The sequence below is a fragment of the Marmota marmota genome, unplaced genomic scaffold (assembly GCF_001458135.2).
Source record: "Marmota marmota marmota unplaced genomic scaffold, marMar, whole genome shotgun sequence".
Lineage (NCBI taxonomy): Eukaryota > Metazoa > Chordata > Mammalia > Rodentia > Sciuridae > Marmota > Marmota marmota.
Genome location: NW_025999961.1, coordinates 11,278,194 through 11,350,282, shown reverse-complemented (window position 1 = coordinate 11,350,282; position 72,089 = coordinate 11,278,194).

Below are 72,089 nucleotides of genomic sequence, written 5' to 3'. Positions count from 1 at the left end.
TATAACTAATTTCTAAGATGAGAAGAAAAGGAAACACTTGAACTCTGATGGTAGGAATGTAATGCACTGAGCCTATTTGGAAACTAGTATGGCTGCTCTACAAAATGTGAAATTAAAATAGAATTTCCTTGTGCCTCAGCAATCCACTTTTTAATATATAGCCAAAATAATTATAATGAGTGTCCAGATAGACATCTGCACTGCACTACAATGTTCATTTCAGCACTGTTCAGAGTTAGCCAAGAGGTAGATCTGTGTGTTCTTCAGTGGATGAACAGATAAAGAGATGGTGCTATCTAACAATGGAATATCATACTGCCTTTAAGAAGAAGGACCTTGTGTTGTTGTTATAATGTCAATGAAAAAATAACAGACACAGAAATACAAATATTATATAATCTCAGTTATATGTATAATCTAAAAAAGAAAGAAATCATAGGAACAGAGAAGTGTAAACACTGGAAGCTGGGGGGGCGGGAGGAAATGGAAAAAGGGAAGATGTTGCTGGAAGTCTTGCTCTGCAAGAAGACTTGACATGTAAGTTTTAGTGATTGATTACACTGCATCATGAACAACGTTAACAATAACATACATTTTAAATTTTTTAATCCTCACAACATACACACATGATTAGATGATGGGTACAAGTTACCTTGATTTATATTTAATAATGTATTCATATTCAAAATAATACTTAGTACCTCATAAATATACATAATTATTATTTGTTAAAAATAAAGAGAAAGTTATAAGATGAAAATTTAAAATGGGGTAAAAGAATTGGACAATTTTACTCCATATTTTCCCAAGTGATGAATCTCATTTATTCAAATTAACAAACTAATATTCTTCTAAATTAGATGTGATTATTCTAGTCAATTCCTCAAAACTTCTCCTTGAAGAGTATAGCATAGGGGCTGGGGTTGTGGCTCAGTGGTAGAGCACTTGCTTAGAATGTGTGAGGCACTAGGTTTTATCCTCAGTGCCACATATAAATAAATAAAATAAAGGTCCATTGGCAACTAAAAAATATTTTTTAAAAAATGAGTATAACATAGTCTTCAAATAACATTAATATGTTCCTAATCAAAAATATGGTAATAACTATGCTTCATAATAGAGCTGAAAATATTTTTTTTACTACTCCAGTAACAAGACCAGTCACTTCCTTGATTAAGTTGAGAATGTGTCGAGGCTATCACACTTATTCATCATTTACATATAGCCCATTAAGAGTTCACAGCTTAAGACCCATGCACAAAGATAGCAGCATCATAATTCAGTGCTAATTAACTACTTGCTGCAAGTTTTTCCTGCTAATAATATCATATCATGCTTGAATATTTGAATTACATTCTATACTATAAATTTTTATGTGATTTCAATTAGCCCATAATTTTTTGCTTATTATTGCTAAGATAAACAAAGGACTTGTTAGCGTCTTACATTTTAAACATATCCTTACATAATGTAAAATACATAACAAGTTAAATATGTAATTTAATAAATTAATCATTATTAATTAAAATTAACTATATAATTGTGCATAGACTAAGATATTCAAATTGACAAGGATTTGGCATTGGAAATAAGACCTATTAAAACTAACACTTGTTCTGTGTACCCAGATGTGGTGTCAAAATAACAAATATATTGTTTTATTTCAAATGATTGATCATTATAGTTGAGATTTATTTTTATTTAAAATTAAAGGTTTTATTATTAACCTATTGAAATATTTTGTATAGAATTCTAAACAACCAATACAATTAAGTGTGCTTTTCCTAATATGTGTATTCTGATATTTCCTAAGATGAATATTCTGATATTAACCACATTCCACAACACATACTTTGGTGAAAAGCCATAGTGATAGGGGGATAAGTGTGTCTTTTTAATATTAATTTATCTCATATTTTATTTTAATGGTTTATTGATGTCTTTAGATTTTCATTGGTGACATCCTAAATTCCAGGTAGCAGGGCTGATAATAAAATCTTAGAGCTCAAATGGGCGTGCTGTTACACACTTATAATCCCCAGCAGTTTGGGAGGCTGAGAAAGGAGGGCCACAAGTAAGAAGGCAAAGTCAGCAATTTCACAAGGCCCTGGGCATCTTAATGAGACCCTATGTCAAGATAAAAAATAAAAAGGGCTGGGGATGTAGCTCAGTGTTAAAGTGCCCCTGGGTTTAATCCCTGGTTAGAGCTCCAATGTTGATTTTTTTTTTATGATCAACACATATTAATTGCATGAGTTAATGGTTTCATGTAATCGTCTCTCATCTAATTTCTAATTTCAGGTTATCTTTTGTTTTTCCTAGTTTTCACATATGAGAATTTTTTTTTCTTAATTCCACATATAAGGAAAAAAAGTTGTGCCAAATATACTTAGGAAAAACCTTTTAAATTATCTTCAATATTATACTCTGATACTCATAAACTATGAAAATTAGGAACAAATGAATTCAGTCTCTGAAATTTTATAAAGTAAATATTTCATCAGGCTTTGAAAGCATGTAAATGATGATTTATCAATGAAAAGAGGAATTAGAATAAAACTTTTCATTCAATGTTGTAAGAATAACAACACTTTCTGAAACACTAGCATCACCTAAAAGTCCTACACTCTGTTATTGCCAAGACAAAAAATGTTTAGTGGTAAAATGAGTCTACTTGCTGATAAAATGTATTGCTTAATTCTTAGCAATTGATGACAATTTATATTTAATAAGGACTACATAAATTAAAAACTATAATAAAATTCTGGTCATTCTAGAATTTAAAAATGATAGAAAATGAGCAAAACAAAAATGATATTCATGCCATAACTGAGTAGTTCCACTCATGCATATTTATACAAAAGAAAGAAAAGCACAAATACTCACCTGTAACTTTATAGCAGCTTTGTATAAAGTAGCCAAAACCTGTAATAACCCAAATGGCAGTGGAAGAAAGCATTAATAGATTATAAAATATCCAATAAAATGTAATATAAAAACAGAAGTTAGTGAACTACTGATACATTCAACACCATTTTTTACCACATTACATTAAGTGAAAGAAGTCAGGTACAAAGTGTTATATAATCTTAAATTATATTTTAATGAAATTTTAGTCGGAGAAAATTAATCTTTAGTCTTAAAAAGTATATCACTCATTAATTGGTAGTAGGAAAAAGACAAAGTATATTTTGGGGTATTAAAAATCCTGTCTATCTCCATTATGGTAGTGAATATTGATGTCTATACATTTGTTAAAGCTCAATTAAAAGCTCTATATGCCAATAATTAACTCACTGACAAAGATATCAGGAAAGTAATCCCACTCACGATAGCCTAAAACTATATTTAGGAATAAACTTAAGGAGGTAATATACCTTTATAATGAAAATTATGAAACACTGAATAAAGACACATAACACTATAAGATAGAAGGTCTCTCCCTTAGATTAAGAGAATATTGTTAAAATGGCCATACTACTCAAAGTTATCTGAAGATTTGAGGCAATGCACATCATATTACCATTAACAATTTTCAAAGAATAAGGTAAAAAAAATCCTCAGAGTCATATGCAAGTATAAATGACCCTAAAACAGTACTGATCAAAAAGAGCAACACTGACAGCATGACATTACCTGGTTCCAAATTATACTACAGAGACATGACAATAAAACAGTATCACATTAGCATGAAAATAGATTTTTACAACACTGCAACAGAATAGAAGACCCAAAAATAGTCCCACTGCAACTACAATCATCTGATTCTAACAAAAGTAGGAGAAAAAACAGTCTTTGAATAAACAATTCTGAATAAACCTGATATCCACATGTAGAAGATTTAAAAGGAACACTTCTAAAAGACCACATTGTAAGACCTTAATCTTTGAAACTACTAAATGAAAACATAAAGGAAACACTTCAACATATTTGCACAGGCAACCATTTTCTAGATGGGGCTCCAATAAGTCAGTAAACAAAATGAAAAAAAAAATAACAAGTGAGATTACATCAATTTGAAAGCTGTCAATAACAGGGCTGGGGATGTGACTCAAGTGGTAACACGCTTGCCTGGCATGCGCGGGGTACTGGGTTTGATCCTCAGCACCACATAAAAATAAAATAAAGATGTTGTGTTCACCGAACACTGAAAAATAAATATTAAAAAAAAATCTCTCTCTCTCTCCTCTCTCTCTAAAAAAAATAAAGAAAGTTGTCAATAACAACAAAGGAAATAATCAACTGAGTGATGAAATAAACCATGAAACCATGGAATGGCAGAAAATCTTTGCCAACTATTCTTGCAACAGAAGATTAATATCCAGAATAGATAAAGACTCAAAAAAATCAACCAAAAAGAATAAGTGATTCAATAAAAAAATGACCAAATCATCTGAATAGATGATTTTCAAAAGCACAAATGCACAATACATATATATATATATATATATATATATATATATATATANTATATATATATATATATATATATATATATATATATATATATATATATATATATTGGAAGATGTGGAGAATTGTAATCTTTATATTTCATTGGTGAGAATGCAAAGTAGAACAGCACAGTACTAAAGTGGAAGACGAAAGTATCAGAGAAGGGGACAAGAAGAGGGGAGGGAAAAGGCTGGCAAGAGAGGGCAGAAGGAAAGGTAGAGATAATGAAGCCATAATATATGCATGCATGCAAATCATTCAGCAAAACATACTAAATTGTTCAAATAATAAATGTTAATAGTCATAATAAAAGAAAAATATTTGGTAGCAATGGTGAGTTAAGCTCTGCAAAGACCTGGATTAAGAGGGAAATTTCATGTATGTATAGGCAGAGAGAAGTTCCTAATAAATTGTCCCACACTTGATATTCAGATGAAAGGTCTGGATAGTTAATTGGCAATGATTTGAGTTGTGCTCTAAATAAAATATCACTTTCATATTTTATAAGAAACTATCCTGTTATATAAGAAATTGTTGAAGATCAGGGAGTTTCTTACTTCCTGGTTTTCTAAAACAGACTGACACAGTGCCTCTGAATAAATTAATTGATAATGGGAAATGGATGTGGGTTTTAAATGTAAATTATACCTCAATATATTGAAAAACTGCTAAAACTGCTAATATTTTTGCATTGTTTACCATGAATACTTCACTATCCCATGGCTTTGCATATATTGTTACATTTTAACTTGTCAATTCTAAACAATATAAAAATCTACTATTGCAAAATTTTAGTATCTTTTTTCCTGTGAAACTCTGTCAATAACTTAATTTTTAAGAAATGTCTTAGATAGGAATAAAAATGTTCATGAAAATCCTATATTTCCAATTGTACTATGAAGTCTAATTTTAATTTACAAATGAGCATTTTTAATATAAATATTATTGTAAAACCTATTGTATTCAACTTCTACTATGCTGTTTTATCTCTTTATATATTTTGTAGGTTACTTAGTTCAATCATTATAACTAGCTGCGGAAAGTTGTTGCACAAAAAGCTCAATTTAGGCAACCCAAAGTCTTTAGAACTATTTGAATTAGAATGTCTTCAATATGTGTTTAGTAAACTATATCTTCATTACAAAGCCTATATATTACTTCACACAGCCAGTCAACCAGTATTTATTCAGCTCTCACAGATTGTCTTACATTGTGTTAAGCAATTTTTTTTACTTTTATCAAGTATGTATGAAATGAAGGGATATCCTCAGCTTTACTATAAAGTATGTTTCACAATATTAATTAAATAAGGATAAAATTTTCAGGAAGAATTTGTCATTTCCCTGTAAGATATTTTTCCCATTTTTATGGTGTAGTATATTATTTTATACAAATGTCCTCTATTTGAGTATATAAGGTAAATTTTATTGTGACTATTAGGATACATACATCAGAAATTGACACTACCTTAAAATATTAAATTCCTTGAGATATTCACACATTTCCCTGTGAACAAATAAAAGCAGTGGGGAAATGAGGTAATGAGGCAAATACCAATTTTACTGAGCCTATTTCATGTAAACTGCCTAAATGCAAGGTGATTTCCAAGAAAAAAAAATACATATCAATACTGCAAATTGTGAACTCACAGCATGACCTGAAGATTAAAAATTGGTGAGCCCCTCTGGACCTTGATCCTTTTGTTCTTTCATAAAGTGACAGTCAATTATTCATTCATTCACCAGCACCATCTATGTATTTATACATTAACTTCAGAGGATGTCATAGTATGTACTCAATGTTAGTTGTTTCACAAATTAATGTAGCAAAATATGTATTAGAACAATGCTCTTAGATACAGATTATAAATAATGGTACTAAATAACAGATAGTTATGGACAGAGATGTACATTCAAACATTTTTACACACAAAACTCTTGAGATATCAGAGCATTTTCATTATTTATAGGTCAGAAGTTATTTGTTGTTTTCTAATATTCTATGTACACTTTACTGCAAATTATAATTCCTTGGTTTTTCAAGTATTCAGTCAGAAAGCAGCATAAATGTACATCTGAAATTGCCAAAAATGGTATGACTGATATAGGTGAATTTCTCTTAAGACCTTTAATCATTAAACTAGGAAAAAATATGCCAGTGAGCAGATGCAATCACTAGCATCTAAAACAAGCATTTGTTATTTAAAAAGAGACAAAAACAGTTTTACATGTCTTTTGTGAATGTTCTATATAAAATAATTACAAATGCTTGTTTTACTGATCTGTTTCTAACAGTCTACATTTAGAACACTACAAAATAACAGCAATTAAAAGGAAAACATTATACTTTACCACTGATTTTTCAACTTTACATGAATTTAAGTGAAATAATACACCAAAAAATATACTTAAATGTGAACAATATACACGCTATTTATATGCAATGATCATCCCCTCCAGCTCAAAGGAAGGAATGAAAGAGTGTTTGTTATTTCTATTAGAAGGAGGAGCCCATTCATTTCTGTGAGTGGTTGACTTCAGGGTAAGTTACAATTTAAGATTTCCTACTGGGTTAATAGCAGGTACCTAAAGTTCAGAAGAGTAGCAGTAATTACTTCTCCCAAAAGGACAGATTTATTCGTAATAGCATGTGGTTTAGCATTAGGCATATCCTGTTCTTTCACTGTGGCTTAAAATGCATGCAGTTTATGGTTTCTGTTCCTAAAATATCCAAAGACCATGTCATAATTAGATTAGTTCATTCTGCTACCTCAAGTTATATATTTTTCTTATATTTGAAGTTCTTTGTGAAAATGCATGTAAACAGTACTGGCATAACATATATTGATCAATTCTCAGTATATTTAATCTTTTTTTCAGTTGCAGATGGACCCCTACCTTTATTTTATTTATTTATTTTTATGTGGTTCTGAGAATTAAACCCAGTGCCCCTTATATGCTAGGCGAATGCTCCACCACTGAGCCACAACCCCATCCCAATTCTCAATGTTTTATTGGATGAATCCATCAAATATGCATGGGATTTATCCAGTTGAACCAGTCTGAGTGTAGCAAGGTTGTGGTTTTGTAGTGATAGACCCAACCTGATCTTTTCTTAAAATTGGGCATCTCGCCACAAAGCCATGAAAAGATAATTTCGGCTTTACTATAAATTACTGCAAATTCTGAACCTGCTTGGAATGCCTGCCCGTGCCTTGAACTCACCCATGCCTGGCTCTCTGACCAGATAGCAGCCCTCTCTGAAACTTTAGTGACCCCTCACAAATCTTGGCCTTCCGTGGACAGACAACAACCCTCTCTGAGGCTCTAATGGTCCTCATAAATTCTGATGTTGGGGCCAGCAAAAAAATGTAAACTACCATTAGTGTGATGCTTGTCAGAGTTCTGTTATCTGTAACCCCCCTTTGTGTAACTTACTGGGCTGTAAAGCTGGGCTGCAGGAAAGCTGGGGGGCTGTCTTCTTCCCGCCATTTTGGGAGGGAAAGGCAGCCCGGCCGGTCGAAATAATAAGCTTGCTTTAATTTGATTTTAATTGGAGTCAGTGGTCTTTTCTTGTGTCCTGGTCTAACAGTAGTTCAGGCACAATTTAGGAATTGGGTATATCCTTAGATAAACAGTATTTCTTTCTAGATTGGTTAAGGATATCTATCAAGCACTTCCTGTACATACCACAAACCAAGGTATTCTTAAGGGTTGACTTGTACCTTTGGTTGACATCTAACAAATTCTATATTAGATTTTTTTTCTGCTCCTTTGATAGTCTTCCTGGCTTGCTGCTCAGACTCCTGTCCCTGGCATTGTGACTTTTTGTTTCCTTTGGTTCATGGTTCTTCACATTACCAAGGTCTCTGCTCCTCCGACATTTCAGTATCCTCACCCTATTTTCACAATTGTTTCACTGAACTAGAACAAACCCTTCCTGGCTTTGATTTCATTCTGCTACAATGGCAACAAGTTGGACATTGGCTTAGGTGCTCATTGTCTTGCAGTTGTTCTAATGATTCATTTATTTACTCCTTGTTATCTACTCTTCAGGCTTTATCATAGGACCCTGGGGATGGAGGGTGAAAGAGGAACCAGGACAGGAATTGTCCAGAGCAACAGGAGCCAGAGAGCAGTAGAAAATACACAAACACGCATAAGAAAACACCTTGGTTTTACAGGAACCATGTCCTCTCTCCTGAGAAGAGAATTACTCACTGAAGACTCTAGTCTCCCTGTTTTAATAGAGTCAAGCTCTTTGCTGGCTTTCTACATGCATTGAACAAGATGGCCTTAAGTGCCGCTGAGTTTGACTATAGGTTAGACAGGATTTTGTTTGTTTGTTTGTTTTGAGATAATAGCTTTTTTAAATTTCTTTTTCTTAGATCATATACAAACAAAGCAAAACAAAGAAACAGACAAACACTCTCTCCTTGAAATGCTTTCTCTGTCCTTTTGATTAATTAATTAATTTTTAATTAATTAATTAATTAATTAATTCAGGAATGTTTCTCAAGGTTCTGAGAGCAATTCTTCTGCACTGTAATCATTAAGAAAAATGGAGTCATTATCTCCCAGTCTCTACAGAAAGGTAGGACCCTCACTTTGATAAGCACTAATTATTAAACACAAAATGTATTCAAATGGGTTGTATAAAAAGAAAAAATAAATAAATAAGAACATAGATAACAATGGAAAGTAAGAGAGGACGTGCCCTGTACTCTAATGTGCAAATTATTAAGAGAATCACCACCTATTTACATCTGCAAAAAATGGAAATTCTACAATGAGTTTCTTTTCTTTAAATTTTAATTTGTTATATATAGCAACAGAATGCATTACAATTCATATTACACATATAGAGCACAATTTTTCATACCTCTAGTTGTATACAAAATAGAATCAAAACTTGTGTCTTCATACATGTACTTAGGGTAATGATAACCATTGCATTCCATCATCTTTCCTACTCCTATTCCCCTCCCTTCCCTTCCCTCCACTTTTCCCCTCTGCCCTATCTAGAGTTCATTTAATCCTCCCACCTACTCACCCCCTGCAGCATATTATGAATCAGCATGCTTAAATCAGAGAAATCATTCAGCATTTGGTTTTTTGGGGATTAGCTAATCTCACTTAGCATTATATTCTCTAGCTCCATCTATTTACCTGCAAATGCTATGATTTGATTCTCTTTTGATGCTGAATAATATTCCATTGTCAATGTTTATAGCAACACAATTCACAGCAGCTAAACTGTGGAACCAACCTATATGCCCTTCAATAGATGAATGGATAAAGAAAATGTGGTATATATACACATAATACAATGAGTTTCTTTCCTTGTGTTATTACTTTAAAGAGAAGACTAAAGTGGTCAAGTCTGAGTAACAGAATTTTTTGTTCTAGCTGTAAATGGATCTTGAATTGTATTCTGATTCCTTTGTCAGGAAGCTTCCAGTTCAAAACAGGGTTCTCTCACATACAGAACAATACCCAGAAGACACTGATCCTTTTCCTTATGTTAAACTTCCAGGAATCAACCTGAATCAATAGCAAAATATGTAACAATACTTAATCTCACAAAGAGATATTTCCACATTAGGTGCCATTACTGAGTCCCTGAACACATCACTTGTGATTACAGTTGAATTTGCATCCATTCAGTTCTCTGATCCTAATTCATAAGGATTTATCTATCATAGGAGGTTTGGAGACTTAACAAATATGTATGAAAACACCTCTGTGGATAAGTTGATAAATATATTCATCTTCTGAATTTTTTGTTGTTTTAAACCATATGAGAACCTTATTTTATTTGCCTATCATGATTTTTATTTTTCAATAATATTTTTCAATCTTTTGACCACAATATATTATATACCTATTATGATTAATTCATTGTCAGTTTTAGCAACTGAAACTTAAGGTCTTATGGGAAAATATCTTTGTATGCTTGGTTCAATGATTTTTATTAAGACATTGACTTGTAGTATTAAACCCCTGGCAAATATAAAGTAAACAAAGTGTTGTTTAAAACAGGCAATAAAAATAGTCTTCTATCCCATTTTCAAACATAGTAAATGATTTGATTAAGTAAGTGGTCATTTCCTTTTTTTTTTTTTTTGTCTGTTTGTTAGTGGGTATCTTACTTTGGGCTGTTATAACAAAATCCTATAGACTAAGCAACTCAGAAAAATTAATTTCTCTAGTCTGGAGTTGGAAGTTTGAGATCAGGTGCCAGAAGAGTGAGTTATTATGAGTATCCTCTTCAAGGTTGTGGACTGCTGAATTCTCTTTCAGCTTTACAAAGAAGAAATAGTGCAAGAGAGTTCTCTGACATCTTTCAAAAACACTAATTCTATTTAGATGTGTTTCACACTCATAGCCTAATGACCTCCAAAAGTTCCATATACAACTACCTACCTATTGCAAAATCAAGTTGTAGATTTCAACTAAGAGATTTGGGGGAAACAAAAAGAGCCCTTTGGAGTAGGTCTTGAAAGTGATTAAATTATACCCATATATATGTTGTGATAGTCAAGTTGTATTTTATTTTTGGCATATGTACATTGTATGTCCCCAGGCATATTTAAAATACTTTGTTATAAGTGCCATTCTCTACAATTTTGTTCTTTTTTTTCTTATTCTCATAGAAATACAATAAATTAACCTGTAAATTCTCTAAGACACATTGAAAGTTTAATTGAAGATATATATGGGCAAATTATTAATAGAATTCTAAGTAAAATAGTATTCATTGTGACATTGTGGAATATACTTTGAACATTTTTATTTGAAGATGTTCATAAGTCTGAAATAAAAGATTTGAAATAGATATTTGAAACATCCCTTCTAGCAAAGTTCTGTGAATATATATATATATATATATATATTTACAAATTTGTGAAGATTATGTGGTTGAATATTTATTCAGAGTAATGATTCTTAATTGGAAATGAAAAGGATCCAAGCTTTTCATAGTTGTCATTCATAAGTTTATCATTCACTTTCTAATTTCTTAGAACATTTTATTAAATATCAAACAAACAACAACTTTAAAAGTAAGTAAATTGTGATAATTTTTAGTTTTAGGAAACATTTTCCAGGAGACTACCCAATATAGTACTAGGCCCTACGAGCATATAGAAATAAAAGGACCTGACTTTTTTTTTTCTTTTTTTTTAAGGTAGACAAAATATCTTTATTTTATTTTACTTATTTTTATGTGGTGCTGAGGATAGAACCCAGTGCCTCACATGTGTGAGGCAAGTGCTCTACCACTGAGCTATAACCCCAGCCCAAGGACCTGACTTTCTTGACAACATGTTATCTGTGCAAATGGCCATTGTATCTTTTAGTTTGTATTTACTTTCATAATTAACTTTGAAACTGTTGGTAACATTATATTTTTACAATTAAAAAACAGAAAGTGATTAGCTTATTCGGGAGGGGGGGATCCCTACTAATTTACCATTCATAAAAGGCCAGACAGCAATTATTTACTAATATATTTTTCCTTTTAAAATAATATTTCTTAAAACATATCCTAAAATCCTTCCTTTTTTCTTCTCTTTTAATTCAAAAGTTCTTAGCATGTGCCAGTTTAGATGTTATCATTGCCATTCCCCAATCTTCATTATGTATATGGCTTGGTCATTCCTTCCTACAGTCCAAATCTTAGAGGACAGCAGTGGTTGTGTCTCTCAAATATTAATTTCATAGGGTCAGTCACCTAGTAAAATATAAAATAAACAGTTAAGCCACATTGTATAGTTTCTTATTCTGAATTCCTGATATATTTTAGTTTCCAAAACTTCTTTGACTCTCTATCTATATCTACAGATAGCTAGATGTCTAGAGATCAAGGGAAAAAGAAAGAGGGAGAGAGAGATAGGTATGCAGTTATAAATTATGTAGAGATAAATATGTACACATGCACATATAGCAATTATTCTTAAATCTAATTTTCTCAAACTTGGTAGTTTAAAAAAATGAAATTTTATCATTTTACTGCTCTGAAATTCTGTATTTCATAAGGGATTTTATCAGTGTTATGCTTTCTCTATAGGTACAGAGGAAAGTATCTTTACTTGCCTTTTCAGTCTAGAGACAGCCCCCATTCCTCGGTCTGTGACATCTTCCATCTTCACAGCTAGTGAAGTGTTTTGTCTTTTCCACTTCACAGTTGCTTGATGCTGACTCTTCCTTTCCATCCTATTTTCATATTCAAGAACTCATGCTTACAATAGTTTCACCTGGATAAATCAGAATTATCTCCAAATCTCAAAATTCTCATCATAACCACATATGTAAAATAACTTTTGTAATTCAAAGCAACATTCACAGATTCCAGGATTAATAATGTGAACATATTATGGAAGCATTATTCTGTATGATTGTGTGTGTGATTTTAAAAATATTAATTTGAATACTTCAGGCACTTGTGGGTAACAATCTTGGTTTGCATGCTCTAGTTCTAGCCTGAAAGTAAAATATTTGAAAAAAAAATCTTATGTGCACAAATTGATAGTAAATGAATGACTGTTTAAGTAAACAGGATGATTAAACCATAAAAAGCCTTAGTTTTATACATACATTTGAAAAAAGAGAGAAATTATGAGAAAATATCATTCAGAGCTAGATATATGCAAGATATAAATTCTGATTTATAAAACAGTTAAGCCAAAATTTATGCACTCATTTCATTTAGTAATAATTTATATATGATGTATAGTACTGTTCTATATTACATTTTAATATATTCAGTTACATTTTAAAATGAAAAATTGATAAATCATTCTTCAATTTGCTAAATACAAACCAATCCCTATTATATATATATACATATATATATATATATATATATATATATATATATATATATACACACACACACAAACGTTTTTATTTTTCTTGGAACACTTCAAAGTATAGATGTAAAATATTCTTTTTTATAAAAATTCACTTCTGCTTGTATATTAAAATAAATTCAGAAAAATTTCCTGGTATCTTTAATAATTGATAATTTCCTTGACAAAGGAAAATTTGTATTAACCCCATTTTGCTTTCATAAAAGCAATTGAAACTGTCATAGTTATATGGGATACACCTGGGACAGATAGATATTGAACTAAGACTACTTTTTTAAATTACCAAGGCAAATGCAGGTGAATAATTTTAGAAGATCTCAAAAGAATAAAAGTTACAGTCTAAAATTCTACAGGCAAAGAACGTGATTTAACTAACCTTCAAATTAAACAATAGCAAATTACAAATCACATGCAAAATTGCCAATTATGCATTTGTTATTACATGGTTTTTTTTTGTATCATTAGACATAACTTTTGAAATTTTTCCTCAGAATCTGCCTTTTTATTTTGACAAAATTATATAAATATACAAAAGCATTCCCTCATTGTTATACAAAATTACGTATAAGAGGTTGTGAGGGGAATGGGAAAATAAACAAGGAGAGAAATGAATTACAGTGGATGGGGTAGAGAGAGAAGATGGGAGGGGAGGGAGGGGGGATGGTAGAGGATAGGAAAGGTAGCAGAATACAACAGTTACTAATAGGGCATTATGTAAAAATGTGGATGTGTAACCGATGTGATTCTGCAATCTGTATTTGGGGTAAAATTGGGAGTTCATAACCAACTTGAATCTAATGTATGAAATATGATATGTCAAGAGCTTTATAATGTTTTGAACAACCAATAAAAAAAAGAAGAAAAAAAAAGGATTATGCTAACTTTATAATACCTCATCTTTCCTTTGAAAAAACTGCTACTTCTTCGCTATTTTATTTTATAATTGAAGAGTAATGAATTCATCATATTTTATTTTCTAATTTGATTCTCTTTTGTTCCAAGAATGTTTTGACTTATCTTTTTTCCATTTTTTGTTTTTGATCCAGTTAAAGCACTTTTATACTTAATTCATTAACTGTCATGACAACAGGATATTTAAGATAATCCATAAAATGAATCTTTTTTTGAATTGAATCACAGGTTCTCAAACTGAATTGCCATATATAGTGACTAGAGAAGTTATTTTTAAGATAACTATGCTTGGACACCTTCCATAGGTATTCCAATTTAATTAGTCTGGGAAATGGCATGGTGTTCCTCAAAACTTTAAATTTCTGTAGGTTCTTCTAGTATATTGCTCTAATATAAAATCATTGTAGGAAGTTTTGACCATCTCAATGTCTAGGAATTTTTCTAAAACATGTCTGAGCCAACAATGTGGTCAGTTGCTTCAAAAAGGCTACAAGAGGGATACGTTATTAAGCCCCACTTTACAGAACACACATAGATAATAAGAAAATATATAAATGATTTGTTCAAAGTCACACATCCAGTAGTTTTAAAATCTAGGATTAAAAGTCAAGTTCTGTAAGATTATAAAACTCATCTTCTTTAATATTCTGTCGCTTGGAGGTTATCAGTCTCTGAGACACAGGATTCATTAACATGTATGTTGAACAATTATTCTTTAATGCTTGCAATTACAAAAATACAAATTCTCTAATATTTCTAACTTTTGACAATACACCTTGCCACCAAGCTCAACTCAAAATGCAGGTATTCAAATGTAGAATAATGTTAAATATTTTCACTAAATTTTAGAAGATGCTGGCTGGTTTGCATATAATTAAAGTAAAAATAAATTTACACATACAACAAAACATGACTTAAAGGTCCTGCAGAAATTCCTTTTCTACTTCTTATTCAGTTATGTGTTTTTTTTTCTTTTTAAATATTTTTTAGTTGTCAATGGGCCTTTTTAAATTTATTTATATGTGGTGCTGAGGATCAAATCCAGGGTCTCACACCTGTGAGGCAAGTGCTCTACCACTTAGCTACAGCTCCAGCCTCTCCTCAGCTATGTTTTTCTAAGACTACATATTCTATTCTTTGGCATTTACAATATATATATATCTCCTGATTTCTAATTATTTTATGTTTAAAACAAGAATAAATTCCAAAACTGTCTCCAACTTTTATTTGGATGCAGAAAAGATAAAATTTGAGTTTTTAAATTTTAAAAAGTTATTTGACTAATTCTTTGAAACACTTTTTATGAATGATGATCATTTTTCTGCTCTATAATTGTTTATGGATTACACTAAAATTGTGTGATATGAAACTTGAAATCTTTTGCTAACTTATCACCTTGTACTTATTTCATGAGAACCTAAAGAGTATCTTCCTAAAAGTTGTGCAGTGGTACATCCCCCAAGCAATCACCTTTCTGAAGGCAGTCTAGGAAATGAATGAAATTTGTGACTTGCAATTATGAGCAAGTTTTTAGACTTGTACATGACATTGTTTGATATATCATTTCACCTTGCATATTCTGCTTTTTATTCCCCAAACCATGTGATTCTGCCTTATTATTAGCATAGGAGATAAGAGGGACTTTTTTTTCTAAATAAAATATTTGCAATATTTAACAACAAATAAATACAACTAAATAATTTTTACCTGAACAGCGAATAAATGTTGCATATTAGGTCTTAATTTTGATTACCTACTGATCATTCCATTTTTTTTAATCACAGATGTTGTTGGTTTTGTTTTTTTAAAGTCTGACTTTGCCTCATTTAAAAACTAGAAATGGGTATTGAGTTTTTAAAAAAGCAATGAGAATTTGCAGAATATTAGGTAATTATCAAAAGTAATGTTGAGAGAATAATAAAATGAAAAACTTGTCTAACTGTAGAAGTAAATTAAAATTAGTAGCAGTCCAGCATTTGCTAGGATCTCATTTAAAAGAAGACTAAATAGGCATTTTTACTACATGTGGTTTTAATCAATGTGATATAATTTTCAGTTCCTTTGATTAATGAGTACATTCTCAGCTCTTAGGTGTTACCTATTTGTTCAGAAGCCATAGAAACACTCTGATTTAACTGGCTTAAACACACTTCTTGACTTACTTAATTAGCTTCTCTAGAGTTGCTAATAACCATACAGCCTTGACTGTGAACCATGTAATTATTTTGACATTAATTCTCTCCCTGGGATATCTTATTCTTGATGTCATCATTTCTCCACTTCAATTTCTGGCAACTAGTTTTATAAATGTAATAAAACTGCTATTGGAAGATACACATGTAAGTTATGCCTTCAGATTTTTGTGGGATAAACAGGTGTCAATTTTATTCTCACTCCGATGGTAATTATAATATGTATAATATTTAATAATTTACCAAAAAAGTGAGGAGAAAAAATTAAGTACCTTTAAGAAAAATGAATCAGTGTCAATTCTAATAAAACATAGATATGCAAATTTTTATTAAAATTTTGGTTCTTGTTTGGGTCAATTCTTTACATTAAATCACCTAGAAGTTGAAATGGAAAAATAAAGAGTTTCAAACATTTCAAAAACCAAGGAATATCATCTCTCTCTCTCTCTTATTATTATTTTTTTGTTGTTGTTGTTAATATAAATGTACGTTTGGAGCAAAATAAGAGATAAAAATGGGATGTGAAGAAAAAACAAGGAAACAAAAAATATGTAGTTTGGTAAAAATGGCATTGTGGTAACATCACAGATTTTCCTGCTTCAAATAAATATATTAATTTTTAAATTTATGGAAAAGGAAAATTTACAAACACTAATCACATACACAAATAATTAGCATCAGGCAGATGAATAAAGGTTCTCAGTGGATTACAAAAGAGGGTAAAGATGCATACCCAAGTGATTATATGTATGTGTATCTCAGTATTAGAGTGCCTGCCTAGCAGGTGTAAGGCACTGGCTTTCATACTCAACCCCACATTAAGAAAAAAAAAATCAATAAAATAAAGGTATTGTGTCCATCTACGACTATTTTTTTAAAACACATATCCAAAGTGGTGTTGTAACCCTATTTTCTACCTCAGAAGAAATCACAGTGGTTAGTCATAAATTCATTCAAGTCCCAAATCCAAAGTAGTTCTCTGACCATCTGAGTACTTCTCCTTGGAGTTTCCCAATTCTTCTCAGGCCTCTGCCTCCAGACTCTCCAGAAAAAGCTCAGCACACAGCAAATACCAACAAAAGCACTTCAACACACTGCTATAGTTCTGGCCTCTCAGGTTAGTCTTAGCAGTAATCAATCACTTTAATCAGTCTGAAATTTTGACTAAGTACATGAGGTATCCAGAACTTGTTTATCCTGCACAAATCAATCTTTTTAATATTTGCTGTTCTCTCTCCACTTTCTGTGCCTCCATAACCTCTGGAGTTGTAATGTTTAACCTTCATTTATAAGGTCTTAGTTTCCTGAATGGCATTTGAGACAAGGATGAGCTATAGAAATTTACCTCTCCTTCCTTCCACATTTTCACAAACTCATCTTCTGAATTCACCAAAACTACTCTGTCTTTCAACCTTTTTTACACATATTTTCAAAATGTTCTCCCTCTTTTCTACTCATTGACTATAAGATTTATGTAGTACCACAATCGCAGAAACATGTGACTCTTCTGGAACCTCCAGTCCATAGATGAAACTGCCCTTTGCTGTGTTCAGGGTTCTATTGGTTAAGTTTGCCCTTCCTTCTGTACAGATCATATTCTGTGGTCAATCATTTCCATCATTCTCCTTGCCTTTCTTTATCCATTCCATATGCTGTAAAATAATTTTTATTGCTATAAACACACTGTCATTTTTCCCAGATGCAAAGTGGAAAAGGGAGAGAATGGGCATGCAGATGAGCCTGAGGAAATAACAAGAGGAAAAGGAGAAAATCATGCTGAAGTAGAAATTATTTAAATGTATGTGGACAATTGGCTTCCTATTTGGGGGGAGGGCAGGAGAAGATTTCTACTGCATGAGTTCTGGATCCCATCTGTGACTCTCCCAAGAAACACATTTATTGTAAAAAAAAAAAAAAATACTAACAAATTGTGAATATAAATATCAATCACATTGTTAACATAAATTTATACAAGATAATATATGACCTTTGAATTTGGAAAGTAGTATGTGATTAAGAAGTATTTTTAGGAAACAGAAATTCTTGGGTGCATATTCTGCACCCTGTTTTATTTCATTTTCTTAGTAACTAATGCGATAAATCTTCATGTGACATGAAGAAATGATGGATTGAGGGGGGAATTGCTCATGTTGTTTTTGAATTTATGATTATGAAATTTTCTTCAATTTTGAACAAAACTTAAATATTAGAGTGGAAAATAGTGGCATTGCTTCTCAAATTAGGTTTTGCTTCAGAATCATTGGATAAGACATATAAATTCTAATTCTGGTCCCCCACTGGTCCTCAGTTGCAGATTTTTTATTTCTTTTATCTGTAATTTTTCCCCAGTTTTATTCATAATTGACAAAACTTTATATATTTAACTTATAAAACATAGTATTTGGGGGCTGGGACTATAGTTCAGTGGCAGAGCACTTGCCTAGCATGTTTAAGGCACTAGGTTTGATCCTCAGCACCATATAAAATAAACAAATAAAGTTATACTGTCCATCTACAACTACAAAAAAATTAAAATAGAAACAGTCTTTTGATATACATGTACATTTAGAAATGATAACTAGTATAAATCTAATTAGCATATACATTACCTTCATCCTTATGTGTCTGCTTTTTGAGGTTATACTTCAGCAAGATTTCCTCCTTTTCCTCTTGATTATGTTAAACCACCATGCAAAGAAAAGGCCACTGACTCCAATTTTAAATCAAATTAAAGCAAGCTTGTAATTCTGGCCAGGACTGTCTCTCCTGAAATTCTTGGATTAGAGAATAGTACCCCAGCTCTCTAGAAGCATAGTTTTATAGCATAAAAAGTTGCACAAGGGAGATGTCTTGAGAAATTATAGATAACAGGATTTTGACAAGTATAATACAAAGGCAGATACTAGGTTAATAATCTATATGGTTCAACATTTCAAGTTAGGGAGTAAATTTATATCCCAACACCAGAATTTATGAGGTACCACTAAGGTTTCAGAGAGGGTTGTTATCTGGTCAGGGAAAGCCAGGCATGGGTGAGTACAAGGCATGGGCAGGCATTCCAAGCAAGTTTAGAAATCGCAGTAAACTATAGTAAAACAGAAATTAAATTTTCATGACTTTGTGACGAGATTGGCTCCCAATCTTAAAATAGAATTAGGCTGGACTCATCAATTATTTCCTCAGGTTCATCTGAATGCCTATCTTCTCCTTTTTCCTCTTTCCATCTGGAAGAAATGACAGTGTGTTTATAGCAATGAAAATTGTTTGACAACATGTGGGATTGAGAAAGAAAGGCAAGGAGAATGATGAAAATGATTGACCACAGAATATGATTTGTATGGAAGGAAGAGCAAATTGAACCAAGATATTTAAGATATAGTCTAAGCAAATATAAACTATATAATACAGCATAAACTATGTAATACAGCATAATACAGTCACAACAGTGTACATTAGGTATACAGAACTAGGTACATTAGGTATCCAGAACTTGTTTATCCTGCACAAATGAATCTTTTTAATATATGCTATTATTTCTCCACTTTCTGTGCCTCCATAACCTCCTGTAACCAACACTCCAAGCTCTGCTCCTACAAATTTTTCAGATCCCACCAATAAATGCAATCACATGGTACTTTCCTTTCTGTGCTTGACTTATTTTACATAATATATCCCTTGTCCATGTTGTTGAAAAGGACAAAATTTCCATCTATTTAAAGCAGAATAATATTCAATTGGGTATGTGTGTGTGTGTGTGTGTGTGTGTGTGTTATATGTCACATATCTATATTTGAATACTAGTATTTTTAACCTATGATTATATATCCAGAAGTCAGACTGTTGTATCATATAGTAGAAATATTACAAATGTCTTGAGGAAATATTTTCTATAATATTTTTCTGTAATGGTTGCAACAATATGAATTCCCATCAACAATGTGCAAGGGTTCCTTTTGCTCTTCAAAAATATTTTAATATTTTAATATTGGGGCTGAGGATGTGGCTCAGTGGTAAAGCATTTGCCTAGCATATGTGAAACATTGGGTTCAATCCTCAGCACCACATAAAAATAAATAAATAAAGTCATTATGTCCATCTACAAATAAAAAAAAATTAATTAAATTACCACCTTTTATATGCTTTATAATGACAATTCAAACACATGTTGGGACAAAACTCATGTGGTTTTCATTTGTCTTTCCCTGATGCTTAGTGATGTCAAGCATTGTTTCTTTTTAAATGTCTGTTGGAAAATTATTTTTATTCTTTTAATAAATATCTATTCATTTTTTTTTCCCTCTTTTGGCCTGGCTATGTGCTTTATTTCTGTTGAGTTATTTGAGTTTCCTACATATTTCTTATTTAATCCCTTATCAGAAATTGGTCTGGGCAATGATCTATTGGTATATTTATCAAAAGCCAAATTGACAAATAGAACTGCAACAAACTCAAAAGAACTCAAAAGCTTTTGCACAGAAGAAGGAAAAAGGTCAGCAAAGCAAAAAGACGAACTGGAGAAAAAGACAAAATAATTGCAAATTATGTATTATATTTGCCATAAGATGTGACTTTTCACATCATGTAATTATAGTGGGCAAAATTTTAAGCAATAATAAAATATAGGACTTAAAACAAGATAAATAACAAAGTTTATTGTTGATTATTGCTATAGATTGCTATACTGTTGATTATTTCATGATGCATTAGAATAAAGGAGATGATATTATATTGACAATATAAGTTATAAGAAAACTAGATTTTATTTATCACAATGGCATACTAAAACAGAATAACAAGGCTTGTCAAGCAAAGATGAAGAAATTAGCAATAGAGATACTTTAAATTGTTGATTTTAATAACAAATATAATTATCATGAAAACAGTGTTAATAATGATCACTTAAATTTATTTATTAATTCCTGAAAGTAATACAAATTTACTTATTTCTCCAATTTTAATTTTATTTTTGAAAAATTATGAACTTCAAGCATTGTTCTATGGGCTGGTGGACACAAATTACATTCTAATTGAAAAATAATGAATTTTTTCACACAACTGTAAACAGTGTTAATAATTTAAGGGTTTATATTTCAGTGTTATAGATGTTTATTCTAATAATTATTTGAGAGATACTCATTTGAGAGAAATAGAGAAATGGTGACAAATTATTTCTGTAATAATAGAAGTATGTAATTGAAAAGATAAAATTAAGAGGAAAAATAAAAATATGCTCATTTTAATGCCCACTGTAATACATAATTATTTTACAAAATAATTATATTTTTCTCAGCCCAGAAAATAAATTCGTAAAATTCATATGCATTTTCCAGTCATCTGAACTTTAAATCTGAAGTATAAAAGCCATAAATTTGAATATCTCAACATCATTCTCAAAGCAGAGAGAGTGATATTTAAAATAAATTCAACCTGTGAAGGCAGGGATAATTCTTTTTTATCTATTTGTAGACACAAGTAAACAGAAACTTTTAATAATTTCATATCCTAATGTTTACTCAGACAAACATTAGGGCCACAGTGTACATGGCTCAACACTATCATATAATGTTTAAGAGAATATTCTCTGGTGTCTTAGACTTGGATACTGAGGTATGCAGAACTCTGGAATAATCCCCTGTGAGCTGGCTTTTTCTAATCTTCTCCCTTCTATGTATCAATGCACATACCTATATTATTGACAGTTTATGTATAATAATTTCATTCATCTCCACAATTCTTTTATTTTTTCTATATGTGAATGTTAAGTCATAAAACCCTTGAAGACTGAGTACTTGTAGAAACATTTTAAAACAAAACTGGGTGGCACAGTGGTATAACTTGCACATCACTACATGGAGTTTTCAACCCATGTAATTCAGATATATAGATCATATTTAAGAATAGTAGCTTATCATATAATCTGCATTGATTAAACCTTTTACATTTCCATTTCTTTATATTAAATTAGAGGTAATTATTTGCAGATATTTTGTGAAGATTAACAATATGATCTGTATACAATTTGTGCCTAGTCAAATATTGGTGTTATACAAAAGTTACCTATATCATTGAAAAATAAGTTTTATGATATGGTGATGATGATGGTGGTGATGATATCATCATTATAAAATCAATGACAACGCATTGAGAGGCAGTTGAAAAATATTTTAAATAATAAACTATGTCTATATTCTTTTGTAAAAGCTAACATGAATTCTCCACTAATATTTCTAAATAGATTCAGGAACATATAAAAAACAAATATAGTGAAATAGGTAAACACTTGCCTTAGAGACCCAGTTTACTGTTTTATCAATTGAATTCCTAAAATCTGTGTAGCATGAACTATTTTTTAAGACTAACTAAGATGGAATACAAGGAAAAATGTTAATAAGAAAGACATTTTCAATAAGAAGATATATTTTCAGTTAATGCAGACATGGACAGTTTGTAACTGCAGTGATATCTTAGCTTAATAAACAATTCCTGAAATGTTTTGAATGGCTGTAGCATGTGCATTAGCAAATGCAGTACAGATCAGTAGCTGAACGAGATAAATTCCTGGTCCTACCTACATGACAGGTTGTAATACAACATATGATAATTGTATATTTAAAATTACTCTAGCTTTTCTTTTAATTATATTTCAAGGTAGAATATTAGTAGTTCTAGTATTTTATTATAATTTGTCAATAAATTATGTTATTAATTCAAAACTATTATTTTAGATAAAATATCAATTTTATCTAAAAATAATATTTGTCTCTTATGAAGCATTATATCTTCATATTTGTGATAATGTGTCTAGTATATTTCATAAATAAATTTTATTTATGCCAAATCCCAAAGTTCTTCCAATGACTTTTTTCTACATTTGGGAAATCCCTTCATTAATGTTTCCAGTTGCTAAGCAACAATCCTCTTTTCTGGTTGCTATGGTGATCCTTGAATCAGGAAGGACACATAGCCATCATTTTATACCAACAATCCTCCTTTATTTAAAATATGACCTGCTCAACTCATCCTGCACAAAATAAAATATGTTAAGTTTAAGTTAAGTCTTGGTAGATATAAAGGTAAAACACTAAACTGATATTTTTCATTCTTTATTGAAAAATAATCACTTTGTGGTAGAACAAAAAATCAATATACTACCAAAACAATATATTCAAAGCACACTTTGAAAATGTACTCTCAAAATAATAACAATAAACCGTATAAAACAAAGGCAACTAAACTTGCTTCAGATCTTTAAAAATATCAGTTTTATATTCTTTAATTTATTGTGGTCTATACTGTGCATTAATTTACATTCTAAAATAACATGCTAAAAGAAAGTTTGAATATGTAACTGGAATGGCCAAATGATTCAATTCCATGGAATTGTGGAAGAGAAGTGAACAAATTAGTACTAACACCATACTGAAAAAAAAATGATTTTCCAATGAAAAACTAATACCTTTTTCCTGGAGGCTTAACTTTGTGAAGTTAGATTGTGTCTTAGTATTTAGACTCCTGGGGTTACAATTTTAGTAAAAATCCTCTATATATGTGTAAAATTGAATAAAGGAACTGCTGTTCTCACCAAAATTATTTAGATTCTGATATGCTAAATATAGAATGAAACTTTCATTTTGGGGTATTATCCTGTTGATGTTTACCATAGTATTTTTCAGTACAGTGAATGTGAGTAATGCCAAAATACAATTTCCGTTAACGTATTGTCATAATTACAATAAAATTGATTTACAAATTTTCTCATCTATCATTTAAAGATCTCATTTTTATTTAGCAGATTACTAGATTATGTGTGCATTTTTATGTGAGTGCAAGAGTAATAGTAATATCTGTTTTTACTTGAGTACAAATTACAGTGTCAATTCCTGTAGTGGAATCTATCTATGCTACCATAACAATCTTAAACTAGCAAAGTCAGCATTATACTCTTGTGGTGTCATTATATGAATATATTTTTAATAGTATATATTGATCAAGATAAACAAAAGACAGTTATTTCAAGTGAAATTAGAGAGCAAATAAGTCTGTACCATCATCCTTTTAACCTACAAGACTTTCCTCATAATTTTTAGGAAGGTTTTTGCATAACAATTCCCATAATTAAATAAGTATTATTATATAAGATAAAATGTCATCCACTATAAATTCATTTTTAATTACACATACTTATTATTTTTATCCATTTTCAATGTTTTAGTGACTATTTTAATTTAAAGGTCAGGCATTTTGAACTACATATGCTGCTTCTATTATTCGTCATATTAAACAATATTACCAATATCTTAAACATGTCTTTTCAGTCTCCACTGAAAATAATTTTGCTTCAACATAAACTTTTCTATTTATAGAAGATTGTGTAATATATACCTCTTTAGATTCAGAAATTACAGTACATTCAGTGTTCTGCCAGTGTTTTTGAGGAATTTATTGTGTTGTTAACTATACCTTATAATTCTTAGGCCCTAGTATTTTAAAGAAGAATGTGTGATCACTCACTACCTATGATCAATATACATATTGATCTAATAATTTATTTGTATTCAAAAATTGTAACTGTATGAGTTATTACTTTTACATATAAGGGCATAATTTAATGAATTGTATTTATTCACATATTGAGATGAATACTTGGACAATTTTCTACAGCTGTGAAATCATCACCAAAATAAATAAATAAATAAACATACCTTGAATTCCCCAAAGTAATCTGTGTTTTCGTTTGTATTGCTTCCCTTCATTCCCTCTGGTTCCTTATCTTTCCTGCCAAGGAACCACTGAGTTGTTTTCTTGTCATAAATTATATTTCCCCTACTTTTACGTAAGTAGAATCATACATAATTTTTTTTAAAAATATTTACTTTTTTTAAGTTTTTTTAGGTGGACACAATACCTTCATTTTATTTTTATGTGGTGCTGAGGATCAAACCCAGTGCTTCATGCATGCTAGGCGAGCGCGCTACCACTTGAGCCACATCCTCAACCCCAATACGTAATTTTTATTGCTGAGAAATATTCTATTGAATCTCACAGCTTGTTTAATCTATCTAAGGCCATCTGAGTTATTCCTAATTATGAGCTATTGCAAATGAATTTATTATGAAACTTTGTCTACAACTTTTGTATAGTATTTTTCAGTACAGTGAATGTGAGTAATGCTTTAATTGTCCTTGATTAAATGTCAATTAGAGAAATGTATGCATTTATATAGTATATGTAAACTTAATATCTTCAGAACATGAAGAATCTTTTTTTAAAAATGGTTGTATAAAATTTTTGTTTGTATTGTCATCAGAAATATATTACTTTCAATTATAACACATGATTATCAATAATTGTTTAGTCAATATCTGTTACTAAATTTTGGTCTTTTCTAACAAGTGTGGAGTGGTATTTCATTTCAGATTGCATTGGCTCTAATGATTAAGTTATTTTTTAATCTCTTAATTTTCAATTCTACCTTAGAGCCCCAGGAAATGATTAGGGCTACATGGTTAATTTTTAATGGTTTGGTGGGAAGAGGATCTAAGGAAAGGCTGCTGACTGTTTCAGAGTCTTGCAGGTGAGTGGGTGAGAGGGTGGGTGAGCATGGTCATTTATCTGCTTCTCAGGGCCTTTGACTGGCCTGCTGCTCAGGGCAGGCCAGTCAGCTGCTTTCTGGAGCTGAGGGTAGGTCTGATCTTGCTAATATCTAATTCTGTTTGAAATTCTGTCAATTTATTCTGACTTTTTCTAATGCTCAACTATGTTGTGCTTTTATACATTTGATTATTTTCATCTTTTAAGTCATTTTTTAAATTGTGTATTACATTTTAAGTTATTCTATAAGCATAGTTTTGGTATACTGTTCTTGTGTACTTCCCCTTTCTCTATTTTATAGTATTTTTCCTTTGGATACTTTCATGTTCCTTGTTTCAGCTTAGTATTTAACAGGAAATATTTCTATATATTTCATGATTAAGTACCTTCCAAAATCTTACTGTTGATGTCTACAGACATTCTAGTGCTGTTGCTGAACCCAATTTTGTTCCAGACCCTCATTTTCCTTCTTCATAGAATTAATCACCTACTGGTCAATTAAAGAAATTCTAACCTAACTCTTTCAATGCTTCTTCCTGTAAACCTATTACATGTATTTGATATTGGAGAAAACGAATTCTCCCACATTCATCTACTAATTAACATATACCTGTTGGCCATTTTGGGACTTTGTTTTCTGAAGTCCACCAGATTCTTTCTTTTCTTTTACTACAAAAACACGGATGAGTGGACAATTTTTCACATTACGTATTGTGATGATAATTTTTCAGGTTTTTCTTTTGTAATATTTTTATTGTTGTTATTTATTTATTTGTTTGTTTATTTATACTACTGAGGACATAATCTAGGACCTTGTGTATGCCAAGCAAGTACTCTGCCACTAAGGCATACCTCCAGCTCTTAGTTATATTTGCTGTTGGCGATGGTGGTGTTCTACACAGCATCAATCTCATTTTTCCAAAATCTATTGCAATGATAAAACTTATCCTGGGAAATTCCATGTTCCTTTGTATAATTTCCGTCATAATCATGAAAGAGAACATTAGAATCCAAATTCAAGACTTTGAATTGCCCTTTATTCCTTAGCCTGTTATGACTGTCTACTTCCAAAGCAGGGGCTTATTCATGACAAAAAAAAAAAAAAATCTAGATTGGTGGAAGTTTCTATGAGGATCCTTGTAGAAATTTGATAAATGCAAATTGAAGTCTTGAGAAAGAATCATCCATTGTTAGATTTTTAACCATTGCTCATCATTAAATCAACTGTTCCTCAATATTTTCCTGGACTCCTGCCAAATTGCTTTCAGATTTTTGCATTTTGTTTCTATTCACATTTTTCAGAGTGTATAATCTAATGATTTCTTTGATTCCTGGTCTGTATTCTAACAATTTTATACATTTTTAAAATCACTCTTTTATCTACCTTTTGTCACTTGTGCTTCTAAAACCTTATTTATTTATTAAAACAACTGAATCCAATTTTAACATGATGAAATAAAAGTTCCATATTTCTTGTCCTCAAGTAGATTCCAGTTTTCCATCAGGAAAAGAATCAGGATGTTAAATTATCAGAGTGAATTAGATGATTTATCAAGTGATTGAAGTACAAAATACTTTAAAAATAAAGAAACCTTACACAAGATATAATTCTACATGACTAAGATATATGAGAATGACTTTATAAAAAACAAGATGAAAAATCAATGTATGTCTTAACTTCTGAAGATTTACTAATAAAACTAACATAATTCACATTATTTTATCCAAATTAATACTTCTAATAATTTTGTTTTCCATAATTTCTTAGAAAATGATGACATAAAAATAAAATGTGAGAATATAGATTTCACACTACAAACCTTATTGAATTTCGATCTTTTGAGGCTTGGAAGCTAAAAGGAAAGCTTTGATGATCATTGTGTTAAGTACATTCAGTGCTTCAAGAGAATAAAAGGAAATTTTAAACAGAAGATTAAAGTGAAAAAAAATGAGCAAGCAAACACCCACAAACATACACGAGGAAAATTTGTGAGGCCTCTTTGGAGACATATTCGTTTATTCCACAAATATTTACTGTGATTGTATTCTGCAATAACTGCTGCACACAGGAGGTAATTTCTTCACTCTGATTGCACACATACCTAACCATGCAAATATGAGGGATTATTTAAGTAATTATAAAAATATGAAGAAAAACTTAAAGTGCTCTGAGAAAATTTCTGAGTGGATCCTTATATTTACTGGGAGAACAGTATTGCTTTCAGCAAACAGTTGGGTGTAGAAATAAAAAGGAGACATTCTTGTAAAGCAAACTTGGTAAGTGAAAGCACTAGTGAGAGAGAGACAAAAGAAGATGACAGTATAGGAGAAGCCCAAGAAGGATGAATCATGTTGAGAAATGCAGAGGGAATGAAAGGAGAAGCTTCTGCTGCTATAACCAGAGATATTAATAAGCAGGCAAGTCAAACACTTTGAGCTTTATTCTAATAACAATGTGAAGCCATTGGTGCATTTAAGAATGATCAAATGTATATTCCAAAAATAGAACGGCGGGAATTCTGACCCCAGTGAATTTCTGGGTAAAGTCTTATCAGACAGATCTTGTTATAGATAAAAACTTTTAATTCTGAACATATCACAAAAGCAACTCCTGAAGGCACTTGTGAATAAACATGGACCAATTCTAGTGGGATGAATTTATGCTACAAAGAGTGAGTAAATGTCAAGCCTGAGGTTATTTAGGTTTCCCCCAAACAGATATTCATAAGACTATCATGATTATATACTGAATATATCATATAACTGAATGTATATATTATATATATACATATATATAATATACTGAATATAAAATAAAACATGTAAAATTGTCATGTATGGATATTAAAAACATTACTTATAAAATTATTAATATACAGGTATTTATTCAGGGCAAATTATTTAGATTTTAAAAAGGTATAACATTGGAGGTAACTATTTATTCCACATTTTTAAATTTGATGATGTTAAAAGGAAAATCATATTATATCAGGATATGATATTCATTTGACATACATCATTTCTAAAATTTTCAATATCTTCAAAATTTAATCCCATTTTTTTCACTGCATTGCAGATGAAACATGAAACCTCCTAAGGGTAAATGATTTAATGTAATCTCACGACAGACAATCAGCAGAGGTATATTTTAAATACACTTTTTAATGCTCCATGATCCATGTTCTTCAATGAAAAGAGAAATTGAAAGCAAATATTTAGTTTCTAAATGCATTGCATTATAAAAGAGATATGTTCATGTGATTAATATGTAGTTCAGTAAACCAAATGATTTTATAAAACAACTTTTGAATTGATAAAACAAACAAGAGTGTGAATTATTTGAGTAAATAGTTTTCTAGGACTATTAAGATTAGTTGGATTAATAATCTGAAGTATAGTGAGAATATGAAACACTTGGTGTTTAGAAATTAGTTTACACTACTTCTAAAAATGAGTTGTCCTGACTAACAGTATGACTTTAATTTCATAATCTTAAGTAACTAGGAAAAAATGGTTTAATTTCCATAATCCTGTTGCTTTTAAAATATAATAAAATCAAAATATTAAGATTAACACTAATAATTAATTAATTAATAATTAATTAAAAATTCAGTAAGATTTGTATTTTGGCAAATGAATTGTGATGTACAAATATATTTACTGACAGCACATATCATTGACTTTTGAAACTTGCTTAGTAAATAGACAAACATTAATGGATATTCTTTTATCTTGATTATGGGATAGACATGCAATAAACACAGTAAATATTCTTAGTAGAATGAAATAATAAACAAACTACAAGTAAATATAGTCAAACACAAAGTAACTCAATGTGTTGAGGTGCCTCAGACAAAACTGTAAAATATAACCATTTCATTTGCAAATATAAGCAGTTTTGAATAATGTAGATGATTATTTACCAAATAAGTGCTTTGAGAACATGAGTATTAATCATACCATCATTTCCTTGAGAAAACACAAATACATGTTCAAAGCCCCAGAAAAATCCACTCAGCTTTTGTGTACCCTAAGTGTATACTATTATATTAATCTAAGAGCTGAGATCACAAGACCAGCATTAGGCTGGAATATTGGCCCAAAATCTGTATTTTCACATATTCTGGCAAATGAAGGATAAATGAAATAAACTAGAGAAAATAATGTAACATCTGTCTGATCAATGTGTTCAAAGTAATGAACGGTCTCTCGTGGTACATTTACAAAACCATCTTCATGTACAAGACCATCTTGTACTACACAAACTTGTTTCTAGAATTCAATTTTGGTCTTACTGTATTTTCTTTAAAGAACATATTTATACTAAAGTGAGAGCATTTTATTGTTTTATTATTCACAAAATTTTGTGACCATTGAGAAATTTTACAAGATCTAGTGTTGTAAAATCTTCAAATAATTAGCACCTTATCTAGCTTTAAAACTAGACACATTATTAAGTTACAGCCTTCATTGGTTTGGTTTCTGAATTAGCCTGAGTTATCTTTTAATTACTTTCATTGTGATGTCTCTTAATTACTTGTATTGGAATTTAACCTACTTAAACTTTCATATTGATGGAGATTATGAAAAATAGCTATTCAATTAAAACACAATAGAGAATCAGTTGTTCAGATTTAACTATCTGGACATATGATTTAGCTAAATAACTGATCTTAGACTCAAATAAATTCATGTAAACTAATACATTGGACAGATTTATGCACGGCACAGGAGTGAAGGAATGTTTTAGGTGTTTTGCATGTATTTTTAAATAAGTGATTTTTAACAATAAGATTAATATTTATTTTTTTTATTTCTAGGGAGGTGTATTCCTTAGCTTTTCATTGATGTGAGCAAAATACTTGACACAAACAACTTGGAGGAGGAAAGGCACAGTTTCAAAGTTTTCAGTCCATGGCCAGATGTCCTCACTGTTTTGGGCTTGAGATAAAACATCATAAGGACATGGTCTGACAGAAGAAAGCTTCTCCACTTATGATGATCTAGGAGAGAGAGAGAGAGAGAGAGAGAGAGAGAGAGAGAGAACACACGTGTGCAAGCAAGAGGATCAGGGACAAGATGAAGTCAAGTCTCAGGGGCATGGCCCTAATGACCTACTTCTCCCCTCTGTCAGTCCTGTTAACTTGCCTACAGTTTCCACCACCCCTCTAAAGTCCACTCAAATTATTAATGTACAATTTATTAATCCAGATGGATTAATCCAGTCATAAGGTCAGAGCTCTCATGATCCAGTCATTTCCCAATAACCTCACCCCTCTGGTCATGGCTACATTGAGGAAGTCTTTAAGTACGTGAGACATTGTGACAGAATTCAGATCCAAATCATTAACAGAGATTAAATAGTATGATTATATGAAAGGAAATTTCAAACAATATAGCAAGTATGGTACTGCATTTGGAATAATTTTCATTGAAATTTCTGTTTCTCAGCAACAAAATAATATATTAAGATGGTGTTGTATGCTGATGGGTAGCAATAATTGAAATATAATAAGTTTGTGGGAGATTTAAACTATCTTGGATATAATTAAATAATTCTTGGGAAGTTGGAAATGCCATTAATGAGAAAATAAGATTTAACTCTTGAGGAAACAGGAAAATAGACAAAAAAATTTTGTCATGACAACTAAAAGAAATAGATAATACAATAACTAACTCAATAATAATTTTAGTTTAAATAAACAATGTACTTTTTATTAAGTGCATAAAGATTGTGCAAGGTACAAAGAGCAATATGACACAACATCTTAAAACAATAGCAAGACTATAAACAAAAATATAAATATGAAGGTAATCTGGGTATATTAAAAGTATGAAAGAAGACATTAATGGCATGATTTCTTTGAAGATGAAAAATTGGTATGCAATGTTAACTCTGAAATATGGCTTAAGTATTGAAATAATAACAACTACCATATGGTTGGTGATGACATATTTTTAGAAAGAATAATTGCTGCAGGTCCCAATATAAATTTAATGGATATTTTTCTGCTAATAAAAAAGGTGAGCATATATTCATATATTTAGTGACCATTTAAAAGATATGTTACCTCTTGAATGTGAAATATATAATAATTTTGATGTGAAATCTCAGCAAAAAGAAAAATTCACTCAGCTTTTGTGTACCCTAAGTGTATAATATTATATCAATCCATTAATATTTTTTATATTGTATTTTGAAATAATTCTAGCTCAATTGAAGTTAGTAAATAATTAGTCATTCTTTATTTGATCAAATTCAGTATTCAATGTTTCAAATTCCCATGTTAGAAAAACAGTTTATTGAGAAATTACAATACACAAATAGATGTTTTCACCATAAATTTGTTTTCCATCCTTAATTTCTAATCATGGTATATCTCTTCATTATTTTAACAACATGGGGAATAGAAAGAAAGTGCAAAAGAAAGAAAAAAAAGAATTAATGATGAATATACAGATTGATGTGCAAAGGAAAATATAGAACTTCCAAGTTTGTACAAAGATCGAGTACTAGGCCCACTGTGAGGGATTCTAAAAAGTGGAAAATAAAAGGACAAAAAGTGCCAGCATTAAAAAGATCATGGAAGAGAGATGGAGAAAAAAACAAAAGGTTATTAATTTCTCAGGTTGTAGCCTTCCATTCCTCATTCTCTTTTATTCTACTGTTATCATAACTATGTATCATATAAAATAATATCTTTCCACATAGCTTAGAAATTAGAGCAGTGCATGTTCTTCGCAGTTTTGTATTATTTACTTCTCATTCGTTGTTCCCTCTCCACTCTCTCATCCATCTTCAGTAACTTAATCACTTTAAATATGAAAGACCAAGAACTGCTTACTTCTTTTCATTGATAATATAGCCAAGATTCATATGTGTAAAATGGCTTGCTCAAATCTGTATATTCAGTAGATGCGCTGAAATTGAAATCTGTTGCAATATTAATCCAGGGGTAGTGATATTGCACTTAGTGATAAAAAGTTGAAATGAATTAATCTACACTAATAGTGTTAAGGCCTTCTGTGTGGAATATGAGCAAACTCCAAAAAGGAAACATAAGGGAAACTTTCATAATCTTCACTTTGGTAAAGTTTTTTTTAATATGAATCTAAATGCATAAGCAACAAAATCAGAAATAGACAATTCACAGTACATCAACTAAATGGCTTCAGTGTAACATAAATAGCAGTTAATACAGTGAAAGGGAAATTTACATGAAGAAAATCAACTCAAAACCACATGTCTGATAAGGGGTTAATTTCCAAAGTATATGAGGAACTCATGCAACTTGACTATAATGAAACAAATAAAACAAATTTAAAATGAAATACAATTAGTTACTAGAGAAATGTAAGTTAAAATCAGGATGAGATACTACTTAACACATAAATCGTAATAGTAATAATAATAATAATAATAATAATAATCTATTTGTAGGGCTGGAGAACTCTGTCAAGATTCATTAGTGAATAAATATTAAATCTTATTTTAAGAGAGAAATATTTAATCTCATAAACTTCAATATCATTGGAATTTACCCTTAATGTCTAAAAGTCCATATGTCTTATAACTTTAATTCTCTAATATTATCATATGACTAATTTGTTTTAAAAGTGCTTTATTCCTGAGAATAAGGAGCCACCTTTCAAGAAGCCAAATATTTTAGGAAAAGAATATACCTCTTAATGGCCTGAACTTGTCTAATAAGGCTGACCGAGTAGCACATTGGGATATAAAGCAAAGTAAGATATACATCAAGTTGATCATAAAATAATACCTTAATAGAGATTATATCCAAATGCCTCAGTGTTTATAAGTGATTCAGTCCATGTCCTATCATGGGCTGTAACAATGCAGAGATATAAAAATGTGTGAGAATCTATATGAGAACCTCATACATGTCTCAGAAACTGTATTGATCTCACATTCAGCTGAACAAATTTAGGTTTTCATGATAACAAGACTACATTAGTTTATGATGATTTAAATTTTATGGTGATGATTTAAAATTTGTGAACATATGACTTTGCCTCATGTGTGGCAATCTAAATAACCTGTGTACTGAATTATAAACACTACTTTCCAGAAAACTATTTTTTTAATAAATTTGAAGAAAAATTATAAACTTTATAATATATTTATTTGTTAGTAATTTTTGTGCATTGTCTTTGTCTTTGATGAATAATAATAAAATGTTGGTACAGATGATAGTTTGTTAGTTCCATATATATATGTATATGCCGCAGTCTGGCTGGGCACAAAATAACCAGGGTCACGAGCCACTTGTAGGTTCAAACAGGAACTACTTTATTGCCAGAACCCAACGGGAACTCTCTAGAACTTCATAGAAACTCTGAGAGAACCAACGGGAACTCCATGGAAACTCCATGAGAACTCAAAAGTAGTGGGCACCCAAGGTAGTAGGAGCCTCTTTATTGTCGGACAGCAGAGGTTTATATACACAACTGAATACACAGGTTGTTTCAATTTAGCATCATCCAGTTACAGCAATCAGTCATTATCTTAATAATTATACACAGTTTAACTTAATTACCATCATCTTAATGGCTTGCTGGCGACACCTCTCAACCATTCCTTCTGGCAAAATGCCAGGGGCCATTCCGATTCGGCTGTGGCTCTCAACATCTCCCTCCTTCTGTTTAATTAAACAAAAAGCATGTGGCTTAGGAACCATGCCTATCTTAGGTTGTCCAATACTATATATGGTCCTTACCCGTCATTGGATGAGCTGACCTCAAGGCGTTAGCCTCCTGTCTTAGGTTGGTACCATTGCAATTGGATCTTACCCGTCATTGACAACTGGCCCAGCATTATTTAGCCATACTTGTGGATAGTGGTCTTTACACAAACACCATAAACAACCTGCTACAAGCAGAAAGGGGAGGATACAAAATGCCACGACACCAAGCCAATAGTCGGCCCCTTTTGGAAAAATTGTACCACTGAAGACATCATCAGCAAAGATACCCCAGCACTACCACAATTCACTGCACCAACAGATAATTCACAATGCATACAAGTTATACATAGTCCAGGCAAGTTTTGCAAGTAGTTCAAAGCAGAGGAATTTATTAATATGTCCATTTCCTCCCAAAGTAAATCGACTCCTTGATTGAGTATCACTTGTTGAGTTACATATTCATTGATGCATCAGTTTATACAGTTTGTTGTGATGGCTATCGCAGAAGCTGTAGTTTGGTTTTATCTTTGTCTTCACCGGCACTGGGAGGAAGATAGGAGTTCTGGCAATGATGGCTTAAAAAAAAAATTACGTAACATTCCAGCAGGCACTAATAAAAAGCAATTTTCTAAACAATTTAGTATCCTGAATAGAATTAGATATAATGAAAAGGAAAGGTGAAAATAAACAAACAGATCTGTTAACCTTTTTTTGTTCACATTTTAAAACAATCCTCAACAGCTGTTTACCCAATTTAAATTAAACCATTTAAATCACGTGAATAAAAAAAAAATATTTGGATCTATTTTTTCATGAGTGCTCCTCATATATGATATATGGACATACGCACATACAGACATACAATACAAAACACAAGTGTGCACACATAACACAATACATACAACACATAACGTAATAGTAAAGGCCTTGTAGCTTTTCATAGGTGAAATCTCCATTGCAATGTTTAAAAACTCCACAGTCAAAAAATAGAACTGATCAGAAAAACATTAACCTAGGTCTGTATGAGCTCAAAAAATAAAATAGAACTTCATGATGTGGGAGAGGGCAATAATAAAATAGATATTGAAAAAAGCATCCTGGTTACCACCTGGGTTTGACTCTTCTTTTGATATCCCATCCTTCCTGTAACTTGCATATGGGTCTGAAGGTATTCCCACAAGCAAGCCCCAAGGCTTTTTTACATTTGAAATAGGCCTTAATGGTGTTCACTATTCATTAGCCTCCAGGTGTGGGAGAACTACTGTCGCAGATGTAAGGATAGCTAAACTGAAGTTCTGGATATCAGCTGTTATGGATTTGAGACAAGTCATCTTCTTTTTGGTCTGTAGAAATCGCTTTAGTTAGTCTCTCTGGAATCCAAATCGGCTACTGTTCTCCCCCCAAGCTTCAGGCATTCCCCGTATGGGCCACCAAATGCCACAGTCTGGCTGGGCACAAAATAACCAGGGTCACGAGCCACTTGTAGGTTCAAACAGGAATGAACTTTATTCCCCCCCCATGCGAACTCACACCGGAACTCCGCGAGAACTCAAAAGTAGTGGGCACCCGAGGTAGTAGGAGCCGCCTTATTGCCGTACAGCAGAGGTTTATATACACAACTGAATACACAGCTTTTCAATTTACCATCATCCAGTTATAGCAATCAGTCATTATCTTAATAATTATACACAGCTTAACTTAATTATCATCATCTGAATGGCTTGCAGGCATTACTTCTCTACCACTCCTTCTGGCAAAATGCCAGGCGCCATCTTGACTTGGTTGTGGCTCTCAACATGTATAAATAAATATACATGTTTATTTATAATATATATATATATATATATATATATATATATATATTCATTTCATATATTTACTTATTTGTACATATCATGGAATGATATATAACTACAACTTCATAATCAAAGGTTGACACATAGATTTTCCTTTGATTTTTTTTTTTGCTTATAAAGATACAAAGAAAAGTAAAAAAAAATAAAACAGACAAAAATATGTTTGTGTGTATGCTGTGTACTTTACAACTTTAGGTTGGATTTGAAGTGTGAGAATTTTTTTTCTGCCTTCAAACACTTTCATCAAATGCAATGTTATATAATTTCAGAATGTATTTTTAAAATTCTTTCATGGTTCCAAAGGATATTTTGATACAAGGTAAAATTAATTGTATGCTTAATTTGGATGAGGGTACAGCATACTTTGAAAACAAAAAATATCTTCCTCATGAAACATCCATAGTAATATTTAGAATTTTAACTGGAACATGAGAGCCACTAATCAATCTCAACTAAACTACAAATACATGATAATGGTTACAACCTCTTAACAATCCATATTGGCAAGTAGAGTCAACTGTACACCCTAAAGCTAGGCAGACTTTGACATATCTATAATTAGCCAAATACTGGGGGAAAATCTATCAGAGTAAGTTTAAGTTTAAAATATATATAAGGATTATAGAGGCTATATGCTATCATATTTATAATAAAATTTAAAAACCATAGGATAAACTATATAAATTATTTCAAAGTAAAATGAGCACCTTTTGAAAATCACCACTTTTTAGTTTCAGCTGGTTTGATCTACCGAGGTCATTTGCAATTCAATCCTCAATAATACATCTTTAAATATCAAAAATTTTTAAAAAATGGGGGCTGGGGCTAGGACTCAGTAGCAGAATGCTTGCCTAGCCTGTGTGAGGCACTGGATTTGATCCTTAGCATCACATACAAAAATAAGCACATAAAATAAAGATATGCTGTCTATCTACAATTATAAAAAGAAAAGAAAACCTGAAAAATTTGTCATGTGGAATTTTATTACTTACTAAATAAATTATAAACAGCAAGGTAAGACTGCTAAACAAAACCTCCACAATATGACAATCATGTTGACCTATGAATATGTTCTCTCACTATGAAACTCAGGATGTTTTCGTGTCATGTAAATATTAGAAATTCTTATGTTTTTCTGCCATTACGTACTAGAATCTTTGATGTGAACAAACAGAATCCATCATTCTCTGCCTTCTTACCCTGTTGATTTGAGCGGAACAAAATGGAAGGAAAAGTAAAAGACACGTTCCCTCAACTACAAATTATTTGCCAAAGTTTTATTAAGGAGAACACACAATACCCAGTAATAAAATTCTGTTATAAAATTTCTGATTCTCTTGGTCCCTTTCAATATTTAATATTGAGGGAAATTGCTAAAAAAAAGATAAAGTAAAAATACAAACCTGAAAACACTCTTCCTTACAAAACGTTCAAAATCAAAGTCTGCATAGGAAAGTTATGTTCGATTTCATTCTACTGTTTTTCCTATTCCACTTCCCCTTTCCCTTCATTCCCCTTTGTCTAATTCAGTGAACTTCTATTCATTATATTCAAAACATGATATTTTGAAATGTGTATTCACTGTGGAATGGTTAAATCTAACTAATCAACATAGTTAATTATTTTTCTGTAAGACCATTTATCATTTTTATCATTTTCAAGAATGTAATATATTATTGTTAACTATAGTTACCTTGAATTTAAAAAAAAAATCAAAGTCTGGTGCATACATTCTTCTTGTTTTGCTTTTTCTCAAAGTCTAGTACATACATTCCCCTTGTTTTGCTCAAAGAGACAGAAAACACAGGCAGGAAAAAAAAGAAAGAAAGAAAGAAAGAAAGAAGGAAGTCCTATTATTCACTTAGACTTGGGATAATAATTGTTGTAGATTCATTTCAGTGTTAGTCAATTAACAGATGAATATACTGTACATATTTTGAGAATTATTAGTCACTTTTGCTTTTCCAAAGTGTTCTCAAGTATTTTAAGTCTTCTTCATTTATTTGATAATTTGCTTTTTAGGTACAAATTAAATTTTATTATAAAGGAGAAATGGATCTGGTAAATTCAAGTGCTTGTTGTAATTATTTGGGTACAACTGTATGTTATAAATACTACTAATTATCTGTGGCATATTGCAGTTTCCCAAAATGCCAAAACAATATGGCCAACCCCACTGCTCTTCCAGAAACTTGGCATGTTACTATCACTTGGCACTTCCATGAATTTATCTTTCCTTAAACCGTTTGTGCCTTTCTGACTGCTTTAGTAAACCAAATATGGAAAACTGGTGTTTTTGAAATCTGAGATTCTATCATAAAACTCATCTGGTTCCACCTTGTTCTTAGGATGCTTATTTTTTTAATGTAGCCACCATCTGTAAGAAAAATTAAAATAGCCAAAGAAGAAAGGCCTAACAGAGTGTCTAGGTATAATTTTTAGGGTGGAGAGCTAAGCTGAGATTCCACCCGCTAGTAAACATCAGTTTTTCAGACATGTGCCTGAAGAGGCCTCCATATTATTCAACTTTCATGATCCTGAAACACACCAAGGAAAAGATACAGATTATTTTCTCTTTCAAAATTCCTAATTAAGTAAGTCATAATCATAACAAACTGTTAGTATTTACCACTAAGTTTGATGTGGTGTGTTGCAAGTAATAGAAACAGAAATACTTTCAAATGGGAATACCACATCTTACATATGTCATCGTTAAAGTGATGTTCCATTGATGGAAAAAGCCAGCCATCCAAAACTAACTTTGTGCTTTCAGTCTTGGTTATTTATCTAACATTAATTGAGGGATGGAAGTCTTCCCCTTCTCAGTTTAATAATATACTCACATTTTTCCATGTGTCCTATGGTTTCCACATTCTGCTAGGGATTCTTTCTGCAATACGTCAAGATTTCTAGGATCTGGGCACCATGTGATTGATGTCAGACAAATTCTATGAACTACTGGTAACTTAACCCTCAATGTTTGGTTCAAGATATCTGATGGAAAGATAAATGAATAAAGTAACTCTTCCAAGTTCATTATTTGAATGTAAAGGAGAGCAATATGAAAGATACAGTCACCTACTAAATTATTAACTTACATTCATTGTCTAACAAATAACTTGAACCTTGATAAGCTTATTTATACAGATAATGGGAAAATTTTGAATATTGTACATCTATTACTATGTGAACTGGATTTGAGGTTTTTTTTAATTTTCATCATGTGAGCTAGTTTCTAATTTATTAATAAATGACAATATGTGATTTGTCACAAATCTTGATTAATAGAAGTAGTAAACTAGAATTGAGTCGTCTTGCATGAAAATTAAGAAATCAGTTTTTAATTAATTTCTAGCTACTTGAATTAAATATCACATTTAATTGTATCATGTGACTTCAAATAGAAATGCTTGTATCATGTGATTTCAAATAAATAGAAGCAAATCAAGAGTTTAGAACATTTAAACAATCTATTTATGGTACAATATTAAAAATTAGGAATATACGATGCTCATGCGTCAATTTTCTTAATTCATCTCTAATTATAATTGCTTTTCCTAGGAATTGCTAAATTGTTAGAATATTTTTATTTTTATATTATCTGTAAGAACTTTTTTAGTATTTCCATTTGTTAATATATATTCCTATATTGCTTATATTCATGATACTTTTTTAAAGAAACATGCACACACACACACATATATATATATATATATATATAGTTGTAGATGAATACAATACTTTATTTATTTTTTTAAGAGATGCTGACGATTGAACCCAGTGCCTCACACATGTAAGGGCAAGTACTCTGCCACTGAGCTAAAAAGCCAGCCCTGTGCATGATACTTTTGTAACTGACAATTTTACTATTTGAACCAAGGAAAAAGCTCAGTGGTTTCGCTACTTCCACATAATTATGCAAGTTCTATATGTATAATACTGCCTACATTTTTCAAAGTTAAAAACTCTCCAAAACAAGTTTTCTGAAGAACAATAATTTCTTTAAATAAGACATTGTCATTGTATGTAAAATATTATGGCAAATATATATTAAAATAAATCAAGAACACTTGAGCTTCCTGTTTTATGGAAGAAAAGAATTTCTGAAGGTATGTCAAACAATGGAAAACATGCATTCAAAAATCATCAAAACTTATATCCACTGGCCAGAGCTACATGCAGTATTAAGCCCACAACAAAAGAGGGGAAGATTAGAAGTTCACTGGACTAAAGGAAAAGAAGGAGGATGGAAATAAAAAAGACAGTAAAATGAATCAAACATATCTTTCCTATCTTTATATATGATTTCAGGACCAATGTAACTCCACATCACTTACAACCATAATTGGAACAAATTATACTTATTCCACATGTGTAATATGTCCAAATACACTATACTGTCATGTATATCTAAGAAGCAACAACAACGACAACAACTCCCCCCCCCGAAAAAAAAAAAAAAAACAATTACCTACAGCAGGGCAAGGCTTGGTGGCACTCACTTGTAATCCCAGCACTTAGGTAACTGTGGCAGGAGGATGGCAAGTTCCAGATCAGCCTCAGCAAATTAGTCAGACTCTAAGCAACTTAGTGAGACCCTGCCTGAAATATAAATAAGTAAATAAAAATAAAAAAGGGCTTTGGATGTGACTGAATGGTTAAGTGCCCCTGTGTTCAATCCCTGGTACAAAAACAAAACAAAACAAAACAAAACAAACAAATAAAAAACATTACAAGAGGTCAGATAGATTTGCAACCTGTTAGTCTTTATTGAGATATCTTTAAGAGTTCTAGACTATTTCTAGGGACAATTTTTAAATTTTGAATGCAGAGCAATTACCTATTCCATATTAAATTCAGGACTACACACAAAGACTGTTGTAGGGGTTACTCAGGTTAACTATAATCTTTTTGAGAGAGTCTGTTTTCAGAAAGAGGCATATAAGAAAGAAGGAGAAGCCCCAACTAATCACTGCCTACCAGGAACCAAGGGCAAATATTAACTAGACGGAAGAATACACTATTTAATATACACTGTTTAATATATGCTATTATACATATGATGTTCTCAATGAATGTCAGCTTTTGGCAGGGGACATGAGTACCAGGGATTGAACTCAAGGGCACTCTATCACTGAGCCACAGCCCCCACCTTATCTTGTATTTTATGTAGAGGCAGGGAAGGTCTCACTGAATTGTGTAGCATCTTGCCATTGCTAAGGCTGGCTTTGAACTCAGGATCCTGCTGATTTAGCTCCTGCTGTTTTAGCTTCCAGAGCCACTGGAATTATAGTCTGCACCACTGTGCCCAGCTGAGTGTTAGTTTTGGATGTTAATCTAAAAGATCCAGTTGTTTTTCTTTAAAAAATTATCATAATCTTTTTTTGTTTGTTTTTTGTTTTGTACTACTGTGCTTTTTCGAATCAAAATTGAGAGGACTCACCCGTGTAACACTATGCAGAATGACTTTCCACTTGTCTGCCATTTTAATAGAAAGCATCATTACTGCTCAGATGTGTGGAGTAATTAAAAGAAGGAAAATAATAAGGCTGAGGAAATACCATCTTGTGTGCAATTAAATTAAATATTTTGTAAGGCAAATGCCAGTTGTGTCTGTCTCTCTGAGTTCTGAATCTTCAATCACTGCCTTGTAAAATGAATCACTCAATTTAGTGTTTTCCATGAAGAAAGTACTGTTTTCTGATATTTTCCAGGAATTTCCACAAAACATTCTGGCACAGTCAGCATTGTAAGGTTGTGAGTAAATTCAGTTCTCTGATTCTTAAGTAAAATTGTGAAGCTTGTCATTTTGTGAGAAGATAATTACTGTCTTGAAAGATGGTGGTAAAACTTTTGCCATCCCTCCCATCCCCATGTCTTCTTTATATACTTGCTGATCTGTATGGAATTTAAAACTATGTGTAATTTGTGATAGTACACTGACATTTTTATAAACAGAAAATTTGCATTCCACATAGGATGGTTAAAATAAAATTCTAACTGCATCTAGGAACCAAACATTGTGTTGCATAATAGAATCTGATATTGGGTTAAGAAAAAAAGTCTATGATTATTAACTAAAATTACCTAAACACATTTGCCCTTAAATGGGCAACAGATCAAATTTATCATGGGCAAAGAATATGCATTAACTTGGAAACTTTGGGCATAGCTTTTAACATTGACCTATATAAGTAATTTTACTTTTTTATTTTTTTATTATTTGGTAGTACTGGGGATTGAACCAGGAGGGCTTCAAAACTATTATATTACCATCATGACCTCTTTTGCATTTTACCTCTTTTAAGTTAATTTAACTAATTTTTTTGTTATTTTAGATGTTATCTATTGAATAATATATAATTATTTTACTACTAATTAATTACATCTCCAGATATTTTTTGAGAAAGGGTCCTATTAAGTTGCTCATGTTGATCTGGAACTTGCAATCCTCCTGCCTTAGCCTCTTAAATTGTTGAATTTATAGGTTCATGTCACCTCACTGGGCAAATAGTTATTTTCATTTATTTGCAAAAGTAAGTTTGTGTAAAATTTTAGAAGGAATCGATTACCAATCAAAAGTTCTAGAAATAAGTCATAAAGGTGTGAAAGTAAAGTCTTAATATCTTAAAGAGATAAATACAGTTTGAAATCTCATTAAAAAAAACATAGAGAGAGAGGGAGAGAGAGGGAGAGAGAGAGAGAGAGAGAGAGAGAGAGAGAGAGAGATCATCAACTTTCTATAACAGATGTCAAAGTTACCAGATAGAGAAGGAAAAACCTACAATTCTCCCGTCTGAAGTTCTGTCCTTATCCTTCTCCAGACATCTGCTCTCAAGACACAAGATTTGCCGCATCTCTAGTAATAATCTCAGAATGGTTCACTAATTACAGAAGAGAAATTAAAAAACAATTTATTGGAAAGGCTTTAATTGTAGCTCTCTTATCAAACTAGGATCTATCTGTAACATTCTGACCAGGTTCTGGAAAACCTATATAATAATCGCCATTAATATCATGTGAGAGGGTTGGAGTTGTAGTGTGCCTTAGTGGTAGAGTGTTTGCCCAGTGTGATGTACTGGATTCAACCTTCAGTATCACATTAAAAAAAATAAAATAAAAATATTGTGTCAAGCTACAACTGAAAAAAAAAAAGATTGCATGAGAATCATGAAAAAAAAGGTTAAAAAGACTGATTTTGGAGCCATAGAAGATGCCAATGAAAAGCACTGTGTGTTCATTATTTCAAACAGGAAACTCTGTAGCTCTCTTATTCCATTAGAATTTAATACACAAAATGGCATGAAGAACATTTCAGAGCTCTTATATTATGGTTTATAGAAAATGAGCATGCACTCCACCATCATGACTTCTTTTGCATTTTACCTCTTTTGAATTAATTTATATAAATAAATCTTTTTTGTTATTTTAGATATTATCTATTGAATAGTAGATAATTATTTTACTACTGAAAGTAAAATCTACTCATTGTGTGTTTTACTTTATTTTATATTTACCAATAAAAATGTTTCTCCTGTCTCCAACATATACATGTTGCTAAACATAACTTCCAGTATCATCATAGAAAAAGGAAGGTTTTTGTATCAGTGGTGGATTTAGGGAGTGTAAGATTACAGAAAAAAAAAAGGATGATAATAAATAAAATTTTAGTGGTTTTAAGTTTTGCCTAATCTAAAAATATAGTCTTGTAAATACATTTACTCATTCTATTTTAACATGAATACCATTTTTATCTCAGCAGAATGTTAATAATATAATATGCATTTTTATTAATGAGAGAAGTAATTTACTCAGTTCAATTTTTACTAACTTCCATATTTATTTGAAAGTTGTATTTTCTGTTAAGGTATATTTTATTATAATAATACTTTAAGAGGAGGCAAATATATTTAAATAAGTGAGCATAAAGTAGACTCATTTTTTTCCAATTTTTTAAATCTCTATAACCAATTTTGATTGACAGTAATTTAATTGGAGTACCGTTGGCAAATTGTTCTAAATGATTTTACCCACATCATCAATTTCTCCCTCTCTTTAATTAGTAACAAACTTTTCTCTGTTTATAGTTTAATCCTAGTTGAAATTTTCCTACAGGCTTTAAAACCAGATGGTAACATGTGTTTAAAGCTGATATGGATATTAAAGTACAGAAATGCTTAACCACTATTTAAAGTTTGAATTCAGTCGATCTCTAGCTTTCGTATATCAAGAAAAAAAAATCCTGAAAGTTATCTCCATGCAAGGAAAATGTAAGTGCTACAGAAATATATCCTTAAAAATAAAGATATGTGAGATTGACAATTTGCACTACAATAGTTTGGATTTGGAATGTTCTGCAAAGGTCCTTGTGTTAAAGGCTTGGTGTATATAATTTATACCCACTTCATTTATTTTGTTCTAGTTGTTTGATCTGGAGCTAAAAATTTAAATCATAATAGGGTGAGATCATATATAGATATGTCTTTAAACTTTATGATCTTTTACATATTTGAAACTTACTTTTAAATTTTTTTCGATGCTTTTCTTCAGTATTTTTTTTTATTAGTTGTTCAAAACATTACAAAGTTCTTGAAGTGGGGCTTTTAGAGAGTGATTGATCATGAGGGTTTTAACCTCAATGGATTAACCCATGGACAGATTCACAGATGAATGAACTATTGAGGGGTGGAGGAAAACTACAGGAGGTAGAACCTACTTGAAGGGAGAGGATTCTTAGGGAAATGTGCCTTTGGGGACTATATCTTGTCCCTTGCTTCCTACTCTCTTTCTCTCTACTTCTTGGCCTCCACAAGGTGAGCTGCTTTGTTCCACCACACCTTCCCTGCCATGATGTTCTGCCTCACCTCAAACCCACAGCAATGGGGCCAGGCAACTATGGACTGAAACCTCTGAAATCATGAGTCAAAATAAAACTTTACTCCTTTAAAAAAAAAAAGGTTTGGTGCTTATTGTAGCACTATTGGGAGGTGTTGGGACTTCATGTGGTGCCACTAGGTTATTGAGAGAATGTTCTTAAATTCGGTTGTGAGACACTGGACCTAGCTTCTCCCTCTATCCTTCTTTGTGTCCTGGCTGATTTTAAGAGAAGTTTTGCTGTACCATGCACTCCCACCATTATGTGTAGCCTCTTGTCAGTCCCCAAATCATAGAGACAATTAATCATGAACTGAAACCTTAGAAACTGTGAGCCAAAATACTTTTTTCTCTTTATAAGCCACTTACTTCAGGTATTTCATTATAATATACGTTCCTTGTCTAGTAAAGCCAAAAAGTTTTGACACAGTTTTATTTACAAGTATGATCATATTTTTCCCCATATTTGTAACAGTTCAATTTTTACTAGCTTCCTTTTAAATTTGTCCTCTTTTCCTTTTCTTCTGTATTTGTGTCTTATGACATTCTATGAATTACTTTTGGCAAACATAGCCAAAGGAACTATCAACATTGATTAACTAGTACATTTATAGATGTCTATTAATCTCTTCAAGTTGAAGGCTTTGAGAAGAATATCAAGTAATTATTAGTCTGACTCATTTTATTACTATATATGAGAAGACTCATAATATCTCTCTAAAAGACAAAAGTTAAAAGGCATGAAAAATATATCAATGAAAAGTGAGATTTAATATCATGATTAAATTTTTGTTTTCAACATTATCTCTGAAAATTGGTTATTCAAATTGGCCTACATTTCAATATTATTTAGTGGTTTCATTTGTTGTTTTGCTTCTTACTCTTTTACTTTGCTGCTTTATGGTGTTTCTTTATGATTAGCATTAATTAATTATAATAACTTTTAAAAGCATTGACTTTGAATAGTAACAAATAACAAAAGCAGGTATCACCTTACTCAAATAAATGGTTCAAAAAAATAAGATAATTTACCTAAGCATGGTGGCACACACCTGTAATCCCAGCAGCTCAGGAGGCTGAGGCAGGAGGATTGCAAGTTGAGGCCAGCCCCAGCAATGTAGAGTAAGGCCCTAAGCAACTGAGTGAGACCCTGCCTCAAAAAAAAAAAGGGGGGGGGGCGGGCATGTGGCTCAATGGTAAAGCAATGCTTGGATAAATCCCTGGTACCAAAAATAAACATGATAAAATAAAATTATTTACAATCTTGCATTAGGATGCTGATTTCTCATTCTCTGATCTGAAATAAATTGGAAATTTAAGAAGCTATGAAAAACCAGATATTATCAATAAGCTGATAATGTAGAAATATCATCAATTGTATTTTGTATTAAAAAAGTACATCAGTATAATGTACCTTTCTAGTGTCTATATTTTTTTGAATTACTAAAAGACTATGGATTTTTAGAATGTAAAGTTATGTCAAGTTGTATGAAAATTCTGAAGTCTAAAGAAATGATTACAGTATTTTGGTTTATTCTGGTTCTTCAAATTTAAATTATTTTTATACAATAATGTTAAGTGGAATTTCCATATTAGAATTAAATATTTTGGAGAACTCTATGATTTCTGACCTTCAATTATAGACTTAAATATCCTGTCTAGACTCAATTCTCCAATACTAAAATTCAGTTCGCTGTTTTGTTTTCAGGAATCCCCTAAATATGCTTTCCTAAGCTCAGAATACTTAGAGTGCATTAACTCTCCCCACAAAGCCTCATCATTACCAAAGAACCACCCATAACACGTATCCTGTGTATAGAAAATGTATGGTGTTGAACTGCACTCCAACAGGATAGTGTGCAGAGTTGTGTACAGTACAAGTGTGTCTCTCTACAGTGATATTGAGGGCATTATGTCTATGTAACTGCCAACCCTGTTTCTGATGAGTGACAACCTACTTCTTCCAGCTGATGCTTGCTGATGACATTTAGAGACATCATAGAATGCCTGCCAATATGGAGTGTTCTATTATGATGTTTGATGGCTAAAGGCATTGTCTGGCCTAACATGAGGATGACAGCTTTATCCAGAGGAGCCACTAATGAGGTGACTCTCTTGTTCCCAGGTGACTGGTGTTCCTGCAAGGACATGTTAGTGAGATGATATGGTTCCTGGATTATATAGCAACCACAGGTTACCTTGAACAGATATAGAGTTCACAGATCTGTAAGTTACAAAGCACAAGATTAGATAGTTTATTTGTCAAATAGGTGACCATTAAACCCTCTGACTAATAATTTTTGAATTATCTGTGGTTATATGGAAACCAAATGGGCACAGAGTGGAGACTAATAATGATATTTCTAGCTAATTTACTAGGAGGGTAAAACATGTGGATATACCACCACTAGCTATTTTCATTTTACTTTTTGTAGCTATTCTAGTGAGAGTGAAATAGTAGTTTCACTGTAGTTTTGATACTCATTCTATTTATAACCAGGAATATTGAAAATAATTTTCCTTTGCTTGTGGGTCATTGTTGTTCCCAGGTGACTGGTGCTTCTGTATAAATTCTCTAAAGAAATGTCTGTTTGAGTCCTTAAGTAATTTATTTATATATTTAATTTTGATTTTTTTTATCTTTCTATTGATAGAGTTTCGCAGTCTTATATACATTATTCACACTAAATTTTTAGTTTGCAATTTTTTTCCAATTTTATATGTTGTCTTTTTACTTTCTTTGAATACAAAATAGTTGTACATTTCTCTATATTATAATTCATGTATGTTTACTTTTGTTTCTTGTATTTTGGAGACAAATATGATTGTCCTGCAAAATATGAAGCTATGAAGATTTACCTTTGTCTTCTCTTAATAAATTAACATTTTTATTTTTATATTGATGTTATTGACACATGTTGACTTAATTATACATTATGGAAAGAAGTAAGCATCCAATTTTATTTTATTTTTTTCATTTGCATACCATGTCTCTGCCTTATTTACCTGACTTTTCTTTCCCCTTTGAATGGTCTTAACAACATTGTTAAAAATATTTTATTTTTGGAATTAATTCTATTAGTTTCAGTCAATATGTCCATCCTAATGATAATTGCACACATTTTATTGCTTTAAAATTTTATAGTAAATATTTGAAAAAATGCTCACCATCTCTAGCAACTAGATAAATGCAAATCAAAACTATTCTAAGATATCATCTCACTTTGGTCAGAATGGCAGCTATTATGAAGAAAATCATCAATAGTGTTGGCGAGGATGTGGGGAAAAATGTACACTCATACATTGCTGGTAGGACTGCAATTTGGTGCAACCAATATGAAAAGCAGTATGGAGATTTCTTGGAAATCTGGGAATGGAACCACCATTTGACCCAGCTATCCCTCTCCTCTGTTTATATCCAAAGGACTTAAAAACAGCATACTGCAGGGACACAGCCACATCAATGTTTATAGCAGCACAATTTACAATAATTAGACTGTGGAGCCAACCTAGGTGCCCTTCAGAGGATGAGTGGATAAAAAAAAGTGGCATATATACACAATGGAATTTTATTCAGCAATAAAAGAGAATAAAATCATGGCATTTGTAGGTAAATGAATGGTGTTGGAGAAGATAATGGTAAGTGAAGTTAGCCAATCCCCCCCAAAAATGCCAAATGTTTTCTCTAATATAAGGATGCTGACTCATAGTGGGGTAGGGAGGGGGAGCACAGGAGGAACAGATGAATTCTAGATAGGGAAGAAGGGTGGGAGGGAAAGGGAGGGGGCAGGGGATTAGCAAGGATGGTGGAATGTGATAGATATCATTATCCAAAGCACATGTATGAAAACACGAATTGGGTGTCAACATACTTTATATACAGAGATATGAAAAATTGAGGTATATATGTGTAATAAGAATTATAATGCATTCTGCTGTCATTTTTAAATCAAAAAATAAATAAATATAATTTTATAGTAAGTTTTTATGTTTATATTGCACAACTACCTATTTTCCTTTCATTCTGTCAATTTTGCTTCACATATTGTGGTCCTCTTATTTAGTGTATCTATATTCATAATTGTTAAGTTTTCTTTACAAATTGAACTTTCTATCTTTTTTTGGAATTTAATGACCTTTTACTTAAAATCTATTTTATCTTTATTAGCATTGTACTCTAGGACTTATTTTTATATAATATAGAACATATAATATAATATAATATAATATAATATAATATAATATAATTTCACCTCGGTTTTTCACCTCCAACCCATTCATGAGTATTTTGTCATCAGTGTATAATTGGATTTCCTTTTATTGTATTTTATCAATCTCTGACTCTTATTTGGTAAGGATAAACCATTTACTTTGAACATTTTAAACATAATGAAGACTGAAGTTTCCCAAAAAGAAAGAATTTAAACTCAAGATAGCAATAAAGAAAGTTTTCTCCCATGTTAAATTTTGGAATTTAGATTCAAGACTGCAATATCATATTTCCAGCCCATTATCTTGCTATACAAATTTTAGGTATGCCAACCCCAATAATATTTGAGAGGCATTGTTTAACTTATTCCACTCCCTTGTAATATGGGAAACACTAAGTACTCTCATAGACACTGTAAGTGGTCAACTAGATTTCACAATTTCAAAATAGTTTATTCCAACAGTTTTTGTGAGCTCAGGAACTGATTCCTGAAGATTTGTCCTCCATGGACTTCCATCATGTCACCCTATTGTTTGTAATTTTCATTTATTTCATATTTAAACACATTGTCTGGTTTAATTTTTATTTTATCCATTTTTCACTTTTTTATACCCAAGGTATTTACACAAATTCTTTCTGAATGATCACATAGCATTCCACCTCCTTAATATTTGCTAGAATTGTGTCTTCACTTGCTTCATTGGTGATGTAACTTGTGTTTCTGTTCTTATTAGTTTTTTTTTTTTTTCAATTTATAGTAGGTAGGGAATATAGGGACAAAAATTTTCTTCCATCTTAATTATATCTCAAAATGTGTGACACTTTAAAAAAACTGTGAGATACTTTTTCTTTGTTTGTATTTTTGTCATATTTGAACAAAACAACTGTGTTTAGAAGCTACCCCCCAAACCATAAAGATAATGTAATTGTGATAATATTTTATCTAGTTAAAATAAGTAAAGATGCTCATGTAACAGACTTTAATTGTTATTATCTACCCACACATATAATTGCTGAGCAGTTTATATACTTAAGGTAATTAATATAATCTCTTGATGATGGAAAGAACATTCAAGAAAATGTCTACTGATAAAAGTAATAGTTTATCCAGTAAATACTTTTCTGCATTCATATTATGACACAAGTAAGCACACAAAATCTTTATGACAATTTATTTCAAATGTGCATTTAAGTAAGGAGTTGCATTTGGAAGAATTTTATTATAATTATGTAGCTGTAAAAAATATGCAACCTATTAATTATTAACATATAATTATTTCCTTTTATTAAAAAAGACAAGTATTTACCACAATCCTCATACATAAAGAAAATACAAATTTCTAATTGACATTACAAAGCTTTGCTCTGTGCACACCTAATTTAACTGCTAAATTTGTGTTAAAAATTAATCCATGTTATTTTTGAAGTTCAGAGAAAAATGTCATCTTGAATTTTATTATATAGTTGGCTAATCCAAAACTGACATTGAATAAATTTATTATGGCTCTATTACCTTGAGATTGGCATTTCTTTTATTCATAGGCTATTGCCAGTAGATTTTTAAATACTTAGATTACTAATGTTACATTTCCAAATCTTTATCTTTCTTATTCTTCAATTTTAAATCATCATGAGTTACAGAGATGTTTTATCCTTCAGAGAGTAAGATGTTCTCTAAAATAAATTATTACATTGGTTGGGATAGATATGTCTATATAGTTGGAGGATTTTGTCAAGCTAAAACTTGACATTTTTTTTCCTGAAGAAAAATCTATGGAATAGACAGTAATATGTTGGTTAAATACCTGGAACACTCTGAAGATTGTCCATTACTGGTTTTTTTTTTTTTTTTCATAACCATAATTGCTGAATTGTGCAGAAAGTGTTGGTGTGGAAACATTTCATACTTTATACCTATAATCTTCTCAGCATTTATTTAAAAAGATAATGAGACTCTAATGCAATTATTAAAGTGACACTCTAAGAATAGAGAATTATGAATTTGCTTCCAAATAATGTATTGATAACTTTGCAGAAAAATGTTATTTCAGGACAAAGAGAAATGTGAATTCCAGAGGGGTGCTGCCAAAAGTACTTTGGAAATGACTCAGCAGAATTGAAATCCCCTTGTTAGATGAGAAAGTGATGTTTTTTACCTGCTAAAAATGGACTGTGCTTAAAGTCAGTGTGTCCTTAAACTCTGAAGATTTAGGTTATCTGCAGAATTATAAAAGATTTTTTAATTATTATTATTTATAAGGAATTATATACCCTTAAAAATATGGAATTAGATGAGATTTACAGAAAAACAATGCAGAAAAATAACAAAAGCTGAGGAGTAAACTCTTAAGGAGTAAACTTAAGGAGTAAACTCTCAATTATAAAGTGGGGAGGAAGAGATGAGAAAGACGGCTGGGGAATAACAGAAAAGAAATGAAGCAAACAACAATAACAAAAAAAGAGAATTTAATATTTAATAATTTCAGATACTATTGAAAATATTATAACAATGTTTTATTGTCTCATATGTTAGACTTACAATATTTGCAATTTTATTATGGAATGCTTTATTATAGTCTTATATTTTATCCTAATTAATTTATATTATCCTAATTAACAGCTTTACTCAGTTTATAGGTTGTTGATACACCTGATACCTTAAAATATTTTAACTTTATTGAATCTAATCTTCCTAATTCTGAAAAAAATATTTTTAAAACTTAAACAAAATGGATTTGATATGTACTCACTACACAATTATGTTGCAAATCCAGTGTATCTCCCAAGAGGAGAAAAGATCAGTAAAAGCAAAGTGATCATATGGGATATCTGAACAACACTGATAATTTAAGTATGGTACATACCAAATAAGAGAATTATTGTTGTTTTCAATGACCTATGTGTTACAAATTAAAATAATACATACTATATTATTAATTTTTAAAATATGTTCTCTCTCCACAATAAAATGAAGCTAAAAATAACAAAAAGAAAATTCCTTTATTAGAAATAAATACGTCTAAGTAACCAATGGTTAATAAGAACTCTTTAAGGAAAATTAATGAGAAATGAGGAATAGATACATGATACAATTGAATACAGTTTGTCTTTGCTCAGAAAATAATTTGTAGACTTACATACATCTATTTGTAAAATAAAATAAAGTAAAAAGTCCATGATAGAATATTTCATCTCAAGAAGTTGGAAAATAAAAGAAATAAATATGGAATAATAGAAGTAGATAATATTGAACATAAGAATGTAAATTAAATTAATAATATAGTATTTGAATGTTCAATATAAAACAATTGAAATAAAGTAGTTCATTGAAAACATCATTGACTTGATAATTTCTCCATTAAATTAATAAAGAAAATTAATGCTAAAATGAAAAGTACCAATGTCAGCAACATAAAAGGGAAAACCCTTCTGATTAGGAAAAGAGAATTGACATATTTAAAAAAAAATTAAAACAATAAGTTGGAAATTTTGAGTAAATGGAGATTTATTTTGAATGTAGTGTTCATAATACCTCATATAGAGAATTAATGATCTAAATAGCTTTAAACATTTGTAGAGAATCAGTCAATTGGAGATAATAGGACATATTTGATAATATCACATTTTCAATATGCAATTATTAGGAAGAAATAGAGTACAACATACAGGTCTTTAAAAGTAGATACAGAGAAGTGTTAAGCAAACTTTTCTTAGGAGACATTTTGTGAGATTGTTTTCTTAATTTGATCAATACTCTGAATGGACTATCTTTTAAAATAAATGAGAAGGACATTTTTTAAAGATATGATGGCATTTTCTGGTAAGAAAAAAAAAATAAAAGACTGTCCTTTCTCAGGGCTGAATGTAACGTCTGTTTCTATATTAAGAATTGCAAAAGTTCATAGATGACACATACTCCTTTTTAGCACATTTATATGAACATCTCCAAGCTGCTCAGCCTCCAATTTCTTATTTTTATTGCTTTATAGGGCAAGGGCTGTGTTCTCAAAAGACTTATGCTCAATGCCAAACTGAATTTGGGGTTTTACAAGGAAAATTGATCTCCACAGTAATAGTGCAAAACGACCACTAAGACTTATATAAATAACACCAGTATTGAGAAATGTAGCCTTGTCATTGTATAAGAAAGGACATTTGTCCCAAATAGAATCAGTTAAGATTTAAAATTTTAAAAAATAATATCTTGATGGAAGAGATTCATTTTTTTTCAAATATATCACTGCAAAAGTTTGAAATTCAACTGTAGTACAGTTGACTAAATCCAACACTTCTCCAAATTATTTTAACTTGACTTATTTGACTTGACTTACTTTCAAGTAAATATCATACCTTTGTTAATATTCATAGAAATGTTCACACCATCTTAACCAAACAAATTTATCAAAATGAATAATTTGTACCACATAGGAAATATTCTTTTACATGTGTCTTATTATTATATGCTATATGAAAATTTCACTTCAGCTAGTGCAGAAAAATATCTAAATTCTATTACAAAAGTCTTTCTGGCTAAAGCTCAGTTTCAGTATAGAAGATGAATATGATCTAGATGCAAATCTTAATTTTTTTTCAAAATAATATAATTACATAAAAACCATGTATATCTGACAAGGGAGGTGTTGTAACTTTATATTCACACCTTGGAGGTAGATCTTATTTCTAGATATATTTGTTTAGAATATTTAACTAATATTTTAGATTATGGGCTAAAAAACTCCATCAGGCTACAAAATTAGCTGCATTTCTCAAACATTAAGGGAATATCACATACAGAATTAATAGTGAATAGCTGATATTTTAATATAACTGTTTTCATACACTATTATAAAACCAGAGAAGAAAAATATCAGATATGCTTCTTGATTTACATAATTCTTTCTGTTACTGACAACATTATTTGAATTTTGGTTTTAAAGTATTGATTTTAGAGTGTTTCTGTGAGGGGAAACACTGCATGATTAGCTTTGGATTAATTCCATAGTGTATACTTATACAGTTTTAGTTGCCAAAATAAGTAAACAAACACAAACAAACAAAAAAGAGAAAGAAAGTATATTTGGTTGCTAAAAGAAATAAATGGAATTGTTTAAACACATACACATACAGGTACAGACCCACACAATGTGTTCCAAGTTTTTATTCATTTTCCCATACTTCAATGAGTTCTAGTTGAATTTTTGCCTAATTATCTTCTTCAAGGCATGGAAGTTATTAGTTTCTCATACATAATCTGAATGACTTTTCTTTCCTGTCTGAACCCTTAGCAAATATTCAGTGATGACACGATAAGTGTGTCAATGTGTGAGGAAGAGCTGAAAGAGCAAAGTTTCTGCAATTAGTCAGAACAGGTATTTCAAGCTATTTTCTAATGTAGATGATTCTTTAATAAAATAGGCCCCTGATTCTTATTGTATTCGTTTCTCTTTTTTCAAACATATTTCCTGATACGTTTTAATCAGTGACTAAATATCTTTTTGCAAATGAGGAATGAAGCAGATTAATAAATAGATAAATGTATAGTATAGATTCACTAAAAAAGAGTTGGACTTCAACAGCTATTATGTTTTTGTTTTTGTTGATACTGTTGCTTTAAAACTATTGCATTTGTTCACTACCCTATCTTTACTATTTAATAGCTTATGTGTTCTTGTTTGGGACAGATGGAGAGGATTCTGGTAAAAGCTTATTGTAATAGTAATAATTCTAATGTTGAAGATTTTGACATATGAACAATATATTGGTTATCTACTCAAGATATTTTGCCACAGGAATTTATATAAATACAAAAGAAGACGATTAATGTGCAGTATAATTTGGGAAATGATACGGTAATATTCAGGAGAAGTCATAACAGTTGATTCTCTCTCTTTTTCTCTCTTTATCTTTGTCTCCATATATGATCAATTGTTAGTAAATGTGATAATCAATAAAATATTTATTAAAATAGAACTGCTTAGTCTTTCAGTGGTCAGAAGCTAGGTGGAGAGTGGGAGATGAAACTAAATAGAATGTCAGGGTCAGTTGCAGGATGTTTCATATAAAGTTATTTAGTTTAGATTTTCTACTTAGTTTATTTATTAATTATAAGTAAATGGAGGGGCTGGGCGTGTTCCTCAGTGGTAGTGCACTTGCCTGGTATGTGTGAGGCACTGGGTTCAATCCTCAGCACCACATATAAACAAATAAATAAAATAACGATCTATCAACCATAAAAAATAAATAAATATAGAAATTAGTAATTTAATTGACAATTTCCTAAAAACAACAGGATTAAATAATATATTAATTATAGTGCATCACTGTTCTACAGAAATTAAGAACAATACTTAATAACAATATGGAATTGTGAAAGTGGTTACTGTTAAGGTTTTACTTTATTATTCCAATCATGCTGATATTACACACGTATTGCCTTTAAAAATAAACAATACTTCCCATCTTGAGTTTATTTACTAAAAATTCATTAGTTAAAAAATCATTACATAAAAGAAATTTTGGATGGTAGAAATTGATGGCCAATTAATTTATTGTATATGATTGATGCCTATATTGTTTTTTTGTGAAAATTAGAAAATTATTTTTAAAAAAATTTGGAGTATGGCTTTGCAAATTCATTCCATGCCCGTTAATACTGTCCATAGTGCAATATATTATCAAAACCATTCTCTCTTTTAATTCCCATAAGAAACTACCACATTATTTTTCACAAGGGTATATAAGGGTATATAATTCCTTATAAATAATAATAATTAAAAAACTTTTATAATTCTGCAGATAACCTAAATCTTCAGAGCTGGTGCATGTTCTTCACTAAGTGAGAACAGAGGTGGACGATGAAGCACAGAAATTTTTGCAAGTCTGGAGCTTCAAGTGGGACCCTGTCACTTCTGACTCATTTTAATGACTAAACCAAGTCAAATTGTCAATCCAGAGCCAGGCTTGGACAAGAGGGTGAATATGCTCCATCTGTTCAGGAGATGAAATGGCAAAATCACATGCCAAGAATGTGGGTTAATTATTTAAACAATGTGTGAATTATTTAACATATTTGTGTTAGTATTTTTTAGATATAAGTTTCATCTAAATCTAAGTGTTGATAGTGTCTACTTGACACATTAGCAAGCACAAGTGAAAATCTTTCATTGGCTGCTTTGTGAACTAAAAATGAATTGAGTTTACTTCTGAACTCTAAATACTCTAATATTTCACATCCAGAAAAAATAAACTGCAAATAGTAATAGGAACCTAGAAAGCTCTAACTTCTACTTTTACACATACTCCTAGATTATTCAACTTTAAATACATCTGAATGTTTGTTGTGCATTGCTTTTATCCATTTTACAAACACTGCTCTTTGTGCACAGTATGAATCTAATTGGTTTTTCTAACATATTTGTTCACACCTAAATAACAGTTGCTCTTTACCTAGTCTTCTGTTTTAATTTTGAAGTAGTTTTATTATTTGGCATTAAAAAATGTTGAAAAAATAATACAGAGCTCATGTTTACCTCAAAATAATGTCTTGCCTAGCAATAGAATATTGACAATGTCAAGCAATTGATGTTTATGTAATACTATTCATCAAGTTTCATAAAATTATTGGATTTTAGAAAATTTTATGGAGTACTTTTGGGGGGAGTATTATGAATTTGGTGGTTTTAGAATTCTGTTTTATCACATGAGCAGATTTGAATATTCACTCAGCAGATTTTGAATAATTGCTGTAATCAGGATAGAGAACTGTTTTAATCCCTAGACAAGTTTTCTGATGTAAACCCTAGCCACATCCTTCCTCTAACCATAGTCCCTAGAACATATTTATCTATCACTGTCACTATAATTGTATGTCTTCCATAATGGTGTGTAAATGAATTTATATCATATGTAACTTATGGTTTAGATGTGAAATGTCCCCCAAAGGCTCAAATATTAAAGACTTGGTCTCCAAGGGAGCAATCTCTAGAAATGGGGCTTTTGGGAAGAGATTGGATTATGAGGGCACTGACCACACCGGTGTATTAATCCCTTCAACACAGAATGGACTGCTGGGAGGAGGGACCTAGCTGGAATAAATAGGACCCTGGGATTCTGCATTGGATTGGTTTATCTTGTGCCTGTCCCTTTCTTGTTCTCTCTTTGCCTCCTGGCTGACAGAGTTGAGCAATTTTATCTACCATATCCTGCTGCCCTTACGTTCTGCTTTACCTCAAGTGCAAAACAATGTAGCCAGACTATCTTGGACTACAACTTTTGAAACTGTGAGCCAAAATACAATTTCCTTCCTCAAGTTATTTATGTTGGGTATGTTGATAGGTGATAAAAAAAATGATGAACATAGTGACCATTTATGATTACACAGCATCACATCTTGGAGATTCGTTCAAGTTCTTATGTGTATCCGTCACTTGTTCATTATTGTTTCATTAATACAAAAGGATATCTGGAGGCAGGATATGATGGCACACACCTGTCATAACTGCAACTTGAGAGGCTCAGCCAGGAGAAGCACAAATTCTAGGCTAGCCTCAACAACTCAGTGAGACCCTGTCTCAAAAACAAAATATAAAACCTAAAAAACCTTGGGATGTAGTTCAGTGGTAAAACACCCCAGAGTACACTCCAGTATCAAAAAGTAAGTGAATAAGGGGCTGGGGCTGGGGCTCAGTGGTAGAGCACCCGACATACACTTGTGAGGCCTTGAGTTCGATCCTCAGTACCACATAAAAAAATAAATAAATAAATGAAGATATTGTGTCCAACTACAACTAAAAAAAAATAAGTGAATAAGTGAATAAATAAATAAATAATAAGTGAAGGTTATTTAGGTTGTTTCCAGTTTTTGGTTATTACATGAAAAACTCCTATAACATTTGGGTACTAATTTATGAATAAATATTCTGCCAATATTTTTATTTGCTCCTCTGTCTCATTTCATACATTGAAGTCTGCCATCAAATGACACATACTTAATGAGATTCTACCTGATTTTTCTTTCTAAACTAACAATTTCACATCTGTAATAATTTTCTACATATGGCTGTTTTTATGTATTTTCTGTAGTGTATATGTGTATGTAAATATTCAAATATAAAAAGATGTTTACTTAGATACAATGTAGGCATACATAGTATTATTACTCTATAAAAGCATAATTGTGTGTGTATATATGTGTATATATATTCTTTTTCAGCTTCTTATTTATGAGGTAAGCTTAATATGGAAATAGACTTGTTTATCTCATTCATCTCTGATATCCTTATGTTTAGAATCAAATATATTGTATACCACTGCTCTAAAGGTTTGTTAAATGTTAAAATATAAAACTACTTGCTATTTCTCATTCATTTGTAACACATTCCAAACTTAACTCCATATATTTCAATATTAAACTATTTCCTGCTGAATCTTTTGATACTGATATCTGTTTAAAATCAGAATATTTGCTATATCTTAGTGCAGATTGCAAAAATTATCCTAACACTCCTTTATATTGCAAAACATATGCCCTCTTTGATGTCCACCATACTTCTGACTTCAATTCTTAAATAAATATGATTAATACACTTTGAAGAATAACAATGTTTTCTTCAGCTTCTCAACCATGTAATGAAACTTTGGTATAATTATTTTCCTGTTAAAATGTTAACTTACTATTGCTTATGAAACCTGCTATATATATTTTTGAAGTGTTATTAATAAATAATAGCCTACAACTGTGTTTTATTTTTTTATTTTTTTTTTTTACTTTTTATTGTTGGTTGTTCAAAACATTACATTGTTCTACTCCTTTGTTGCATTGAGAATCTCCTTTAATTTTTACTTTAGAGATTGCATATAAGAAGTCTTGTGGTAGACATAGTTGAGTTACATTTTTCTGGCTCCCTATGACCTTGCTGTACCTGAATATTATATTCTTTATTAGGTTTGGGTGTACTATGTCTAGCCAAATACACTTTAGAAATAAAAGAGAGATAAAGACATTCTCAGACAAACAAAGACCTCGGTAATATATTTTCATTAGATCTGTCACATAAAAAATACCACATGAAGCTCTTCAAACTGAAAGAAACACTCATGAATGAGTAAGAAGAAAATGCCAGAAGGTCGAAAGCTGATATTGCAAATATGGTACACCAACCATTCATATTTTACATATATATTTTAATATGAAAGCTAAAAAAACAATTAAAATAATAATCCCTGGTTGCTGGGTTACAGAGACAAAGATCTTAGTTTCCAGTGATACGTTCTGTAAATAAGTGTTAAGAAAAGAACAACCATCAATGTAGAACTGTAGAAGATAGATATGAACTAATGGCAGGATAGAAATATACGGAATATAAAGAAATAGTTTATTATCCTGTGTATATTCTGTATGTCTGTATATATTTTGCATTGTTTTTAATTTCAATGGGAGATATTGGAAGCATTTTGATGTGCAAATTCAATAAACTGAAAAATAAATTTGCAAAAAGATAATAGATATGCCTATCTCCATGACATATTCTACTTTAACTAAAAGTCATGGTCTCCCATTTAATCATTGCACCAAGAAACCTTAAAAAATTATTCATAGTTTTGTTACAGATGTTCCACCTACATTACTCATTCTACTTTCAGTATATACCATAATAGAATTTTCTGTAAGTAGAAAATGTTATATAATTTTGAAAAAAATAATTTTACTTCAAGCTTCATATTTTGTAAGAAATTATAACTTCTAGTTCTTCTGTTTATATGTGTAATGTGATATAAAATGAAATTTGTAAATGTTAAGCTAATTACTGAATGATGAATGACATCCAAGTATGTCACATTCTAATTGTTGAAAACTTTGTAAAATACCAAAAGCTATTAAAGAATATATGGGTGATATAGAATACTGTAAATATCAGAAGAAAGTAGAACACAATATTATGAAGCCAAAAAAAAAAAAAAAAACATTGTGCTGGGGTAACTCACAAAATAAGATAGATAAACTTAGCCTTGAAGATGAATAGCTAAATCTAAGCTTCTGGAAGCAAAGGAGAGATGCTAATATTCAAACCAGACTCTTGTCTTATATTCAAATTACCTAATTTAATGCTAAAAATTATTAAAATATTTTAATACTTTCTCTAAATGGTAAAAATCTCTCATTCTGCCACATTCTATATACATTTCATTAATGCGTTCAACCTGTTTACTCTGGGTCTAACTAATATCAAGCACTCTGCAATGCAGTATAGCTGGAAACATAACTCACTTAATGAGACCATTTAATAGTTAGTTGGAAATATGCTCCTACACTGCAAGCTACAGTAAAACTTGCCAAGTGCAATTGCTGAGCTTACAAAAAAATGTGCAGTGGGAACAAAGAGGACTGAACATTTATACACCTGGGTAGGGAACACTTTATTGGGAAGGTGACATGTTGATATTCCCTGAAGAACAAGTAAGAGCATTTTCCTGGCCATTAAGAATAAGGAAGATGGATTTTTCTAGGTAGAATAGGTAGTTAATTCAATGGCATGGAACATGAATTGGGCAAGGATTAGCAAGGACAATGTTATCTTCTGCTATGCAATTTTAAAGTTCTACCAGATGGCAAGCAACATAATAAAGTATAATATGATAAAATATAAGTGGAGTGCTCAAAGAGCTTAGGTATATAGGTTCTGAGGCAAAGTAGACTTTCCCTAGGTTCTTTTTTGTTTTCATTGAATCTTCCATTAGATATCAATACTGTCATTAGTGCTTCTGTCTGAGGACACCTTAAACAAAACACTATAGATGGTCTACTGAAAATCGAAAAATCTCTGCACAGTATCTCTTAAATCTTGTCAATTCCTAGGAGGAATATATAAATTGAACCCAATGTATCCAGATATGCAATGTATTCCTGAAAGGGACAACTCTGTATTACAATTCCCCTATCCATTTGTTCATATTTCTCATTTGTTCACTCAGGGTAGGGCATTATTTTTTTTTTGAAGTTTACTATTTATTTTGCAGACTCTGTGTGTAAAAATTATAACAGACTTAGACCTTACTTCACAAGATTTACATATAGGAGGAGGTTGTAGTATGCATTCAATTAACCTTGATGAAGTCAATTATTCAATTAAAATTATATTGAGTACTATAGAGAAGAAATGCATATTGTTTTAGGAAATCATACCTGGAGCTAAGTTTTCTAAACATTTAGGGAATATTTCCTTAAGGAAAAGAAAATAGAGTTGGATATTATCAGATGATAATGTGTTTCCTCCTGCAGCTGTTATTTATAGTTATAAAATAACTTTACATTCCATATACCTGATCACTATTCAATTTGACTGCATTTAGTCACTAATTTCAGCCCTTCAAAAACTAGTTTGTGGGACTATGGAAGTAGCTCAGTGGTGGGATACTTGTCTAGCATGCATGAGGTGCTGAAGATTGAACCCAGCACCACAAAAATAAATAAAATACATAAAAACAACTAATATGGTCTTAGTTGTACTCTCACTGATGCTCCTTCCACTTGCCTGGCATCTAGTGAAAAAATCACTTGAAAAATCACAGGACATTGTGGAGTTGGGTAGGTCAAGGAGGAACAGCAAAGAAGCAGCCATCATGGATCAGTATATTTTAAGAATAATAGCAAAAACATTTACTTGCTATAATATTTCATCTGTGTTTCAGCTTTGTATTCTATTGTAATTTTAATATTTTTCTATACATTTCCCTAGTAATTACCTAACAATGCTCTCCATTGATGTTGCATCATTACTGAAAAGTAGCTTTCGACTCATTAAATCTTTCTTCTCTTGCTAATCCTGGAATACAGCATGCATACATAATTGAACATGATCTAAAATTAGCTTATGCAAGCTTTTCCTGGTTTTGAGGACTCTTTTTTTTTTAAATCAAATCTAGTTTTTGTATTCATGCAAACAAAAGCAAGTTAGCTAACGGAATTACAGGTTAAAAAAGTAGCACTTTGTTTCAAATATCAATCAATATTTGTACATTTCTCATAAGGAGTTAACCAACATATCGCTACAGGTAATGTAATAATCATGAATAACATTAAATAATTTATTAAAAGATAACTCATATAAGACTTACTTCCAGGAAAGAATAAGTAGTAGATGTCTTGATAGTCTGATTACCAACCTTTTTTTAATAAGCTTAAGAGGGAAAACGTGTACTATTTTATGTGTTATTTTTTTGTCCTATTAGTGTGTATGTGTGTGTGTGTGTTCATATAAGTGTGTATGAACATATCTATGTACCTCTTAGATTTTTTCAAATTTCTTTTGAAAATAACTAATTCTATAAAAAATTGTATTTTTCTACTCTCAATGAGTTAAAAACTAAAATTTCAAATAGCTGGAGCTATGAATACATAATTTTCTTGCATAGGTGAGCTCTTAGTTATTACTAAAATTGTAAATATGAATATACAGATATTTCCTCTGGGAAATTTAAAAATGCCTTTTCATCTTTAATCTCCGTGTAATTATAGATTTTTTTTATATTCTATTGTTCTGCCTTTAAATTCCATAGTCTTTAGGTAATTTCATTATTTCACTTTGCTTATGTTTGAAGCTTTTGTTTGTGGTTATGTTTCCTTGTGTTTTGAGGGAGAGATGCTGAAAAAGTTCTCTAGAGCAATATAAAATAATCACCAACCCCCCCCCCAAAAAAAAAAAAAAAACTACAGTAAAAACACATTTTACAAAAAGGAGTAAGTCAAGCAGGTAATTCTGAAATAAAGAGATTTTTGAAAATTGGCAATTTATTTAACTTAAAGAGAATGTATTTTCAAAAACTAATGAGGCACTTGCAAGTAAAAGAATAAACAATAAAGCAGGTATTATTATAAAGAAGAAAAATGAAAACAACAATAACAACAACAACAACAACAACAAAACGACTTAAGAGTTAAAGGTTACCAAAGGCAAATGTACTGGCTACATAAATCTGATAGGATACAACAAAAATGCTCACATAACTTTCCATTGTGTACTACTAACATACTTACCAAAATTTCATTACTGCAAGAGAAAACAATAAGGACTAATTCTCATCAACAAAGAATCAGCAAATTCGACAAAAATGCCTGTGAGTCTGTTATTTTAGGGAAAAGAAAATGACTGAGCCTCTGAAAAATAAATACAATTTACAATAACCATTTTAACTTAAAAACTCGTATGTTGAAAAAATGAATAGAGAGCAGAATTCTTTCAGTGTTTTTCAAACCTACAGGCACATGATGGGTTTCCTAAATATAATTTTACTCATGTAATACTTTTCTAAAAAGAATTATGTCCTAATTGAGCATATGAACTACTTTGAAGACCGTGATCCTCTATATTTGTCCCAGTAACATAGAAATATAAGATATTAGAATTCGAGAAAGCTTTTGAAATATAAAGGCACTTTGAAAGAATGAAATAAAAATATAAATTATTAATTCAGTACAGATTTATCATGAACTTGCCATATGATGCTATACCTACATATTATCAAGGCCCCATGTGATGCCACATAAGAGTTTTCTGGAATGTAAATTCATTGTTAAAAGACATGTATTCTCTTATAACATGGGAAAAAATAGGTTATCTAGCTTCATCTGATTTGACATTTAGCCAAAAAAGCTCAAAGCACACTTGTAGTGGAGAGCTGCTCAGGCATTATGTATTGGCCCCTTAAGCACAGATAAAACTGAAGAGAAAAATCAGGTAATTTTTTAAAACATAGGCTAACAAAAGAGAGTTGTTGTTATACTATCTCAAGTTATTTACTAAGATGTCTCTGCACAACCTTCTTTGTAGATGAACCTTTGGATCAATCCTAGTACATTTACAGGGAGAAGATGGATGACTTCAGAGGAATTACCTACCAATATGTTTCATGCAGTTATTTTACTTCTTCAGAATGACTGCATGATCTGATGACTAATTATAGTTCTGCAATCTATCCAGGTCACAGAAAAGTCACAAGAAAACCTTCAGTTATCAAAACACAGTATGTTCGTTCTTTCTACTCATTATTAATAAGTTTTCTACCATACATTAAGAATATTTTTACTTAGCTTTCATCTTTTTTAAAAAAGGACATATAAACAAATCTTGTTTTTCATATCATAAATTGTAAATGTTTTTTAGTTGCCTAAAATAATGACTATAAGTTTCCAGATCATATTAATACATCATAATTACAACTGCATTGTTCATGATATCATAATTGACCATTCCATTTTGCCTAATACCCATTTTTTAATAATGGAAGTCTTTAGAAACTAGCACTATATTTAGTTAAAATATCAAAACTAAAGCGCTATTTTTTTTCTCACAGAAAATATAATTCATTAACATACATTTGATGCTAAAGTATATATGAAAACATATGTCATATCAATTTAAAAGGATAATAATTAAGGTGAAAATAGTATTTCAGATTTATTTTACATATCAAATGAATTACAAATAAGAAAGAACAGCCATTTGTTACTAGAAAACATATATCCTGTTATACATTTAAATGTTTCTAGGACTGTTTGCTTTTCATTAATTCTAACATTAATTTAGAGTGACAAAAGACTTAACTCTCAGAAGCCAAGGACCATTAAAGAATAAGACAAACACAAAGAAAAAAAATACAGTACGCACACACACACACACACACACACATACACACACACACACACCCAGATGTTGGGATTTGTAGAATTTATGACTCTGGCAGTATTTTCATAGTTTATATGACACACTTCCTACCTCTACTTTACAGCAATAGGGATGCCAAAGCCCATAGAGAAATTTATCTTGACTTTATTTTCTATCATATAAAATCTTCCCCATATCATCTCAGAGTATCTTACAAGCAATGACAAGAACAGTATTTAAAATAAAAACATTGCAGTTGAATAATAATTTTCACACATGTATGAGAATGAAAGAACATGGTGCACAAATGCTAAAACTAGCTAAGTGTTTAAGAATCATAAAATAAAAAATACTGGGGCCCTTGGGAATGCAGCTCACCAATAAAAAAATAGCCTGTGCCGGGCCCTGGGTTCTATCTCTCACAATGTTAAAATACACAAAAGAAAAAACAAAGAAACACATGTTGAAGGTGGAAGGGTTACTGTTTTTATATTCTGTTGTAGATGGAAGGATTACATGTTATTTGGTTTTGATGAGGGGCAAATTTCAGGGTATATTAAACCTGATGATCAGAATTGATACAACAAAAGAGGATTAATGCTAGAAAATGTTAGTGGAACATTTTACTGTATGATTTAATTAATTAGTAAATTCAATCTATCAGCTAAGAAGATTTGAAAATTTTCTGTTCAAAATCAAATTCAAAATTGTTCTTCAAACATTCCTAGTTTATTTAACTTCTATGAAAGTATTAAATCGTTTAATGGTGACCTGATTCAAAATTAATTCTCCCAATAGCTAACCAGATTATGTACATGATGTTGGTATAATGAGTACTATAGTTTCCTTCAAAAACTTATACTCAATGTTTATTTTTTGTACTTCCGATAGTATCACCAGGCCTCTTTCTCAAACATGTTTAACATAATTTTATCAGTGGTGATATTGCTAATCAACAGTTCTTTTTCTTACCAATGATTCACATTTATTAAGGAAATTATTGATTCAAGTCAATATTTTGCATACACATGCTTCCTTAGGGATATGACTTGTTGCCTGCCATTACATTAAAGTTGTTTCTAATGTTTCTACTATCATCCTAGATGAAAAACCAAATGACACTATTGTCCATCTATATCTTCAATAAATTTGTTTGGAAGCAGCTTAAGTCAATAATAGTTTTTAACATTGCTGAAACAAGAACAAGAAAAAATTGTCACTGAACTTAGCTTGCATTCAAATATAGTGAGTAGAATCTCAACAAGTAGACAGATCCATGTTTTTGTCAGGTTTTGTCTTGCTATGAGCAAAACACCTGACAAGAACAACTTAGAGAAATGAAAGTTTATTTGGGCCTCATGGTTTCAACGATCTCAATCCATGGACTGCTGACTCTATTGCTCTGGGCCCAAGATGAGTCAGGACATCAGAGAGCAGTAAGTAGTGAAGGAAATCTTCCCAGCTCATGTCAGGGTCAGAAACGAAAGAGCACAAGAGGAAGGAAGAATAATTCGTCCAGGGCATGTCCCCAGTGATCCACCTCCTTCATCTATGCTCTGCCTGCCTACAGTTAAACATCTATTCCATTCAAACTAGGATGAACTAATTAAGTTACAAATCTTACAATTCAATCATTTCACCTCTGAATATTTCTGTAGGAACACATGAGCTTTTGCAGCATATTTCATATCAAAATCATAACAATAAATAACCTTCCAGGAGATTATTAGCATAATAGGAAAACAAAGACAGGTAAGGAAATAAGGGGCTACTATCCATCTCATCCCAAAGAAAAGTCCATATGCACAGAGGTGAGTGTATCCCACTGTCATAGATTCAGGCTTGTAAAAGGAGAAAGCTTACAGCTATATAAATATTCACCTGTATTAGTTTACTAGATCTGCCTTAACAAAGTACCAAAAATAGAGTCTTCAAGAACAGAAAGTTATTCTTTCATAGTTCCTGACATTCTAAGGAAGTCCAAGGTCAATGTGCCAGCAGGGTTACTTCTTTTGAGGTTTCTGTCCTTGGCTTGCAGATGGCTTCTTTCTTGCTGTGTCCTCACAGTGGTTGTTACTCCCTATGTGTGCATGCTAGTGTTTTAATCAACTTTTCCTACAAAGACATCAGTCATTGGATTAGAACCCACCTATGTGTTCTAATTTAATCTTGCTTATATCCAAATACATGACATCCTGAGGGACTTTGAGTTGAGACTTCATCAAATGAGTTTTGGTGAGTTATAAGTCACTTCATAACATTACCTTAAGAATTGTTAAGTTAAATGCCATGTATCGGCATATTTCACAACCACTATCATGAAAATAATTCCAGAATGGTTCTCATTTTAAAGAAGAACTCTTCTTATGGTAAATATGTATAATCTTTAAATGTGAGCATGTGTAAACATAACACAACATGGGAAAATTGGCAGTAAAGAGAGAGGAATGAGAAGTGTAAACACTTCATGTACTCTTTTGTCATTTTAAAACATTATTTTAAATATCTTACATTTTAAACATTTTTTTAAAATATACATTCATGTAAAGGGAAAAAAGAAAGAAGTAGCAATTAACTAAAAAGTCAAAGCTTTCTTTCTCTTTTACATATAAGTTTTTTTTAAATTATCAATCCATACATTTCAAATATATGATATGTGTATATATGTTTACATACTCATACATATTAAGTATACACATCTTAAAGTTTTATTATACCTTTATTTATAAACACATAGCATTGTATTTGAAAGAGCATAATATTCTAATATATAATTATACCATGATTTATTCAAGCAATTTTAAATTAATGATTCTATATTCTATCTTCAGTTGGATGCATTTGCTATTCAATTATATCTTTGTGAAAACTTTGAAAAATAATTTCCTAGAAAAAGTTTTCTGCATTGTCAATTTTCATAAATTTTGCATAATTGACATCTGAAAAATATACTACTTAATTAACCAGATGCTCTTATTGATAATTATTACTTTCAGAAGTTTAAATTATTTATAATATGGGAAGTGACAAATGTTACATCTGTGTTCTTTAATATGCTTTTTTATAATAAATGTAGTTTTTTGAGTATGTATTGGCCAAAATATAATCACATTTTAATTTTTAAATATATTTCATGGCTCCATTCTTCTCACATTTATTTATTTTTTGTTACAACATGTTGATAAATTTAACTTATATATATTAAAGAGAATGGGTCAGTGTCTTTCACTTTGTTGTTTTTCTTTTCAAAACATTATGATATGTAACTAACATATTTCTTTTAATTTTTAAGTTGCTTATTCCCTCGCCCTCTCTCTTTTTTTTTATTGTCAGTATTGCTTCCCTGAGCTTTATTTTAAACTTTTTTTCAAAATTTTAAATACTTGATAGTTATAAGTTATTCTGTACTATTGCATTATTAATAATTCAGTCAAAAATAGAGCTTACTTATCATTTTGTATTATAAGCATTTGTTTTCGGAAAGATACATAAAGAAGACGAGGTTTAAAATGTTTATATTTTACTATCTTTACTCCTATTCCATATTATCATTTTAAGATCTCATTTTAAATTAACTCTAAATATTTGTTTATAGACTTCATTTGTTACTCTTTATAAATATAAATATAAATATGCCAACCTTTATAAAATATGAGGGGAATAAAAATATGTATTATAACATTATGTGCATATCTATATTATTCTATATACTTAAGGATAAAGAAAAGCATGTTTACTTAAGTATAAAAGAATATATTTTACATACACATACATATATCTATATATTTTATATCTGTCTTCTAATCTTTACCCTGTTCCTTAAAATCAAATGTATTCCTGTGTACTATTTTTAAAATATTAACATTCTAAAAGCATTTTTTTTGGTCTCTGACAGAGTAGAGTATATTTCGTGGAATTATGCCTCTACTGTGTTGTGGTGAAAAGAAACTAAGAATAACAATAGCCCTCTAGAAAGTACATTACACAGAGCCAGGCACTGTGGTGCACACCTTTAATTCCAATGGCTTAGGAGGCTAAGGTAGGAGGACCATGAATTCAAGGCAGCCTCAGCAAAAGCTAAGCAACTCAGTGAGACCCTGTTTATAAATAAAATACAAAATAGGCTGGTGATGTGACTCAATAGTCAAGTGCCCCTGAGTTCACTCTCTTGGAACTGCCACTCCCCCCAAAATTATACTACACAGAAACCTCACCTCTTATCATATCTAGTGGTATATAAGTAAGCGGGTAATGTGATGATAACAGCTATTTAATATAGCATAAGGGGCTAATAACTCAGTCCTATTTAAATATTATTGTTTACTTAATTTTAGGTTGACATGGAAATGTATAACGCAGTTTGACAATAGGCACAGTCAACAGTGCTAAATTCATCAAAGCACAATTTATCTAATTAGTGAAATATCAGAAAATTTCATAATTCTGAATCCTAAAAACTGAAAGTTATTGTTATTGGAAAAACTCGTCTTACTTCTGATTCCTTCATGATATTTTTCCCTGAGGAGTCAACTACACAATAATTGCAGGCAGCAGCTGACTCACCATGTGGTACTGACCTGTGCCTCTAGTTCTTGCCTTCAGGCCCACTGCAGGCCATGTTCAGTGTGAATCCAGCAGGCTGCCTTTAGAGGTGTAGAGAAAAAAGCCAGAACTGTGCTAGGAACTACCTCCTGATAGAAAAGCATTCCTCTGACTTACTACTAGGAAAATTACCAAGGCGTAAGACAAACAATTCTTTCCCTGTGTATTTGTAGCTCTTACAATGTTTAAAGACTTTGAATGACAATAAATAAGGACAAACAAAAGTATATAATTGTCTACATGCTCATTGTTCATATTCAAGATTCTTTACATTTTGACCTTCTTATTTGTTCTACTTGATTACATTGCAATTGTGCTTGCAATTGTAAAGAAAAACAATACTGTATTTTTTTCTATACAGTCTTCATTGTGAATCGCTAGTTAATAAGGAATTTAATTTATAAACCACCATGGATTTTATTCATAACAGTGGCTAAATTATGTAATTTCTTTCACAGCACTGTCTCAACTCTGTTCCTCACGGTAGTTAGGATGGCCATTATTCCATCAAGCTTCCTGCAACAATGTCTAACTAGACTTTTCTTGGGGGTGGGATGGGAGGGAATCTCTCCTCTGTTTCTTTAATGGTAGCTCTTGTGGTCATGGAAGACAAATCTTATGTTATTCCTAAGGTTAGTTACTTTTAAAAGCTGTCTCTTACATTTCCATAAATGTACTGACTGCTTCATATGTTTCATATGGTCCTTCATATCCTGGCTGTTAATTATTTTTACCTTGTCTTATAAATTATTTATTTTAGTAGCAGAATAGTTGATGGTTTCTCTCACATTCATCCTTGGGTTATTGTACACACTATTCCTCAGCTACAATAATTTCTTCCTATTTTTTGTTAGATCTTTAAGTTTTGCTTAAATATTTCTTCTTGCATGTTTTATCAGCTGGTGTCTCAAGTTCTGGATACCTAATCCTTTCCCATGAAACATAAGTTCCTAAGAACTTGTCTGTATTATTTTTGATACACTTTTTTTTTTCTTTTTGAAATGTTTTTTAGTTGTAGGTGTACACAATGTCTATATTTTATTTATTCATTTTTATGTGGTGCTGAGGATCAAACCCAGAACCTATCATATGCTAGGTGAGTGCTCTAAACTGAGCCACAACCCCACCCTGTTTACTTTTCTTTCTTTCTTTTCTTTTTTTTTCTTGGTACTGGGTACTGAACTCCGGGGCAGAGGACCACTGAGCCACATCCTCAGCCATATCTTGTATTTTATTTAGAGACAGGGTCTCACTGAGTTGCTTAGTGTCTTGCTGTTGCTAAGACTGGCTTTGAACTCAAGATCCTCCTGTCTGAGACTCAGGAGTAGCTAGGATTACAGGCATTGGCCACCACTCTTAGCTCTTGATTTACTTTTAAACTTATAACTAATTATCAGTAGGTGTGATTGATTTTAACTTCAAAACTATTCCATTATCTTTGGTTCTCTGCATATCTATTGCTATTAACCTAATAAAACCGCTGTATGGTATGATGGCTGTTTCATTTCTTATTTTAATTTCACAAATATTATCTGCAATATCTCTTTCCTTCATATAATTTAAGCTACACAATTACTCTTTGCTTCTGAAAATTTGAGGTGATTTATTTATTTATTTTGGTCATACCAGGGAAAGTTTAATCATATGTCCTCTCTGTAGAGTGTTCTTCCAAATGCTTCAAAGATGGCTCCTTTTAATCTCATGTATTTAATATTATGATCAAGGAAGAATCTGCTAAATTTTATTTTTCCTAGTGTCATTTTAAATTTGTGGCCTATTGCATATTTTCATTAAGACATAACACACTTTTCCTTATTTTTTATGAATATTTTATAAATCCTTTAAAAGAAGATATATTCATTTTTATTGAGAATTTGTATTAGTAGGTGTTAGCACAAAAGGACCTGGCTGATGCAAATGTCACAGATCTTCTCAATCTTTCGGACCTGCTTTCCTGATTGAAAATGAGCCACCAGACAAAGGAGGGGATTGGGCTTATATAGGTCATACTGAGAGGTGACTTAGTTAATGAGCTTGTCAGTTTGGGGCACTTAGAAATTTGGGGGTTTGTGTTTCTGGGCAAGACAGGGAGGGGTCTAGAGTCAGTGGTTGGTTTTGTGCACTCAGGAAACAGGTGTGTGAGAATTTGAAAATTTGTTTT